General features: G+C 41.4%; 1 protein-coding gene, 1 long non-coding RNA gene and 2 pseudogenes across 2 annotated transcripts; 2 read left to right on the plus strand and 2 right to left on the minus strand.

Annotated features, from left to right (window-relative positions):
- Positions 1–5,221: 5,221 nt before the first annotated feature.
- Positions 5,222–9,168, minus strand: LOC122363107 (endothelin receptor type B-like). Its single transcript, XM_043265036.1, has 4 exons — positions 8,911–9,168; positions 6,227–6,360; positions 5,941–6,049; positions 5,222–5,553 (listed from the first exon to the last, which is right to left on the minus strand). The coding sequence occupies exons 1-4, from the start codon at positions 9,163–9,165 to the stop codon at positions 5,362–5,364; spliced, it is 690 nt and encodes a 229-aa protein (XP_043120971.1). The 5' UTR covers positions 9,166–9,168; the 3' UTR covers positions 5,222–5,361.
- A 26,650-nt stretch (positions 9,169–35,818) lies between these two features.
- On the plus strand, positions 35,819–41,290 carry LOC122363105 (annotated as a pseudogene).
- Positions 41,291–48,891: 7,601 nt separating this feature from the next.
- Positions 48,892–50,897, minus strand: LOC122363108. The gene is made up of 2 exons (XR_006253189.1): positions 50,552–50,897; positions 48,892–49,074 (listed from the first exon to the last, which is right to left on the minus strand). It is a non-coding gene; the product is annotated as an uncharacterized LOC122363108 (long non-coding RNA).
- Positions 50,898–52,541: 1,644 nt separating this feature from the next.
- On the plus strand, positions 52,542–57,985 carry LOC122322942 (annotated as a pseudogene).
- The last annotated feature ends 14,104 nt before the right edge of the window (positions 57,986–72,089 follow it).

The raw sequence follows: 72,089 nt of genomic DNA on the forward strand, positions 1-72,089 counted from the left end.
TTAGTTAGTTAGTTTACTATTGGAGTGGTAAGTCATAATATAAATTATTATGGTCTAATATTTAGCCACACATTTGCCATAAATTATGCTTATAATTACAATTAAATTTGGATACATTTTTATTTTCAAGTGATTTTTGCTTTGTGCTTTCACTCTTGACATTGACTTCAATGTTGACATTAGGCATTAAAGACATTACAGTTTCTCACTACCTCTTACGATTATACACACATTAAGAGGTTTCTAACCTAGTTTTAAAATGATAAAAGTTTCAAGACAGGGTTAAGGTACAGTTTAGGTAAAATATGCTTTTGAAGTTGAATGCTTTGGGACATTGGATGCTTTGTTTTGTTTTGATCCAGGAACTTAAAAAAAATAAATTATACTGCCCATGTTCTCAGAATACTTGGAATCAGTGTTACATGTACCTCAGACTTATAATTTTACCTTTTTTGAAGCATAAACCCCATAAAAATGATGCAAGCTATGGGTCTTCTTATGGGAAGCTAATGGGGCTCTGAAACCTATAGATGTCTGAGGTTCACTCTCAATTGACCTATCGGTAAACTCCACCTATACTGTTGCTCCTTTGAACAAACAAATGCAATTCCTCACTGTTTACAATGAAAGCATCAGGGGTAAATCTTGTACCCCAATGTTTTTGCACACTTTTGGACATGGAGGGCCACTAAATGTGAAATATTCCATGGAGTTTATGAAATATGGCAAAATAAATACAGTGTATAACTGAACAATTTCAAATCACCATGCAAGCGGAGATATCTCATATTACGTTGGTATGTTTCTCATCACGATTGTGAATGACATCCCGGATCAGGACTGTTCATGTGTCGCAGGGTACGATTAAATAAATGTAACATTACCAGTTTAATATGAAGAAACAGTGTAGACCTTTGTTTGTGTTTTTGACCTAAACTGTACAAGATGTGAGAACAGTTTGCTCTATAAGTTTGTACATTAGCATGGACTCACTTACATTAATGTCTAGTTTTAACATTCTGCTTAATCAGATGAAAATTGTAACTTAATGAGTGTATGATACACAGACAATTAACATATTTGTCTTCATTTGGATTGAGGTTGAATGCTTAGAGACATTTTGCTGTTTTATTCAGAAAAAAAAATATCATAATGCCTATCCTCTCAGGATACCTGCAAACAGTACCCCAGATACATTGTTTCCCTTTTTTGAAGTATAAACCCCATAAAATAGATGCAAGCTTTGGGTATTCCAATGCTTCATCACTAGAAAACCTATAGATGTCCGAGTTTCAACTGATATTCAACTCATTGGCTCATCTGCATTTGTGGGGAGCGTTTTAAGAAAAAAAGTAGGTTTTCAACTTGAATCAAAATGGCAGACAAGAAGTTTAGCCAATTATGGCAAAATTGGTAACACTGTTCTTGGCATGATCAAACTTCATAACAGGTGCTGTTATTGTAGATTTTAGTTACTGTAGGAGGAGGAATCAGTGTGTACATTTTGGTGTCAATTCAACTAAGCACTGTCATGATTAACAGAAAGGGACTTAAATGCGTGAGTCATATATTTATTGAAAGCACAAGTTCAGGGGTGCACAGGGGTGAAAAATCTTGAGAAACTCCAGTCAGCGGGAGACAACTATGCCTTGGACAGAGCAGAGAACAGAGTGTGCAAACAGAGACTTAAAGCAGGCCAGTGTCAAGGACAAGTTCTCAGCACCAGATTGGATTGGCAGACTGCATTGGGGGGTGCCAACGGGCAGGGAATCTCAGGCTGGTAGAGCAGGACTGGAGGGAACACACACATGGTACAACAAGCCCAAACAAGACAGCACTTAAAACCACACATCAACACTACTCAGCAGCACAAGATGAAATATATCAAACGAAAAAACTGAAAATAAAATAGAAACATAAAACAGTATAACAAAAGTTAATAAAACAGAAAAATAAAGTAAAAGAAATACCAAAATTAGAGGAATGAAGTAGTAATGAAAACTAAAACACAAAAACAAGGTAGTTCAAGACTAGTAACAAGACTGAAAAACCATGTAAAAAAATATAAGCAAGCAACAAAAACACTGAGTGATTGTCTTTTTATACAATAAAACAAATACAAACAAATAAATGTATTATTCCGTGTTTGTTAGTATACTGAGTCCGTTTGTATATAATGGTCTGGTATGTGTACTACATCGTTTTGTGTCGGTTTTGTAGTTTCATGTAAAAAAAAAGATATAGCCTTAGTGGAATATTACGGTTCCAAAGTTATGCATAAACAAGACAAGTGGTGGCACTACACAGTTTGAATTAGAGATATTTGAGTTACTTTTTTTCAGTAGGACAATTCCAAAAACCTTGACATAGTCTACCAATACTATAATGAACATGTTCACTCTATTCCATCTTGTTATAGTTGTTAAAGCAGACAGTTTGCTTCAGAAATTAAATTTAACAGGTAAAATTACCAAAAGGGCAAGCTTTTAACTGAACTGTGCATGCATTTTAGACACTCTGTGTAGTTCTCTGTATTTGCATTTTAGATATTATGTTTTTTCTTGGTCTATGCAATAAGTGTAACCTTCACACTTCTCTCATTTTAGGGGTGGCCAAAATATAAAAGATACATATTGATTAAGATTGATTAAGACAAATTAAACCTCGCAATTCCATCCCTGATTTAGTAAAATATGTTGGCCCTTGAGCTCATCTCTCGTGATTGTGAACATCTGCTTTTGAAGTAATTTCGAGTGCATATTGCACAGTAACGTTCAGCTAATAATATTATAAAGTAGTGCAATTGGCCTATAACTAATTTGTAATTTATAATCCTAAGCCTAAGAATAATTGCATTCTTACTGGAAATAATATAACATCAAATTTCCTGCTAAGAGGAAATGAGACCTGTTTTTCCTGAACAGTTGAACTACCCACTGTTCTCCAGCTCCAACAAATCATTGGTTTTCCATCATCTTTTGTATTTTTCAGCTGTGACTGTATGATTTTAAGATCCACCTTTTTCACACTGATGACAAAAGAAGGTGACAAACTACAGTTTCAGACATTCACTGATGCCCAAGCAGGAGTGAGTGGTGAACATTTCTTAGGGTATTTATTAGGGTAAACTGTACTTATATTGTCATCTGGAGCTGAATGGTCCAGGGAGTGACCTTTTTGAGGTCAAGAGGCATCCTAATCCAATAAGAAATTGAAGTAGATTTATTGTATCAAGTGGGAAGCCCCTAATGTGATCATGTGATAACAGGTGCTGTTATTGTAGATTTCAGTGACTGTAGGAGGAGGAATCCTGCTGGAAAAAGAAACAGAGAGACTCTTTCATGGCATAATTTGTCATGCATTATGATCATTTAAAGAAGGGAAAGCTGGGCAGGAGAGAAACCAGTTTTGTACAAAACATCTCACATGATGTCCTTTAGTCATGCTCATGAACCATGTGATCTTGTTTAAGAGGAGGCTATTCACTATTCTTATTACTGTCTGTTATTTATTCCTACATGTTGTCATTTTTGTTTTACATTGGTAACAGAAAAAAATAGGAAATGTCCTATTAAAAATCTGTTTGTTTATAACTCATGACTATTTACTTAATACCACATAATGTGACCAACAGACACAGAGGATGCAACAACTAAATATAAAATACATCATAAAATAAGGACAAGCATATAAAACAAGGCTGTCCAAAATAAGTGCAGCTTTCACTACAAATAAGAGCTTGTATTTCTTAAATAAAATGTACATTTACATTTTACATTTACATTTAGTCATTTAGCAGACGCTTTTATCCAAAGCGACGTACAAATGAGGTAGGCAATAGAAGCAATTTATATCAACAAAAGGGCAGCAGTGCATAACTGCTCTGAGTGGGGTCTTGGCTTACCTAACGCAGACACAAGGCTTTTTTTTTTTTTTTTTTTTAAAGGAAAGGATAGGAAAGAACAAGATAGGAAAGAGCAGGAGAAGAAGAGAAAAAAAGTGCTAGCGATGTTGGGTCAAGTGTAAACGAAAAGATGAGTTTTGATGTAATTGTATTGATGTAAATGTAATTGATGTAAATGTAATTAAAAAGTTAACCAAACAACCTGATACACACATCTGCATAGTGATGAGAATTTTCACATTTTTTTCCTGACAGTGAAGAATAATTACAGACAAAAATTACCCTCTATTTTCCGACATTTTATACATATTTTGATCACTATATAATTGTCTTAATGCTGTATTTTTTAATTAAAAATATATATCAGCTTAAAAATATATACGTTAAAAAGATGCATCTTTACATTGTTACCACAATTATATGTAAATTGTCTAATTTTTGTTTATTGTTTTTTTTAAACAATTCTCAAAAGTATGATTTTTCATTTTTAATTCCAATTAATCACACTCAAACTGCAGTTGTTGATGTTTTTGACTAACACAAACACAATAAAAAACATGATAACAGTTAAAAAAACAGTAATTTGTATTTGCAAATAAACTCTTCAAATAAATTCTTACATAGTCCATAGGCAAGGAAATATACAAATTAGTAAAAAGAATTTAAAAAGAAAAATGTGAGCAGGAATTCTAACACAATTAAATGATTAATAAAATGTCTGAGGCCTTGAGCCATGTGGAAAAATAATCATACAACTACTGTATATCTCAAGTAAATCTTGTTCTTCCACTAGCATAAGTATAATCAAAGTATAAGTTAGCATGCATGCAACACTGACAAACATTGGCAAATATACTATGATTAAACACAATCAAAAAACAAAGCTAATAGTAGCATCACATAAGGAATATACAATTTTAGGGTTAATGTATTTTCTGGCATAAAAGAGCTAATGAATGAGGTTGTTGACTTGGACTATGCTGCAGGCAACTCCATATATGTACACCAAAAAAACAAACCTAGCATTGTTTTTACAATCAGTTGCTTTATTACATTTGAAAATTCTTTATATCAGGGTTTTCAAACCAGTCCTGGAGCACCCTCAGCACTTCACATTTTTATGTCTCTCTGATTTAACACACTAATTCAACTCATCATTTCATTAGTAGACACTGAAATGTATGAGTCCAGTAAGGGTGTTTGAAAACCACTGCTTTCAATATACATGGAACTACAGAGAACAATGTGCAGTCACTTTCTGGTTCTGGTGTTGAATATTTCTGATGTTAAATCAATACGTTGAATTTGACTTTTTACCCTTCCCAAAACATCTAAAACACTATCATAATGTTAAAACTACAGAGAGCAGATAGTAGCTCCTGACACTACATGTATGCCAGTCAAGAGTGAATATAAAGCTGGGACTTATATATAAACGTCTTTATATCTTTCCATATTTACTTAATAATGAATATACTTCCAGCTGACACAGATTTAGGTTTTATGGCAAATGTATTTGAAGTGTATTTGTTGGAGGCGCGGCTATTGCTTTGTTCAGATCCTCGCTCTGTCACCTTCAGCTTCATGCAGGACTGCTTGTCATCCATTGCTAACATTTCAGAAGGGAGGCACCAGCAACACAGACATGACTGGAGGGAAACAGAAGATGATAAGGAATATTTGTATATAAACTACAGTAGGAATCAAAACATCAAGTAGATCAGCCTAATAGCTCATTCTAGCAAGAAAATTAAGTTGAATGATGTCTTTAAAAGTAGGCATTACAAAGAAAAAAAAGTTGTAAGTGAAGTGGCACTAAATTGTAACTAAAATTGAATAATATAAGGGAAATTTAATTTCAGCACTAAGACATAAAATTAGCTATTCTTGTTTGCACTGGCAGTTTATATATCTACTGTATAGACATTATTTAGTACAACAATATTAAATAATATTAAAATAATTATTTTACTATATTTATTTTTTAAATTTTTAAAATCATAGCAGTCCATCATTATCTGTCAGTCTGTTCTTACTCTGAAGCAACTCTTGAAGCGCTTGCTAACCATATACAAAGCGATTGGGTTTATGCATGAGTTCACAGATGCCATGTTGATCCCGATATAATCAAGAACCAGGAAGAAACTACAGGTAAACAAACACACAAACAGTTTCATTATTAGTAAGTCCGTGAACAGAAAGTGTGTTTATTTTTGGATTACACACTAAAAACACTTGTCCTTCAAATGTAAAATGTAACTGTTTAGAAGAACCTTTTAGTGTTTAACAAGAAGTCTGTGAAAATAGAGGATGTATTCTTACCTCAGTAGCTCACAACGGTTAGGATCCCTTTCATCATAAATGGTATGCTTAAGAATACGACTGAGATGCAGAGGAAGCCAGCATAGTGCAAAGACTAGCACCAGACAGAATACGGTTTTAGCCACCTCACGCCTCTGTAGGGCACAATTACATCCGTTGCTGATATATATAATTATTTATTTGTTTATTTATTTGGGGGAAAATTTCAGTTCATTAAGACATAATGACAAGTAAACCATCTGCAAAAGTATTAAAGGGGTCATGTATGGTTCTCTGAGGTCCAATAATAATGTTATTAAGCTTTTTGCATTAAAAAATGTAAAACAAAAACAGAATAGACTAAATGATCTGTAAGAAGAGACAAAGCAACATTGAAGGAAGGCAATGCAAACACTGGGCCTCATTCACAAAACACGATTATGTACACATTTTTGCATGGAATGTGTGAACAGATGTTTTCACAAATAAATCATAATTCATCAAACACATTTGTACTAAAATGTATCCTAAATGTACAAAAAATTCAAGAACAACTTATACCACACATACACAATAATCATACACACCCAAGCCTTATAAGCATGTATACAGAACCCTACATATAATTAGATATGTTATTTACAGGGTGGGTAGAGGTCCATATATAATGTTTGCTGAGATTGACCAAGTTGCTTTAGGTTACCAAGAGAATTTTCTTTCCCTGGATGAGTGGAGCCCTTATATAGAGCTATCTTGGGCATATATTATGCAAATTACTAACCTTGTGCACGTTGTCACAATTTAGAAGACTCCAAATTCACTAACAGCAGAAATTAGTTTAAGAACAAGCTCATGCGAGTATGCATGTGTTGTGAATTAGGCAGAAAACTTTTGTGAGAAGTTCAAATGTGCGTGTATGAAAATGTATGCAATTATTAGTGAATGAGACCCACTGTTTTTCCATTTTTCCATCATGCACAGATCGATGGGTCTGACTAAACAGGGAGTGATTTCAAACCAGATGTTGATCTTCTTCTGCAGAGGTGGTGCTTACTAATAGGAAAGAAAAATTAAACCAGGTTTCTCCTAAAAGTTTAGAGAAACTGATTTACAGAAAATGCAAGCCTGGAGCTTTTTTGCTGAAAGGCACATGCATGCCTTATGATGGCGTCTTGATTATTAATTGACTAATTAGATTTTTAATACATATTATATTGTAGAAATGTTAGAGCCCATTTTGAAGCATTTAACGTGGTTCACACTTTGTAAAATTACTGAGACCAAAAATGTAGAGGAGAAAAATATGAGCGCCCCTAAATCTTTAGTGTAGGAGAAAAATCTGAGCACAGTGTGTAAAGTTGTTGAGGTTTCTTCTGAAGCATTTTAAGAGTGTTTGAGAAGCAGTTTGAGAAGCAGAAGACTCAAGCAAAAGTTTTCATTCAATCATAAAGTATCCTGATTTCTGTCTAGGAGAAGTATTTAAAATGTTAAATAAAATGTTAGATATGTTTTCCTATTTAATTTTTTTTCCCTCTGGTTAGCATTTGATTTATCTACACAACTTCAATCAAAGACAATACATTTATTGTCATATTTGAAGTTGCTTCATGTAGACAGTGTTTTATTGCACAATGATTTAACAGAAAATCTGCTATAAATTTACACACATGCATTGATCGAACACATTACAGAGACTAATTATCAAAAGTATCACAACGATTTAAAATTACTTCTGGGAAAAAAAGAATTATTGCACATTACTACTTCATTGTGCTGGAAAGTAGCCACAAACTTTATATCAGCGCTTAGATTAGGTTGTTATCTTTAAAATGAGACAATACTAGCTTGCATGGCTCACAGAAAAGTATAAAATGAGACCATTTCTATCCATTTAGCCCAAAGTATTATGAAATTGGAAGCTTTTGTCTATGCCTGATCTCTCAAAAGTAGGAAATAGAGACCCAAGAGGACATCTACAATTAAATATTACTAAACTTATAATACTATAAATATATCATAATCTTTTTTTACTGTCTTTTAGAGGAATCAAATGGAAAAAATAATAATAGTTTAATTAATTAATTTAATAATAGAAATTGTTATTAATGTTTTTGTTTTTATTATAAATTTACGGGAGAAAAACTAATATATATGAATTATTCCAATTGATTGATAAAATATACTGAAGTTAGAAACTGTAAAAATATTCTTCTACCACAAAAATATTTCTTCTACCACATTCTCATGTTTGACTAATTTCTCTCAAATATTTCCCATGTCTAATGTGTGTCTACTTCAATTTTAAGAGAAACTAAAATGCCGTTGATACTAAAACAACAAATATATAAGAATCTCATCTAAGTCTCCTGAGCTTTGGAAAAGCGATCACTGAGCAATACATCTTCCTATGGGTATCCACACAATTACGTCATAGAGTAGAACATTCCAAAAACAGTGAGTTTGGCAGATTGCCTTTAATATAAACTGGTTTTTGAATAATGACAAAGTTTTGAAACTTGCATAATGTTTTTATAGTACAATGTCCTCTTATATGTCAAAAGATAAATAGAACTTGTGTTTCTTAGTTTGTGACCCCTTTAATAAACTTTGGATGCTACACCGTGTGTATGGAGGATATGGTCTCTCTCTGGAAGGAAAATACAGTAAACTTTCAAAAGGAAAGAGAAATGAAAGAGTGCTCTGACCTGTTTTAGTTGATCACTGAGTGCAATTTGGACCCCATTCTTCTTTCGAAGCATTTCACAGGTCATGAGAGTGTAGAAGATGGCAGTACACATCAGCGGCATGCAGAAGTAGAAACTGAAAAGCCACCAATCTTTGGCTGACTTATAAAACTGGAATATAACAAAGATCAGAACATTCATTAAGGGAACTGAAATAATCTGTTTCTCCACTGAAATTACCTGGAACAATTTGTCCCAGTAACCTTTTCCCCACATAATGTACAAAGTAAGCACAAATTTTTAAGGGAGTCATATGATGCCAATTAAAAATTTCCCTTCTCTTTGGAGTGTTATAATCTTTCTTACTTTTCTATGTCACAAAGTAAGTTTATTTTTCAAACATCGCCAAAATGTTTAGGCAGAGAAAGAAGGCAGAGCTATTATTCTCACTGTAGTATTGCAGCGGGTGCCATGTTCAGAAGACATTAAGGTGTCGATGTGAAAGTAAAACTACTTTCTTTGTGCTTCCAAAAGAGGACATAATTACAAATCAGTGGTCAAGTTGTATTTACAACACTGTTCCAGAACAGTTCAAATTACAACTATTTTCATGCGGCAGCCTGCAATGTAGCATGCATGATCACTGAGCTCATAGTGAAAGCATGGTTCCAACGAACATTCACAATGTAGCAAATAACTACATAACTTTTAAAACTATGGTTGTAATCATAGTTCCCTGTTTGTCAGTCACTAAAAGTTATTTTGTGACGACAGACTGGGGTCTTGCTTGGAGCCCTTATTATTTTTGATTAAGATCCTGAGCCACTGTCAGATTTTGGTTGTTGTACTTGTATTATTAAAAAAGCTGGAAAAGGAATGGTTTGTGTGGCGGTAGGACACAATCAGTGGCGTCCTGCTTGTTCAGCGTTTCCTCTTGTTGGTTCACAAAAGAGCAGTTTTGGTCGATTTGCCTCTTTTTCTTTTTCCGTCGTGTCCTCTTTGTGGTCATTACCCATCTTCCGACAATGGCCATGATCTGGGAATCCAGCACATTGAGTTCGGGGAAGGGTTAGGTGCTCATTGAGAGTCTATGCATGCCTATGTCAGTCCTGCAATCGTGCCTTTCTATCCTTCCGGCTGCCACCTGTCCTGTTTCCCTGTCTCAGGCAGAGGACCACCAGCTGGAACAACGCGTCGAGCCTCCCGCAGGAAGGTAGAGAGTTGATTCAGGGAAGTAAACCTGTTCACCTCACACGAGTCCTCCTCCTGCCAGCTGTTTAATTCCCTGAGCAAGAGGCCCCTTTGGCTCGCACAGAGGACCTGAGGGAAAATCCTTCTAGGTCAACCGTAGTGCCCTTCTGGGATCTCTATGTTGTTCTGGCTGGCCTTCAGCAGGATCCCTTTGAGCCACTTGATTCAGTCGAGCTTAAGTTCCTGTCTGCTAAGACAGCACTCCTGACCGCCTCACTTCCATCAAAGAGGGACGGGACCTCCAGGCTTTTGCAGTTAGCAAAGAGTGTCTTGTGTTCAGGACAGCCTACTCGCACATCGTCTTGAGACTTTGGCCTAGATACGTGCCGAAGGTTCCCACCATGCCTTTCTGCGATGAAGTGGTGAGCCTGTGAGCACTGCCCACGGAGAAGGCAGACTCAGCCTTGACGTTGCTGTGTCCTGTAAGGACCTTGCACATATACCTGGACCGCACCCGGAACATCAGGAGTACCAAGCAGCTCTTTGTCTGTTACGCTGGTCAGCAAAAAGGGAAGGCTATATCCAAGCAGAGTTTGGCCCACTGGATAGTGGACGCCATCTCCTGGGCATACCTTTCCTAAGGAAGGGTGTGCCCTCTGGGCGTGAGAGCCTACTCCATTTGGAGTGTGGCCTCCTCCCATGCATTGGCACATGGCACTGGGTAGAGCAGTCTGACGCCAGGCCCAGTATCTGTGTTAGCTGCCTGAGCTCCTGGTCAGCACCTGCACAGGGCTAGGTGGCCATATGGTTGATTCCCTGTGGGAGATCCCATGGGTGTATTCCATGGTAAGATTCCCCTACGGTTGAACTTGTGTCTTCCCTTGGCAGGTCTTTTGTATGGCTCCGGTGTCATTCATTCCACCATTTCCTTGGGCAGGACTTGACACAGAGATCTATAACCACATGTTGCACTGCCCTGGCTGGGCAGGATGTGTCCTCCGTAGCGTCTTTCTCCGGATGGTTTGCTTAACCCTTCGTTCTGCCAAATTATAACAACAAATCGAAAGAATGAAGCATCTCTTGAAGGTCAAAATACATTCTCTTAAGAATCTATTTCTATCTTAGGAACAACGGTTTGGCCTCTCCAGCAACAAATGTACTCCCCATTGGTCCTGTGGGCACCATGGTCAGCTAATTTTCTCTGGGGCGTTGGGAAGGTTACAACCTTGCATAGCATTTACCTGACATGCTGTGGCCTGTCAGCATTTGTAGTGCTGTTGGTTGTGACAGGGTTCAGGTTGTGGCGTTTTCCATGTGGATCACAGTCTATTGTCACGACATAACTCATAGTGACTGACAGACAGGGAATGTCATGCCCACTGAGTTTTGTAAAAAAAATAATAATCACGGACATAGAGAGTAAGCAAATGAGCTGAAGGGCGCAGAACCTCTCTTCAAAAGTTAACTGTACTACTGTTTACTAAACCTGGTTTGTTTTATCTTGGTTGTGTTTTATCTAGGGTAATTAAATGGTTTACCCCAAATATTTTTTTACTCTGTTTACTCATCATTAATCTAATTTGGTCTAATTTTATCAAGATTTTTAACTATTCCATGAAGGTGAAAAGACTTGGCCAAACTTGTTTTAACTTCAGAAGAATTTTAAAGGTTTGATTATGTAGTCAATTCTAAGTTACTGTTTATGGAAATGACTGCATGTTTTCCTTCAAAAAGTGATTCTTATGGTGAATTTACATTGTATCTAGCATGTCTGTGTATATACATACTAATAACTGTTATAAAGTATGTCTTTTTATAAAAATACTATACATATTGTAGAAATGTTTTGACAAAAATAGTCAAGTTTGTGATGTTTCCATTATTAGACAGTGTGTATTTGTATGAGGATACTGTACACATTGTAAAAGAAAATTGTATTATGACAAAATAAATTGGCAAAAGTTTGATGCTTGAAGTCATTCATCTTAGATGAGAAAATTACACATTCTGAAAGTAAAATAATTTCTTTATGTTAGTTACCTTAATATTTTAAATTGTATTTGGTTGGATATTTGGTTAGATGAAAAGTACAAGAATTCAGATAATACAAAGAGAAAACATTAAGACAAAGTATAATTTGAGATAAAAAAAGAAAAACAGATTGCAGCTTTTTTTTTTTTTACCTTAATTTTTCTCATGTTCGTCAAACAACAGCAGTAAGTTAATAGTTCCTCAATCACTGGGAGTATGGTGTAGCATTTAAACCAATCTGACACAAAAATATGTTATACTTAACAAATAATCTTTAATGCCCCTTTACCCAACCAAAGGGACCATTCCCTAAAATGCATATCAGTTGGTTCCTCCGCAACTAACTGATAACACAGGTTTATAGCCTAAAAGGAATGTAGACAAAGCAAGTCTAACTGCATTCCCATTTTGGAAAGAGACAATTTCCTCAGCCAGGACCCTTTCTCTAATTAATTCACAGGAAAACCTTTCTTTGAATTACCACACATATCTTTCAGGTCATTGTGTACATTGTTGTTTTTCTTGCATATTGTCTTTGGTATTGTATAGTGTTTTATGCTTGTTTATGACGGATCACTAGTTAAGATCACCTCGCCTTAGCCATGTTTGATCTCTATGGATTTGTTTTTGCATGATCTAATTGAGTGTATATTACATGTTGATTCCTATACAACATATTAGGGTTATATTAAGAATCTTTACTAATTTGTCTATCAACCTTCAATCCAGTGCATATGCAAATTACCATGCTTAGTGACAAACAGTCATAAAACTCTCCCTCTAAAAGTTCTAGACATTATTGGCTCTTTCACTCACAAGAGGTGTAAGGTGTTCCTAGATATCACACTATAGAGACTGTGTCTGTTCCCCGAATTAGAATATACAGAGAACGTCCAAACCAAATTAAAAGCAATAATTTAATTAATGTCCAACAAATTAAAACTACCTATAATTCAAATAAGCAACTTGGCTTGCTGAATATTAGATCACGTTCCACAAAAGCACTTTATATATATGATTTGATCAAAGATCAGAACCTAGATTTGCTTTGTTTGACAGAAACCTGGCTAAAACCAGATGAATATATTACTCTAAATGAATCTACCCCCCAAAATTATTGCTATAAAAATGAGCCACGTTTAAAAGGTAAAGGGGGAGGTGTTGCTACAATTTATAACAGTATTCTTAGTACTTCTCAAAGGGCAGGCATTAAGTATAACTCATTTGAAGTTTTGGTGCTGCATATAACATTATCTATAGAATCATGTGCTAGTGATAAATCCTCTGTCATGTTTGTACTGGCTACTGTATACAGCCCACCAGGGCACAGCACAGATTTCATTAAAAAATTTGCTGATTTTCTAACTGAGTTAGTGTGATGAGCTGCCAAGCACTGGGATCGAACACGGGTCTCTCGGTTGAGGGAATGAGGTTTTTCTCACTGAGCCATAGCAGACATGTATTTTAGTTGGACCCAAGAGCAGAGGAGTAACAAAAAGGCTTGGATTGCTGAACAAAAAGGTGTTTACTGGGTATTTTACAAAGCATAAACAAAGTCAGAAGCCGAGCTTCCACAAAAGATACAGAAAAAAAAAGGCAGCAGAATACTTGTGTAAATCAAAAAACAGCTTTTCTCGGGAACAAAAACATCCATTGAAGGTCCAAGACTGAACATAATTGACTGAGAGAAGCATGCTTAAATAGACCAGTCCACAGGTGTTACAAATGAACCTGATTAGCATTAACACAAAGAACTGTATATACCACTGGAACCACCTAGTGGCTGGGAGAGTCACTGCATGCTAGAGTCTTACAGGAGCCCCTCTTCTATGAACGGCTCCTGACGTTCCCTGAATTGGATTACGATGGTGGAAGTCCCTGATGAGGTCTGGGTCGAGAATATCTCGAGCAGGCACCCAAGACCGCTCCTCTGGGCCATAACCCTCCCAGTCAACAAGATACTGATTCCTCCCTCTGACCTGGCGAAAGTCCAGAAGTCTGCGTACTGTGTAAGCTGGTTGACCACCAATAATGCGAGGTACTGGGGGCGGCTTCCTGGCAGGGGACAAAGGAGAATAGAAAACAGGCTTTAAACGAGAGATGTGGAAAGTGGGATGAATACGCATGGACCTGGGTAGGAGGAGACAGTAAGACACAGGGTTCATCCTTCTGAGAACCTTGAAAGGACCAATGAAACGAGGTGCTAGTTTCCATGACTCAACATGTAGTGGTAGATCCTTAGTCGACAACCACACCCTCTGACCTGGTCTGAGTGATGGTCCAACCCTCCGATGTTGGTTTGCATACCTCTGTTGGGTTTGAGTGGCCTTGCGTAGGGCTACCTTAGCCTTCTGCCATGCCCGTCGACACCTCTGCACTAACTGAGCAGCAGCTGGAACCCGGACCTCAGGATCCTGCTCAGGAAACAGGGGAGGGGGGAAACCAAATTGGCACTCAAAAGGAGACATGCGTAAGGATGCATGATATTGAGTGTTGTGTGCAAATTCAGCCCAGATCAAATGGGAACTCCAGGCAGAATGGTTGTTGGAGACCAGGCATCTTAGAGTCTTTTCAATGTCCTGGTTGACCCTCTCAGTCTGCCCATTTGACTGAGGGTGAAACCCAGAAGACAAGCTAATGGATGCTCCAATTAGACGTCCGAAAGCCCTCCAGAACCGAGAAGTGAACTGAGATCCCCTGTCGGAGACCATATCTTGGGAAATCCATGGATTCTGAAGACATGTTTCACTAGTAGGTCTGCTGTCTGGCCTGCAGTGGGAATCTTGGGTAATGGTATGAGATGACATGCCTTAGAAAATCTGTCCACCACCACCAGAATTACTGTGTTACCTTGAGAACTTGGTAGACCTGTAACAAAGTCCAATGATATATGTGACCAGGGGCGTGTAGGGATGGTTAGTGAGTGCAGTAAGCCTTGAGGGTGGGTTCTGCGTTCCTTGTTCTGAGCACAAACTGTACAAACGCTGACAAAAGCCTGAACGTCTCTCTGCATATTGGGCGACCAAAACCTTCTCTGGATGAGTCTCAGCGTCTTTGTACTCCCAGGATGGCCCGAAGGGAGAGAAGCATGGCCCCACTGTAACACGTCAGGAACGCATGGGGTTGGGCACAAACAGACGACCTGGAGGGCAGTTACCTGGAACAGGGTGTCTTTGTTGGGCCTTCCTAACCGCCACCTCAAGTCCCCACTGGATAGATGCCACCACTCTGGAGTTGGGTATGATTGGTTCGGGTCTGCCCTCTACCTCAGGTGGGTCAAACTGCCTTGAGAGGGCATCAGGCTTTGCATTCCTGGAACCTGGACAATATGAGAGGTAAAAGTCAAAGCGGTTAAATAATAGGGCCCAACGAGCCTGGCGGGAGTTCAACCGCTTGGCCTCCCGGATGTACGTGAGGTTCCTGTGATCCGTCCAGATAAGGAATGGGTGTTTAGCGCCCTCCAGCCAATGTCTCCATTCCTCTAGTGCCAACTTCACAGCCAGAAGCTCCCGGTTACCAATGTCATAATTCCTCTCAGCGGGGAGAAGTCGCCGAGAGAAATACGCACAAGGGTGGAGCTTGCCATCACTCCTTGCTCTCTGTGACAAAACTGCTCCGACCCCAACATCTGAGGCATCCACCTCCACTACAAAGGGCAACTCAGGATCTGGGAGTGTGAGGATGGGGGCAGAAGTGAAGCGCTGCTTAAGCCGGAGGAAAGCTTGATTAGCCTTATCAGTCCACTTAAATGAGCCTGATCCCTTCTTGGTGAGAGCAGTAAGGGGTTCTGCAATAGAGCTAAAGTTCCTAATGAACCTCCTATAAAAGTTTGCAAACCCCAAGAAGCATTGGACCTGTTTGACAGAGCGTGGTTGGGGCCAGTTCAGCACTGCCCTAAACTTATTGGAGTCCATCTGGACACTGCCCTTTGAAACAATGAATCCAAGAAAAGAGACGGTAGACACATGAAATTCACTCTTCTCTAGTTTGACAAACAATCCATTAATTAGCAGTTGAGACAAGACAGATCGTACATGTTGGACATGTTCTTGATAGCAACGGGAGAAGAATATCATCAAGATAAACGAATACAAACTTGTTTAGCATATCCCGTAGAACATCATTAATAAGTGCCTGAAATACTGCTGGTGCATTGACTAGCCCAAAAGGCATTACCTGATATTCATAATGTCCGTTGGGGGTGTTGAAAGCAGTCTTCCATTCATCACCAGCTTTTATCCTAACAAGGTGGTAAGCATTTCGAAGATCAAGCTTTGTGAAAATGGTTGCCCCCTGTAGGAGTTCAAAGGCCGTAGTCATGAGTGGCAGGGGATAGCGTTTTTTTACCGTAATGCTATTAAGTCCACGATAATCTATGCATGGCCTAAGGCTACAATCCTTCTTAGCTACAAAAAAGACGTAGATGGGCGAATGAATTCACTGTTAAGTGCTTCTTTAATATACTCATCCATAGCAGCTCTTTCAGGGGCTGAGAGTGAATACAGTCTCCCTCTAGGAGGACAGGTTCCTGCAAATAGATTGATTGCACAATCATAGGGTCTGTGAGGTGGCAGGGAAGCAGCACGGGTCTTGCTGAAGACTTCACAGAGATCTGTATATTCTGGGGGGACTCGAGATAACTGAGAAGACAACACTGAGTTACTAGAGGTCACAGGTTGAAGTTTGGGAATAGCTGGTACCTCTATGGATTGGGCTGTTGACTGGAGGAGCAGGCAGTGACTTGGGAGTGTCTGGTCGAGAGTCCAAAGATGTCTTCGGGAACTCGGAAAAAAATAACAAAGAGACAGGTCTGAATCTCCACAATTAGTGCCCCAAGCAATTAATTCTCTAGATGTCCAATCTATGTGTGGGTTGTGAAGAGACAGCCATGGGTAGCCAAGAATCAAAGGGAACTCTGGTGAGTGGATCAAATAAAATTGTATCCTCTCATTATGGTTATTAGTCAGCATGTGGAGAGGTGGTGTGTATTGGCTTACCTGGCCAGAACTCAGAGGTCTCCCATCCAATGCGGTTATGGTCAAAGGTCTTTGGGTTATAAGGGGCTGAATTCTCAGGTGTTTAGCCAAAGCATAGTCCATAAAATTTCCTGCAGCTCCCGAGTCAATGAAGGCCCACAACTTGTGATGTTGGTTACCCAGATGCAGTGAAACATGGAGTGAAACCCCAGAGACTGCCGGTCGGGGGAAGTTAATTACTCTCGTCCCAGCCCCTCTCCTTGGACGAGTTGCCTTTTCCCATTAACTCAGGGCAGTTGAACCTGAAATGATCTGGTTTTCCACAATATAGGCAGCATCTCTCCCTCATGCGACGGTCTCTCTCAGCTTGTGACAACTTCAGCCCTTCCCAATTGCATGGGTTCCTCAGAATTCATAGAAGGTGTTGGTGATTCAAAGGTGCTACTAGAAATTTGGGACTCTGACATTCCAACGTCCCTGTGGCGTTCCTGTCTGCGGTCTCGAATGCGGTTGTCTATTCTGATGGCAATGGCTATGAGGGACTCCAAGTCAGGAGCTGGATCACGAAATGCCAGTTCATCCTTTAGTGCAGGGGAGAGACCATGGTGAAAAGCTGCTCTCAGGGCCTGTTGATCCCAACCACTCTCTGTGGCTAAAGTGCGGAATTCAATAGCAAACTCTGCCACGCTCCGTGTTCCTTGAGAAATCTAAAGTAGTCTGTGGTCAATATCTCCTCCACTAGGGGGATGATGAAATACCCTCTTCATCTCTGCAACAAACAGATCAATATTGTCAATGAGTGGTGAGTGGTGGTCCCACAATGCTGTTGCCCAGTCCAGCGCCTTTCCTGTAAGGAGAGTCATTATGTATGCCACCTTGCTGCTCTCAGTTGGAAAACTGTTAGGTTGTAGACCGAAAGCTAGAGAACACTGAGTAATGAAGCCTCGACACCTCTCTGGGTTCCCATCATATCTCTCTGGTGCAGGTAGCTTGGGCTCAAGTAAAAAGTCAGTCCGTGGAGGTCTAGAGTGATCTGTTGGCATGGATTGAGTGGTAAACGCTGGATGGGCAGACAGCTGACTTAACTGCTGAAGGATCTCGGTTAACATCTGTTCATGTTTGTGGACCATAGAGGCTTGGTCAGAAAGAGCAGCAAGGATATGCTCAGCACTGGAAGTAGCATCTTCTGCTGGGTCCATCTTCTTGGTTCAGTCTTGCTGTGATGAGGTGCCAAGCACTAGGATGAACACGGGTCTTTCGGTTGAGTTTTCTCACTGAGCCATAGCAGAAATGTAATTTAGTTGGACCCCAAAAGCAGAGGAGTAACATTCAAAGGCTTGGATTGCTACAGACAAAAAGGTGTTTACTGGGTATTTTACAAAAGTACAGCAAAACTCAGAATCTAACTTCACAAAGATACAGAAAACAAAAAAACGACAGAATACTTGCATTAAATCAAAAAAACTGCTTTTCTAGGGAACAAAAACATCCATTGAAGGTCCAGACTGAACACAATTGACTGAGAAAGCATGCTTAAATAGACCAGTCCACAGGTGTACAAATGAACCTGATTAGCATTCACACAAAGAACTGTATACACCACAGGAACCACCTAGTGGCTGGGAGAGTCACTGCATGCTAGAGTCTTACAAGTTTTAAACAAAGGGAAGTTGTTTTTCTCTTAAAACCAGAAAAAAGACAAATTCACAGGTAGCACACCATTAAAGATTATCCGTAACAGGACAGTAACAAGATAAAAGGATTCTACAATCCTTTGAACATTCATTCGAACATTTTATATTAAGGGTCAGAATAATACATTATTAAATTATTAATTAACAGTTAATTTGTTAACAATTAAGCATTGATAGAACAAAGAAACACACTTAATGACACAATTGTGATTAACCCAACATGTTAAGGAGTCTTAAATTAATAAATGATTAAGCATAAATAAACTTATAATTTATGATTAACTTGTTTACTATTAATAAATCAGTTAAACTAAACACATGATTATAACACATGATAACTAATGATTATCTGAACATATAGCAATGGTTTTATTAGCCATTGTTACAAAATTAACATATTAAGGCTGCACATTTTATCTGGATGTACAGTAACCACATTTTAGCCATGATGTAATATATTTCACCATCTGTGTTAGCAACACTGAGACTGACAGTGGAGTTGGGGATCGAAATGCAGCCTTTATTTAAAGACATTGGAAACTAGGGGAAACAGTCAAAGTTAAAACACAGGAACAAGACCCAGAGGAATGACTGTACAATAATTGGCCCAAATAGTCGGCATGGGCAATGCATGACAAAACCAACTAATAGAGAACAAGACACATGGAATCAAAGAAATCAATCAGAGAATATGACATATGCATCCTCAGAACTAATGAGAACATCAGACACACAGACACAGGTAGCATGACATGACACTTGGCGGGCAGGGACACATAGCAAATAGTCAAAACATATGGCAAGAGTCCAGGGTGAATGCCCTCTAATGTAGATTGTAGCATATGTTTACAAACTAATTACTAATGCCTCTTAATCTTGAAACAATACTTTATAAATGGCAAATTACTTTTATTAATGTATGTATAAATGATTAACCATAGTGTACAATATATATATATATATATATATATATATATATATATATATATATATATATACATATATATATATATATATATATATTGACCTCTGTCTGGTTAGTCATGTAATAATGCCACATGTAATAATCTAGAACACTGTATCTAACACTTGATGGCTGCTCTGTCAATTTTAGTTAGGAACTTTTGGTGTGCAGTTTGACACAATCATCTGTAAAACTGCATTTTCCATCTCAAAATATATCAGAATTAAGACCTATGCTCTCAGCGTCAAATGCAAATGTTATTTCGGCCATTCATGACCTTCAGCTAGTCCAAACGCGGTTGCTAGAGTCCTTTCTAGAAGTAGGAAGTATGACTATATTAGCCGGTTCTGTCAACACTGCATTGGCTCCCTATCAAACAAATCGGATAGATTTAAACATTTTGCTAATTACTTATAAAGCCCTGAATGGTTTAGCTCCTCAATACTTGAGAAGCTCTTATCACATTCTGATCCTGCATGTCCGCTGTGTTCTCAAAACTCTAACTGTTAATCAAGTGGCTAGGCTGACAGATTTTCCTATTTAGCACCCAAACTCTGAAACAATCTCCTAATGTATTCAAGAAGCAGACACACTCTGTCAGTTTAAATCTAGATTAAATCTTTTTTAACCTAGCCTACATAACACACTAATAGGTTTCTATTATTTAAAATCCATTAAAAAGGATTTTGAAACATTAATTACAGTAGATCCAGCTGAGACACAGAACCTCCTCATAAAATCACGTTATAGTTGTTGTAAAAAGAATGGCATCTACACTAATATAGTGCTGGGCGTCTGGCCAGAGAGGCTAACCCCAACTAGACCTAGTTTCTCCCAAGGTTTTGACTCCATTCTGCAATGAGTTTGGGTTCACTTGCCATATCGCCTCTGGTTTGCTTAGCTGTATTGTTAAAGCGCTATATATAGTAAGTGATTGATTGATTGGTTGATTGATTGATTGATTGATGATGGACTGGGAACAACTGTAGAAGTTACTAGAGTGCTAATATTGTATTTACTCATGTATGTTTCTTGTATAGTTACATTAATAATAGAACCATATTCTAAAAGTGGTATCAACGGCAACATACGCTATAATAGAGGCTTAAATTGCCATACACACACACACACACACACATATATATATACACACACACATGACTGACATACACCTAATTATGTGAGAGTAATGAAAATTAAGTTGTTTGGGAAAAATGGATATAGAATTGAAATGTGTCTCATATGAATAATGGTGTTACCATTACCCATATATATGTATCAATCAATCAAAGAGGAAAAGATTGTTGTCAAACCTTTTACCTAAGTTCCCCGCTGCTGAAATATATAAATATAAATGCATATGTATATGATGTATAAAATATAAATATCCTTGGATACTCTTAAACACATATATATATATATATATATATATATATATATATATATATATATATATATATACACACACACACACACATACACATGCACACACACACCCTTTGACAGCATAGAAATCTATTTTAGTCAAAATCGTGGCTATGTTCCTCACTCATTCAACCATATCAAATAGGTCTATAAAGTACAAAATTCTGTATCAGATCATTTGCATTTGGTATTTCCTGTAGAGCATAACATGATTCTCTTTCTGTGCACATACTCCTCCTTCTATCAGCTTCATACAAAGGCAGAAAACACTCTTTGTCAAACAATGGAGACCTAACTACCACTTTGCTTTTCAAACATGGCAGTTTTAACTATTGGAGGATTTTGCAATCCACAGAAAACGTACAATATGCGAGTTTATACAAAAACCTCAACATCTGTTATGCTCAAGGTTTAAAGCAGCATCTAGAAATTCCTTTCAATAAAAACACCAATATTATATTGTGTTTGAGTTTTAAAGCATATGCAAAAATATAAATTATCCTTTATTCTCCCATGCCCATGTTGTTTAATATTTTGTGCCAGTCTACTAATTCAATGTTCATTTTACAGCGTGAATGTAAAGAGATTTAGTCTGGCACAAATCACTTGATCTTAGCAATTGAGGAAATTAACAAGTAAACTTTACTTTTAAATCATTTCCTATTGGATATAGATATATGATATACTTGTGGATCAAGATTATCTACAATGAGTGCAACTATTGAATTGATGAATAGTCAGGACTTTGAACCAGGAGACAAATGCAATGGACTGCCTCTTTACATGCTATCATAGGAGAATCAGAATCTTCTGCCACATTTGATTCTGTCCAAGAACTTCTAGGGCCTTTTAAAATTCCAGTAGTAAGCAGCAGTAATACAAGTGTTTGACAGTTAACATATGACTGTATCATTGTTTTCTGTACTTACTGTTTCAGATAAGTCCCTCAGCTACATGTGGATGTCTCAGTAATAGGAAAGATTACCCCTCTTTCTTCAGGACTATTGCTTCAGTGACTACCACCAGAGCAGAGCACTTGCATACATGATCAAACACTTTGGCTAGTCTTGGGTTGGAGCTGTGAACAGTGACAATGACTATGGAAACAATGGAATGGCTGTATTTCTTAAAATAGCCCAAGAGGAGGGTATCTGCATAGAATACTCTGTGAAATTCTACCGAACAGAGACAGAAAAACTAAAAAAAGTGGTAGACACAATTAAAAAGGCTGTAAAGAAGTAGTTATTTGCATTTGTTTCATTTTCCTGAGATGGGCTTACTTATTGATCAGTTAAGTATTCAGAATGTACAGGATTTCAAATGGTGGTGTGGAGAGTCATGGATAACTTCAAAAGGGTACATTACTACAAATAGTTTTCATTCACTGGGAGAAGTCACTTGGATTTGCAGTAAGAAAATTAATATTGAAGGGTTTGCAGATTATGTTCTAAAAAATTTTGGGATACAGCTTTTTTCCATGCTCACAAAGTAGAGAGAATTCTTCTCAATATGCATTAAACTGCAACAGATATGAGGATCTACTTGCTAAAAAATTATAATGAAGATGTAGCTGAACAAAGATATACAGCAATGTCTACAAAGCAGTTCATGCTGTAGCTCATTAAGCCTAAACAGTTTACTCAAGTGCAAGGAACAAGAAGGTTGTAGAGAAAAGCCTGACAATACAACCACATGAGGTAAAAGACAAAGATAAACAAAAATAAAAAGACAAAGAAAGCTTATTAGTTTTCATTATTATATATAATAATGATCCAGAGTTCATTTGCAAATACCAATAGCAGATTTTTATTTTTAATTCATAATGTTTTAAGATTTTTTAATATTTTAATTTTTATGATTTTTAATAAATCAAACTGCAGTTGAGTTGTTTGAGTAAGTTATAAAACTTAAGTTATACAGGTAACCAAAGTATTCCACATTTCCTGTTTTAGACTTTTTTTAGAGTAAAAAAACTAAGAAAAAACGCATAATCTCTTACACTTCTTTGTAATCTCCTCAATGTACGATTCTGATGTAGATGCCTGACAAATGTTGTTATTGTGATCATAGTTTGTATTGATGTGATTACACAAAATGAACAGAGCTCTTCCCTCACCATTGTAACCACGCTGCTTTTGCCAAGGTTCAGGAAAACGTTTCAGCATTTATTTACAGCACATAACCTGCAGAAGTTTTTTTTTTTTTTTAATGATCATTCTAATCATTTTACATAGCTTTGATGAAATTCCCTTTTAGCTTTACACGTGTCTTGCTTTGTCCCTGACCTGAATACAGAGAGCTGATTTGCTAAAATGGTCTTCTGTTCAAACATTTAAAGTTAAGAAAATTAAAAAATGTTCTTTTCTTTTTTTGACCCCAGGTAGTTCAGGCTCTAGAAGGAAATGTAAATTTCACCGCAAAGATGGGAGATCAAGTGTGGTTTGACAGCAGTGGTGGTGCAATCGCACAATATGAAGTTGTGAACTGGCAGCGAGACTCTGATGGATTGTCCGGATCTGTGGGATACTATGATGCCTCCATTCTCCTCTCCAACACTTAGTGCCAATTACAAAAAAATATAATTTGGGCTGGAGGACAGTTGCAGGTAAATACCTATAACATGTTTGTACTACTTTAAAATATTTATTCATATTCATTCATTGTAGTCTATATGTATTTCTAATGCATTTTATTGCATGAAGAGTTTCATTTCTGAATTGTTTAGAAAACAGGAGTGATAAATAGGGATAAACAGTGTCCTTAGACACATTTTATGATGTCATGACACAAAATGAAGAACAATACCAGTATACAATTTTTCTGGCTGGTTAAAGGAACATTATGAATGAAACATAGTGGCAACTTTATCAGTATCTAAATTAATAATTAAACAAATAGTCTTAAATACTTGTGTAGAACAAGATTTGCTAAGTTTGACATGTTCCTGGATTAACATCTTTTTGACCAAAAAGGAGTGTCATGGATACTCATTGTGATTAACAACATTGTGATGAACCAATCAGATCTGAACAACCAGTTTAAAGTTTAGGCTTAAAATCAGTGCTTGTATATCAGTGTCATTCATCTATAATTTTTCTGATTTTAGGAATTACTCATTGGTAAAGATTAGGTTTAGGTGTAGATATATGGTAAGAAAATTACATTTTGGATAGAAATGTTGACCCAGGAACACATAGAATCAAGCAATATCAGGATGTGTGGTATATATCAGTTTTTTCAGGAATAATGACACCTTTTCATTTAAAGTAATTTTAGATTTTAACTGTACTCACTGCTCCAATGTTCTTTTGAAAAACCCAAGTACATTACACATGTGCAGGTGGAACAAACAAAACAAACAAACAACAACATTACAGCCTTTGGTAGAATCTCTTTTCAAGATTAGGGCAAAGATTTATATGCAGACATGCCCATTCTCCTCCCACCCTCTTCTGAACTGGAGGAGTTATTCCCATGTCTATTGTCCTCTCGCGGTCCTAGAAGTTTTGATCCGGTGTACATGGGTATCACACACCATTCTGAAAGCCTTAATGTACAAATAGCCACCCACCTCCTTCTCCTGCCCCTCCTGTCTCATCTGGCTCTGCAGCTCCTCAACTACTGCTTCCTGTCAGCCTTTCAACTCTTTGGGATCACAGTGGGTCTGCCAGCCTGCCAGCTGGCCTATGCAGCATTCTGGCTTGTCTCCTTGTCTCTACCCCCAGCCTTTAAATCCCGGACTCTGCCTCGGCCTGTGTCGCCCAATCAGCTCCTATAGCTCCTAACTCCCTTATCTCCACTGTAGCCCACCAGTCCACTGTGTCCATCAGGACCCTCGTCCACAAGTCCCCCTCATCCCTCGAAATTGCACCTTGGTCAGTCATTGTTGACCATCTACCGCCTTAGGACTTGCTCCTCATTGACTCCTTGTCTTGTTCTATATGCCTTTGGGAGGGAGAGTACTTTCATACCACATTGGACTGCTTTTTGTGTTTTCTACGTGTGTATGCTTATATATTATCCTTTGTGCAATTCATTAAATACTGTTTGAATATCGATATCAGTAGACCATATTTTCAACAATATGTATGCATTTCTCTTTTTTAAAGAGATTGTAATACATTTAGAGTGAAAATCATGAATAGTGAACAAAGCTTGAAGCTAAAATGGCAAATATCTCCACCGCTAAAGTAAATTTTCTAGGAGAACTTACATAAGCTGGAATAAATGTTGTAGCACAAATATCAGCATGCAGTTGGAATTCAAAAAGTTTCTACAGAAGATCTGACACCATTGGAGTTATCTAAATTTAAGACTGTTTTTAAGTTTCTGGTGAGTTAGGATACTGCTATAATACACTTGTCCTATGTGTAGTTAATAATAAGATAATAATGCAAATTCAGTCCAAAATCAAAATCACCATTGTTATTTAACAGAAGATTATAAATTTAAGATGTAATATAGTCCCCCTATATTCTGATCATGATATGTATATATTTTTTTGCAGAAGCCAAAATCTGTGTGCAGCGACAGTTGCCCAGGCACTAGGAAGGCTGTCCAAAAAGGAAGACCTGTCTGCTGTATGACTGTATTCCATGTGCAGAAGGAGAAATCAGTAATAGGACAGGTAATCCTCAGTTCATCTTAAAGTTCTGAAGAGAAATGGTTGAATTTGCTTTTATACTGTTCAAAAATGTTGTTTTTTTCTTCTGTCTTTAACTAAGTAATTATATCTTCTTTTTCCAGATTCAAATAACTGCCAAAGCAGTGTCAGTGAATACACTGGTCTAATGCTGAAAAAAGATAATTGTGTGTTAAAGAATTTAGAGTTTCTTTCATTTCACAGAAGATTATGGGTATAGTGCTTGTCTTTTTCTCACTATTTGGAATACAGGAATAACTGTGCTTGTGTGTGAATTCTAATTTACAGCAGAGGAACACCCCTATTATCAAGCCAACAACTCAGAGCTGAGTTTTCTACTGCTTTTCTCTTTGACTCTTTGTTTCCTCTGTTCACTTACTTTCATTAGGCCCTACTAGGTAGTCCTGTATGTTTCGTCACACACAGCATTTGGCATCACTTTTGTCCTCTGTATTTCCTGTGTTCTGGGAAAAACAGTAGTGGTTTTTAATGGCCTTTAAGCTACACTTCCAGGAAGTAATGTCATGATGGTTTGGGCCTGTACAACAGCGACTCAGTGTTCTTATCTTTACACTAATACAGGTCCTTATATATGTATGCTTTGGTTAACAATATCTCTCACTGTTTCCTACAAAAATATGAAATAATATAAAAGAAAAAATCATTCTTGAAGTGTAATTTGGGTTCTAATATAGTTTTGGGCGTGCTGGAGTTACATGGCCTGCTGTGCTTTATTTTGTCTTTTCTGGTAGCAAGCTGCCTGATAAATTTAATGAAGCCAAATTCATTACATTCGAGGTAATAACATATTCTGTGCTGTATGGATAGCATTTATTCAGCTTATGTAAGTTCTCCTGGAAAATTGACAGTTGCTGTGGAGATATTTGCCATTTTTAGCCTCAGCTTTGGTTTATTATTCTGCATATTTGCACCTAAATGTTATATTATTTTGCTTAAACCTGAACAAAATACAAAGCAAAATATCATGGGAAAACAACTTCTAGGTCCTACTGAGAAATATAACATCTTAATTCCTTGCTCAATCATCCTTGGAATTATAAGGTTATTTCTTCTGTCTTTTGCTTAAAGTTATTGCAAAGACAATGCTAATATTTTTTCCAGTGATAATGTTAATTTTAGGTAAATTAAAGTTAATAATCCAGGCAGAAAATATTGCAGGAACAGTTAAGAGAACTAACGTTACTTTAATCTATCCATAAATCTATCTGACCAGGACTAAAAAGCACAACATGGCATCTCTTCAGATCGGTAGTGTATGGCAGAGATAACAGCATGCTGATGTGTTTTGTTGTAATTAGACCCCATCATTTTAAATTATTACTAAATTATTAATTAAGGTTTAATATTGTAAAATGCCAAAGACATTTTAAGAATTTAAACTGCATGAATGTTCATGAAATAATTATTCATGTCTTTGTAACCCAGACTTACCCAGATCTAATTATTGCAATATATATAAACTCTCCTGATATTTAAGAACAATTAAATATAATAATAAAAATAATATAGAAAGCATAGAAAACTTCTTCATATTCAAGATTTCAATATATACACTAAAAACTATAATTTTCAGCATCTTCAAAACATTTTCATCCACCATCAAATGACAGTGACACTTACATTTCATTATGTACAATAATTGCTCAGCAATCGCGACTCAAGCCAGAAAATATTTGCTTATGATTATTTGTTTTATTCATGCACTAATTATGAGTCACAAATAACATTGTCATTATGTTTTAAACAAATTGCCACTTTACCCAGAATAAAGGGAGAATTGCACTCAGTAAGGCATAACCTAGTACTGTAATTTGTGTTTGCAAGGAAAGACCAGAAATGGCTTATGGACAAATGGAAACCGACTACAGCTCTGAATAACATGCAGATGAAAATGACTGATGAAATGTGGAAGATGATAAACACACAAATCAACACAATGCAACACTATTTTGAAATCGATGTTTCCCTGTCCATGTTGTTAAGAGCTGCTTTGTTTGTAACTAATTTTGAAAAGTACATACAAAATAAATTAATAAATAATCACCCATGTGCACACATTCAAAGCATGCATCTTAATGACGGATAAATATTTTTATTTAAAATTATTTTAACTTTAGTTTAAAGGATCAATTGATGTCTCTAAAGAACCCATTCATTTTTATTATATTTGAGGTGTAATACAATGTAAGTGAACTATTTCACTCAAAGCGGCTCTTTACCGGAAGGATCAACTCAGCGAAATAAAATACAAGACAAATTCTTGGATTTTTAGCTTGCAAGGATTACTTAGTCGGTTGCAAGCGGAGAAAAGCAGGTTCCCTTTCAGTGGTCACTCCGAGTCCGCGTCGGATGACCGTCAGTGAGATCTACTTCTAGAAGATAATCTTCTTGCAAATTAATATCTAAACGAGCCAATTGAAGATTGGCATGCGCTAATCGCATCCAGCTGCCGCTGATTACAAGCGGCAGTGCTCATCAACATGGTGCAGCGCATATTCAGCTTTTTCTCTTGGGCCGGCGTGACTGTTTCTGCTCAAGGCGATTTGCAGGTGTTGGAGCATGGCGTTTCAGCGATGCGATTTCCTGCGTCGGTGATTGCCTCAATCAGGCTGCACTACCCCCTGTTTGTGTACCGCGGCTATCCCTGTTGCCTCAGCGCAAAGTATTCGGCGGGTGAGTCTTTTAAAAAAAGGCGGCGTTACGTCCTGGCAAACTCGTAGCGTCTTGGGTTCAGTAGGTCTTGCTTTGAAGCGGCGATACACCCCGTGTGTTTCTGAATCACGATTTGTTACCTGGGCGTTAGGTGGTCTGTCGTTTATATAATGTGCCTGGGCTTAGTACATGAGGTGGCGGTTGTGGATGAATCATTCCTTGCGGGAGGTGGTCATCCGGAGTATTGGCGGGCATCTGTCACCTTGAAAAAGGGAGGCGGGGCTTGTTTTGCTCGACTTGGTTCTCATCCTGGCTGCAGACAGGTATGTGACTCCCCTGATCAGAGTCAATCGCATCGGAAGGTAGGCCAGACATATCTGGAAGTGAAGATCCGGTTTGCTCGTCTACCAGAGGCGTTGAATACTGGATACAGACATAGAAATGGTGGCTATGCTTGCCCAGGCCGCCGAGGTGATCGGGATCAAGTGGGAAACCTCCACCGCTTCCCGGGCCCTTGAGGCTGGATTATTGGTATTTAAGGGTGGCTGGCTGGTTCTCAGGGCCCCATCCTGGTACCTTTCTTCTCGGAGTGCGTGAGGAGCTTGCTGTGGTCTGGCTCCAGGGCATGCGGTGATACAGCAGATGCCCCATGTCCCGAACCCGGCCTCTCACGGCGATGCATTGGAGAACTTTTAAGAGAAGTTTCTCCGCTGTAAACAGACTGAGGTGACTAGAAAAAAAACATCCTGACTCGTGCAGCTGCTGCCTCCACCCAGCCGCCCCGATGGCCGCTCAGCCAGCTCATACGCCCGAGTGCCCCTGCTGCCGCCCGGCTCCCACGCGTAAGCGCGGCAGCCCCCATCTAGGCAGAGCCTTGGAGCTGGCAGCAGGGCAACCACCCAGCCTGTCAGGCTCCTGCCAGAAACCTGGAGGAAAGCGCCAGGTGCAAGAGGCCCTCAGGTCGAGGGATGGAGGGAGCTGCTCTGCTGGGCAGAGAATCTTACGCTGACCTCATGGTCAGTGCTACCTAAAACCTCGACAGGGCAGTTTCCTCTGTCTCTGGGTCCCAGGAGAGCAGGGATTGGCTTGATCAGTTCAGCATCACACTGCGCGCTCTCTTCTTGGGCCTAATATGCAGCAGTCCTGGGAAGACTGGGAGGGGACAAACCAATGGCCTGCCTCACTTCTCTTGAGGATGCAGGTAAGAGTTGCACACCTCAAACCTCGCTTGGACCGACCCACGAGTGTTAGATCTGTGAGCCGGTGAGGAGCTGGGAGCCATGTAAGTACCAAGAGGACTTTTTGTATATATTTCACGGCACTGCCTTAGAGGCCACATGAAACCACGACAGACCCTTCTTGATTGAAATTGAAAAATGCTAAAGTGCAGTTTTAAACAAAGGAAGTTATTTTCTCTTAAAACCGAAAAAGACAAATTCACAGAGTAAGCGCTACCATTAAGGGAATTATCCGTAACAGGATGGTAACAAGATAAAAAGGATTCTACAATCCTTTGAACATTCAAAAAATTAAAAATATTTTATATTAAAGGACCAGAATAATTCATTATTAAAGTATTAATTAACAGTTAATTAATAATAATAATAATAGATCGTACGTTGAGATTCGACTGCCGTCCGACCGCTCCTGCAAAACTTTTGTTTTCTTTTAATTGTTAGTATTTTGGACAGTCTCGCGCGGTTTTCTTTATATAAGATATGGCTATTACTACATACGGCCGAGCCACTCTTATATCTATTGGTGTCTAATGCACCTTGCCCAACTTCGCGTTTAAACCCGGACCCATGTTGGCGGCGAGATCTGAAGACAAGGCGACCCGCTTTTGGCGTCCCACGAAGCGAGCCGAGCGTCAAGGCTGAGTTGAGAGTACGCTCACGCGCTCCCTACCTAGTGTCCTGTTAGCCAGCGTCAGTCTCTGGAAAACAAGCTGATGACCTCAGGGCAAGGATCAAGTTCAGAGGGGCGTCGGAACTGCAACCTCTCTTCCACGAGACATGGCTGAACCCAGCGTTACGGACCCACGCCATACAACCCGGCAAGTTTTCTCCGTTTACGCATGGACAGAACAGTAATTAGGGAAGACCTGTGAGGAAGGTGGAGTGTAATCTGATGGTGAACAACGCTGGTGCGGCAAGCGAGGCGTTGTTTATTCTCTCAGCTCACGCACACCAAACCTGGAACTTCTGACCATCAAATGTCGCCCGCTCTATCTTCCGCAGGGTCGGCTTCGGTCATAGTCAGCGCCCGTTTATATGTCCACCTCAGCGGACGGGCGCTGCAATATGGGATTTACCGACCACCTCACAACACACCAGACACAGCAGGGGCGCGCACTCATTGTGCTGGGGGGATTTTAACAGTGCAAACCTCAATGGCGCACTGCCGAACTTTCTGGCATCACCTGCCCACCAGGGGCGAAAGGACACTGGATCACTGTTACACCCTTCAGAGAGAGCTACAGGCAAAATCATGCCCACCGTTTGTGCGTCGGACCATGCGCCATTTTCATAAACACCATTTACAAACAGAGGCTGAAACAGGAAGCCCGGTACAGAGGAAGTGTCCGCGGTCTGACCATTCGGTGTTAACCGCTCTGCAGGAGCGCTTTGGATAAGCAGACTGGGCCATGTTCGGGTGTAGCTCGGGGCGTCAGCGTGTTCCGCAGGCGGTGGTGGGATTCATCGGGAAGCAGCGGATGACGCGGTAGAAAACCGTCGTAAGGGCGTTCCCAACCAAGCCCGATGGGTAGACAAAACTATCGCGACTCTGGAATCGCTCCGCGGCCTATAATACGGGGATTGTCAGCGAAGTTTGTCTGAATACAAGGCTGCGTCATTTAGCGTCTTGCCAGAAGCGGTAAAGAAACAAAGAAGCGCTGCGGGAGGAAACTAGAGTCACAGTTTCAACACAGTGACTCTGGGAGCTAACTGGCGAGGACTGAGAAACATCACGGACTATAAGCGCCATCCTCCAGAGTGGAGGCGCGGATGCTTCTCTGGCAGGCGAGCTAAACACCTTTATGCTCGTTTAGGCTGCGGCTAATCAAGCTAATCGCGCTAAGCGCCCGCTAGCAGCATAATGAGCTGTACATACGCCCGAGAGAGCGGAGAGGAAATAGTTCCTACATTTGAACCACTGACGTAAAGGAGGAAACTCAGGAAAATAAACACCAGGAAGGCAGCAGGACCTGACGGCATCACGAGTAGGGTTCTGAGAGCCTGTGCTGACCAACTAGCACCGGTGTTCACTGAGATATTTAATCTCTCCCTGGAAACAGTCCTGTAGTCCCGTGTTTCAAAGAGTCCATCATTGTTCCTGTGCCGAAGAAACCTCAACCATCTTGCCTTAATGATTACCGCCCTGTAGCTCTGACGTCTGTAGTGATGAAGTGCTTTGAGAGACCGTCAGAGACTTCATCACCGCATCACTGCGGACACCTCAACCCACTACAGTTTGCTTACGCCAAAACGATTCCCGGAGGATGCTATCACACCTCCTCCACACAACCACAAGCCACCTGGATTTTAGCAGAGACTATGTGAAAATGCTGTTAAGTGGACTATAGTTCAGCATTCAACACCATAGTTCCTCCCACCTTCACCTCGAGTTGGAGGTCTGAGACTCAGCCCATCCCTACGTCACTGGATCACTAACTTCCTGACCGATGAACCACAAGCCCATCGGATGGGAAAACACACCTCATCCTCCCTCACTCTCAGCACCAGAGCCCCTCAGGGTTGTATTCTGGAGCCCCCTGCTATGCTCGCTGTACACACATGACTGTGTAGCCACTACAAACTCACCACCATCATCAGATTTGCTGGCTGACACTGTGTGGTGGGCCCTGATCCCAACAACGGTGGAGATGCGGCTACCTTCAGAATCAACAACCTGGAGAGATGGTGTCAGGAGGCTCTCAATCTGCTCCTGAGGCGTCAGCAAAACAAAGGAGTTAATGGTGGACTTCAGCAAAACGGTCGCGCTCTTCGTTCCATCATGATCGGCCAGGACTGATGGAGAGAGTGGACATTTCCGGTACCTGGGTGTTCATCGGGACCTGTCTTCAGTCCTGTCACATCAACACCCTGGTGAAGAAGGCCCGACAGCGTCTATACCATCTGAAGGGCGCTTAAGGGACTTCAGACTCCCATCTCAGGTGCTCAGGAACTTTTACCTGCACCATCCCGAGAGTGTCCTGGTAGGAAACCTCACCTCCTGGTTTGGAAACAGCACCATGCAGGACAGGCGAAGCTCTTCCAGAAGGTGGTGCGGTCCTGGCTGAAGCGCCTTTCCTCCGCACTAGGCTCCCTGTACTGCAGCACATCTACAACAAAGCGATTGCTGTGTACCAGGGCCAGGAAGATAGTGGAAGACCTCAGCCATCCCAACAATGGACTCTCTTTTTTCTCTGCTCGCACGTTCAGGAAAGCGCTTCCGTTTCCTGAAGGCAAACACAGAAGAATGAGGAGAACTTCTTCCAGACCACGTTGATCTGAACCAGAGAACACCCAGCACCACCTAAATGCAGGATTCCCATATTCACCCTTCTTCCCCAGATACTGCCCACTTACATTTGGACAATTGCACTGGCACTTTGCACTGGACATTGCACATACTTCACACACTTACACTTTACACTTTATATCTTATACTTTATATTTATATTCTATTTTATTTTTAATTTTTTATATCCTACTTTGCACACTTCTTTTTATACATATTTTTATATTTTATATTTTATATATACATTTTTAAATTTTGTCTCTATTTTGATGCTGGGCGGTTGTAATAGAACATTTCACCATGTAGAGTACCATGTATTTATGTGTATGTGACAAATAAATTTGGTTGAATTTTGAGCATTAGTTGAACAAAAACACTTAATGACACAGTACAATGATTAACCCAACATGTTGAGGTCTTAAATTATACGTAGATTAAACTTGTAGCATAAACTTGTAATTTTATGATTAACTTGTTCACAATTATGCATCAGTTAAACTTAAACACACATATAACTATTGATTATCTGAACATATAGCAATGGTATATTAGCCATTATTTACACAAATTAACATATTAAAAGACACATTTATCTGAATGTACAGTAACCACATTTTTTAGCCATGATGTAAATATATTTCACCATCTATTATTGTAACACTGAGACTGACAGTGGAGTTGGGGATCGAAATGCAGCCTTTATTTAAAGACATTAGGAAACTAGGAAACAGTCAAAGGTTAAAACACAGGAACAAGACCCAGAGGAATGACTGTACAATAATTAGCCCCAAATAGTCGGCATGGGCAATACATGACAAAACCAACTAATGAGAACAAGACACATGGAATCAAGAAATCAATCAGAATATGACATATGCATCCTCAGAACTAATGAGAACATCAGACACACAGACACAGGTAGCACATGACATGACATGGCGGGCAAGGGACACATAGCAAATAGTCAAAAACATATGGCAAGAGTCCAGGTGGAATGCCCTCTAATGTAGATTGTGACATATGTTTACAAACTAATTACTAATGCCTCTTAATCTTGAAACAATGCTTTATAAATGGCAAAATTACTTTTATTAATGTATGTATAAATGATTAACCATAGTGTACAATATATATATATATATATATATATATATATATATATATATATATATATATATATATATATATATATATATATATATATTGACCTTACAGTCTGGTTAGTCATGTAATAATGCCACATGTAATAATCTAGAACACTGTCTAACACTTGATGGCTGCTCTGTCAATTTTTTAGTTAGGAACTTTGGTGTGCAGTTTGACACCAATCATCTGTAAAACTGCATTTTTCCATCTCAAAAATATATCGAAATTAAGACCTATGCTCTCAACGTCAAATGCAGAAATGTTATTTCATGCATTCATGACCTTCAGCTGGTCCAAAACGCAGTTGCTAGAGTCCTTTCTAGAAGTAGGAAGTATGACTATATTAGCCCGGTTCTGTCAACACTGCATTGGCTCCCTATCAAACAAATCGGATAGATTTAAACATTTTGCTAATTACTTATAAAGCCCTGAATGGTTTAGCTCCTCAATACTTGAGGAAGCTCTTATCACATTACAGTCCTGCATGTCCGCTGTGTTCTCAAAACTCTAACTGTTAATCAAAATTGACTGGAGGCGACAGATTTTCCTATTTAGCACCCAAACTCTGAAACAATCTCCTAATGCTGTTCAAGAAGCAGACACACTCTGTCAGTTTAAATCTAGATTAAATCTTTTTAACCTAGCCTACACATAACACACTAATAGGTTTCTATTATTTAAATCCATTAAAGGATTTTTAGGCTGCATTAATTACAGTAGATCAGCTGGAACTGGGAACACTCCTCATAAAATGCGTTATAGTTGTTACATTGTAAAAAGAATGGCATCTACACTAATATAGTGCTGGGCGTCTGGCCAGAGGAGAACTGGCCCCAACTGAACCTAGTTTCTCCCAAGGTTTTTGACTCCATTCTGTAACGTAAGGGGTTTGGGTTCCTTGCCACTGTCGCCTCTGGTTTGCTTAGCTGTATTGTTAAAAGCGCTATATAAATAAAAGTGATTGATTGATTGGTTGATTGATTGATTGATTGATGATACTGGACTGGGAACAACTGTGAAGTTACTAGAGTGCTAATATTGTGTTACTCATGTGTTCTTGTATAGTTACACATTAATAATAGAACCATATTCTAAAGTGGTATCAAACGACAACATCACGCTATATTAGAGCTTAGAAGTGCCATACACACACACACACACACACACATATATATATACACACACATATTTGACATACACCTAATTATGTGAGGTAATGAAAATTAAGTTGTTTGGGAAAAAATGGATATAGAATTGAAATGTGTCATGTGAATAATGAATTGTTACCAAATTACCCATATATATGTATCAATCAATCAAGGAAAAGATTGTTGTCAAGCAGCACACCTAAGTTCCTAACTGCTGAAATATATAAATATATAAATGTATATGTATATGATGTATAAAATATAAATGTCATGGATACTTGACACATATATATATATATATATATATATATATATATATATATATATATATATATATACACACACACACACATACACATGCACACACACACATACTTCTGACAGCATGAGAAATCTATTTTGGTCAAAAAATCATTGGCTATGTTCTCACTCATTCAACCATATCAAATAGGTCTATAAGAGTACAAATTCTGTATCAGATCATTTGCATTTGGTATTTCCTGTAGAGCACTAACATGATTCTCTTTCTGTGCATACTCCTCCTTTTCTATCAGCTTCATACAAAGGCAGAAAACACTCTTTGTCAAACAATGGGAGACCCTAACTACCCGCTGCTTTCCAAACATGGCGATTTAACTATTGGAGGATTTTTGCAATCCACAGAAAGAAACATTACCTTCTTTTGAGTTTATACAAAAACCTCAACATCTGTTATGCTCAAGGTTTAAAGCAGCATCTAGAAATTCCTTTTCAATAAAAAACACCAATATTATATTGTGTTTTGAGTTTAAAGCATATGCAAAAATATAGAATTATCCTTTATTCTCCATCTTATGTTGTTTAATATTTTGAGTGTAGTCTACTAATTCAATGTTTCATTTTACAGCGTGAATGTAAGAGATTTTAAGTCTGGCACAAATCATGATCTTCGCAATTGAGGAAATTAACAGAAGTAAAACTTTACTTCCAAATGTTTCTATTGGATATCGAATATATGATACTTGTGGATCAAGATTATCTACAATGAGTGCAACTATTGGAGTGATGAATGGTCAGGACTTTGGACCAGGAGACAAATGCAATGGACTGCCTCCTTTACATGCTATCATAGGAGAATCAGAATCTTCTGCCACAGTGATTCTGTCAAGAACTACAGGGCCTTTTAAAATTCCAGTGGTAAGCAGCAGTAATACAAAGTGTTTGACAGTTAACATATGACTGTATCATTGTTTTCTCTGCTTACTGTTTCAGATAAGTCCCTCAGCTACATGTGGATGTCTCAGTAATAGGAAAGATTACCCCTCTTTCTTCAGGACTATTGCTAGTGACTACCACCAGAGCAGAGCACTTGCATACATAGTCAAGCACTTTGGCTGGTCTTGGGTTGGAGCTGTGAACAGTGACAATGACTATGGAAACAATGGAATGGCTGTATTTCTTAAAATAGCCCAAGAGGAGGGTATCTGCATAGAATACTCTGTGAAATTCTACCGAACAGAGACAGAAAAACTAAAAAAAGTGGTAGACACAATTAAAAAAGGCACAGCAAAAGTGATTGTTGCATTTGTTTCATTTCCTGAGATGGGCTTACTTATTGATCAGTTAAGTATTCAGAATATTACAGGATTTCAAATGATTGGTGTGAGTCATGGATAACTTCAAAGAATTACATTACTACAAATAGTTTTCATTCACTGGGAGGGTCACTTGGATTTGCAGTAAGAAAAATTAATATTGAAGGGTTTGCAGATTATGTTCTAAAAGAATTTTGGGATACAGCTTTTCCATGCTCACAAAGTGAGAGGAATTCTTCTCAATATGCATTAAACTGCAACAGATATGAGGATCTACTTGCACTAAAAAATTATAATGAAGATGTAGCTGAACAAAGATATGCAAGCAATGTCTACAAAGCAGTTCATGCTGTAGCTCATTCGCTAAACAGTTTACTCAAGTGCAAGGAACAAGAAGGTTGTGAGAAAAGCCTGACAATACAACCACATGAGGTAAAAGACAAAGATAAACAAAAAATAAAGGGAACAAAAGAGAAAACATTAGTTTTCATTATTATATATAATGATCCAGAGTTCATTTGCAAATACCAATAACTTGATTTTTATTTTAATTCATAATGTTTTTTTAAGATTTTTAATATTTTAATTTTTATGATTTTTAATAAATCAAACTGCAGTTGAGTTGTTTTGAGTAAGTTATAAAACTTAAGTTATACAGGTAACTTAAAAAAATATTCCACATTTCCTGTTTTAGACTTTTTAGAGTTAAAAAAAACTAAGAAAAACACTTGTAATCTCTTACACTTCTTTGTAATCTCCTCAATGTACAGTTACGATGTAGATGCCTGACAAATGTTGTTGTTATTGTGATCATAGTTTGTATTGATGTGATTACACAAAATAGACAGAGCTCTTCCCTCACCATTGTAACACGCTACTTTTGCAAGGTTCCAGGAAAACGTTTCAGCATTTATTTACCTTTTATAACCTGCAGAAGTTTTTTTTTTTTTTTTTTTTTTAATGATCATTCTAATCATTTTTACATAGCTTTGATGAAATTCCTTTTAGCTACCGTGTCTTGCTTTGTCCCCTGACCTGAATACAGAGAGCTGATTTGCTAAAATGGTCTTCTGTTCAAAACATTTTTAAAAAGTTAAAAATTAAAAAATGTTCTTTTCTTTTTTTTGACTAGGTGGTTCAGGCTCTGAAAAATGTAAATTTCACCATAAAGATGGGAGATCAAGTGTGGTTTGACAGCAGTGGTGGTGCAGTCGCACAATATGAAGTTGTGAACTGGCAGCGAGACTCTGATGGATTATTCCAGTTCAAATCTGTGGGATACTATGATGCCTCCATTCCTCCTCTCCAACACTTAGTGCTTGATACAAAAAATATAATTTGGGCTGGAGGACAGTTGCAGGTAAATACCTATAACATGTTTGTGCTACTTTAAAAATATTTATTCATATTCATTCATTGTAGTCTATGTATTTCTAATGCATTTTATTGCATGAAGAGTTTCATTTCTGAATTGTTTAGAAAACAGAGTGATAAATAGGGATAAACAGTGTCCTTAGACTACATTTTATGATGTCATGACACAAAATGAAGAACAATACCAGTATACAATTTTACGCTGGTTAAAGGAACATTATGAATGAAACATGCTTGACAACATCAGTATCTAAATTAATAATTAAACAAATAGTCTTAAATACTTGTGCAGAACAAGATTTTGCTAAGTTTGACATGTTCCTGGATCAACATCTTTTTGACCAAAAAGTGTCATGGATACTCATTGTGATTAACAACATTGTGATGAACCAATCAGATCTGAACAACCAGTTTAAAGTTTAGGCTTAAAATCAGTGCTTGTATATCAGTGTCATTCATCTATAATTTTTCTGATTTTAGGAATTACTCATTGGTAAAGTTAGGTTTAGGTGTAAAGATATGGTGAAAATTACATTTTGGATAGAAATGTTGACCCAGGAACACATAGAATCAGCAATATCAGGATGTGTGGTATATGTCAGTTTTTTCAGGAATATTGACACCTTTTTCATTTAAAGTAATTTTAGATTTTAACTGTGCTCACTGCTCAATGTTCTTTTGAAAAACCCAAGTACATTACACATGTGCAGTTGGAACAAAACAAAACAAACAAACAACAACATTACAGCCTTTGATAAAGTCTCTTTTCAAGATTGAGGGCAAGATTTATATGCAGACATGCCCATTCTCCTCCCACCCTCTTCTGAACTGGAGGTTATTCCCATGTCTGTTGTCCTCGCGGTCCTAGAAGTTTTGATCCGGTATGCATGGGTATCACACACCATTCCTGAAAACCTTAATGCTTACAAATAGCCACCCACCCTCCTTCTCCTGCCCCCTCCTGTCTCCTCTGGCTCTGCAGCTCCTCAACTACTGCTTCCTGTCAGCCTTTCAGCTCTTTGGGATCACAGTGGGTCTGCCAGCCTGCCAGCTGGCCTAGCAGCATTCTGGCTTGTCTCCCTTGTCTCTACCCCAGCCTTTAAATCCCGGACTCTGCCTCGGCCTGTCGCCCAATCAGCTCCACTATGGCTCCTAACTCCCTTATCTCCACTGTGGCCCACCAGTCCACTAGTCCATCAGGACCCTCGTCCACAAGTCCCTCATCCCTCGAGCCGCACCTTGGTCAGTCATTGACCATCTACCGCCTTGGGACTTCACTCCTCATTGACTCCTTGTCTTGTTCCTATATGCCTTTGGGGAGGGGAGAGTACTTTCATACCATTGGACTGCTTTTTGTGTTTTCTACGTGTGTGTGCTGTATATTATCCTTGTGTGAATTCATTAAATGCTGTTTGAATATCTGATATCTGATAGACCATATTTTCAACAATATGTATGCATTTCTCTTTTTTTAAAGGATTGTATTACATTTAGGTGAAAATACGCAGAATAGTGAACCAAAGCTTGAAGCTAAAATGGCAAATATCTCCACAGCTAAAGTAAATTTTCTAGGAGAACTTACATAAGCTGGAATAAATGTTATTAATACAGCACAGAATATCAGCATGCAGTTGGAATTCAAAAAGTTTCTGAAGATACGACACCATTGGAGTTATCCTAAATTTAAGACTGTTTTTAGGATTTCTGGTCAGGTTAGGATACTGCTATAATACACTTGTCCTATGTGTAGTTAATAATAAGATAATAATGCAAATTCAAGTCCAAATCAAAATCACCATTGTTATTTAACAGAAGATTATAAATTTAAGATGTAATATAGTCCCCCTATATTCTGATCATGATATGTATATATTTTTTTTTTTGCAGAAGCCAAAATCTGTGTGCAGCGACAGTTGCCCCCCAGGCACTAGGAAGGCTGTCCAAAAAGGAAGACCTGTCTGCTGTTATGACTGTATTCCATGTGCAGAAGGAGAAATCAGTAATGAGACAGGTAATCCTCAGTTCATCTTAAAGTTCTGAAGAGAAATGGTTAGTTGCTTTTATACTGTTCAAAAAAATATTGTTTTCTTCTGTCTTTAACTAGTAATTATATCTTCCTTTCCAGATTCAAATAACTGCAAGCAGTGTCCCAGTGAATACTGGTCTAATGCTGAAAAAGATAATTGTGTGTTAAAGAATTTAGAGTTTCTTTCATTCACAGAAGTTATGGGTATAGTGCTTGTCTTTTTCTCACTATTTGGAATAGGAATAACTGTGCTTGTGGCAATTCTAATTTACAGCAAGAGGGACACCCCTATTATCAAAGCCAACAACTCAGAGCTGAGTTTTCTACTGCTTTTCTCTTTGACTCTTTGTTTCCTCTGTTCACTTACTTTCATTGGGCGGCCTACTGAGTGGTCCTGTATGTTTCGTCACACAGCATTTGGCATCACTTTTGTCCTCTGTATTTCCTGTGTTCTGGGAAAAACAGTAGTGGTTTTAATGGCCTTTAAAGCTACACTTCCAGGAAGTAATGTCATGAAATGGTTTGGGCCTGTACAACAGCGACTCAGTGTTCTTATCTTTACACTAATACAGGTCCTTATATGTGTGCTTTGGTTAACAATATCTCCTCCATTTCCCTACAAAAATATGAAATATTATAAAGAAAAAATCATTCTTGAGTGTAATTTGGGTTCTAATATAGGTTTTTGGGCCGTGCTGGGTTACATCGGCCTACTTGCTGCCTTGTGCTTTATTTTGTCTTTTCTGGCGCATAAGCTGCCTGATAAATTTAATGAAGCCAAATTCATTACATTCAGTATGCTGATATTCTGTGCTGTATGGATAACATTTATTCCAGCTTATGTAAGTTCTCCTGGAAAATTGACAGTTGCTGTGGAGATATTTGCCATTTTAGCCTCAAGCTTTGGTTTATTATTCTGCATATTTGCACCTAAATGTTATATTATTTTGCTTAAACCTGAACAAAATACAAAGCAAAATATCATGGGGAAAACAACTTCTAGGTCCTACTGAGAAATATAACATCTTAATTCCTTGCTCAATCATCGCCTTGGAATTATAAGGTTATTTCTTCTGTCTTTTGCTTAAGTTAAGCAAAAGACAATGCTAAATATTTTTTTCCAGTGATAATGTTAATTTTAGGTAGAATTAAAGTTAATAATCCAAATAGAAATATTGCAGGAACAGTTAAGAGAGCTAACGTTACTTTAATCTATCCATCTAATCTATCTGACCAGGACTAAAAGCACAACATGGCATTCTCTTCAGATCAGTAGTGTATGGCAGAGATAACATGCTGATGTGTTTTGTTGTAATTAAGACCCCATCATTTAAATTGTTGACTACTAAATTATTAATTAAGGTTTAATATTGTAAAATGTAAGACATTTTAAGAATTTAAACTGCATGAATATTTCGCAAATAATTATTCATGTCTTTAGCAACCCAGACTTACCCAGATCTAATTGTTGCAATAGCAAACTCTCCTGATATTTTAAGAACAATTAAATATAATAATAATAATAAAATAATAATAGAAAAGCATAGAAAACTTCATATTCAAGATTTCAATATATACTAAAAACTATAATTTTCAGCATCTTCAAAAACATTTTCATCCACCATCAAATGACAGTGACACTTACATTTCATTATGTACAATAATTGCTCAGCAGTAAAGCGACTCAAGCCAGAAAAATATTTGCTTATGATTATTTGTTTTATTCATGCACTAATTATGAGTCACAAATAACATTGTCATTATGTTTTAAACAGTGCCACTTTGCAGAATAAAGGAGAATTGCACTCAGTGAGCATAACCCTAGTACTGTAATTTGTGTTTTGCAAGGAAGACCCAGGAAATGGCTTATATGGACAAATGAAACCGACTACAGCTCTGAATAACATGCAGATAGAAATGACTGATGAAATGTGGAAGATGATAAACACACAAATCAACACAATGCAACACTATTTGAAATCGATATTTCCTATCCATGTTGTTAGGAGCAACTGTTTTGTAACTAATTTTGAAAAGTACATACAAAATAAATTAATAAATAATCACCCATGTGCACACATTCAAAGCATGCATCTTAATGACGGATAAATATTTTTATTTAAAATTATTTTAGCTTTAGTTTAAAGGATCAATTGATGTCTCTAAAAGGAACATTCATTTGTGTATTTGGTGTAATGCAATGTGGTGAGACTATTTCACTCAAACGGCTCTTTACCAGGAAGGATCAACTCAAGCGAAATAAAATACAAGACAAATTCTTTGGATTTTTAGCTTGCAAGGATTGCGCTGTCGGTTGCAAGCGGGAGAAAAGCAGGTTCCCTTTCAGTCGGTCACTCCGAGTCACGTCGGATGACCGTCGGTTGGGATCTCGCTTCAGAGACCAATCTTCTTCAAGTGTATCTAAACGAGCCAATTGAAGATTGGCATGCGCTAATCGCATCCAGCTGCCGCTGATTACAGCGCGGGTATAAATAAGCAACGGTGCAGCGCATATTCAGCTTTTCTCTTCGGAGCCGAGCGTGACTGTTCTGCTCCAAAGACGATTTACTAGTGTTGGAGCATGGCGTTTCAGCGGAGGTCGATTTCCTGCGTCGAGTGGATTGCCTCAATCAGGCTGCACTACCCCCTGTTTGTGTGCAAAACGGCTATCCCCTGTTGCCTCAGCACTAAAAGAGTATTCGCGGGTGAGTCTTTTTAAAGACGACGTTACGTCTGGCAAACTCGACGCGTCTTGGAAGACAGCGTGGGTCTTGCTTTAGACGACGTACACCCGTGTGTTTCTGGATGCGGTTGTTACCTGGCGTTAGGTGGTCACAATCGTTGCCTCGTGTGCCTGGGCTTAGTACACTGAGGTGGCGGTTGTGGATGAATCATTTCCTTGCGGGGAGGTGGTCATCTCGGAGTATTGGGCGGGCTCTGTCACCTTGAAAAAAGGGGGCGGGGCTTGTTTGCTCGACTTGGTTCTCATCCTGGCTGCAGACAGGTGCTCTTAGGCTCCCCCTGATGATCAGAAGTCAATCGCATCGGAAGGTGAGCCAGACATATCTGGAAGTGAAGATCCGGTTTGCTCTGCGTCTACCAGGCGTTGAATACTGGATACAGACATAGAAATGGTGGCTATGCTTGCCCAGGCCGCCGAGGTGATCGGGATCAAGTGGAAACCTCCACCGCTTCCCGGGCCCTTGAGGCTGGATTATTGGTATTTAAGGGTGGCTGGCGCTGGTTCTCAGGGCCCCATCCTGGTACCTTTCTTCTCGGAAGTGCATGAGGAGCTTGCACTTCCAGCGGTGCAGCCAGGGGGCATACGGTGATACCTTGAATGCCCCCATGTCCCAGACCGGCCTCTACGGCGATGCATTGGAGAACTTTGCCCAGAAGTTCTCCGCTGCCCAGAAGCAGACTGAGGTGACTAGGAAAAAAGAAACATCCTGACTCGGCGTGCAGCTGCTGCCTCCACCCAGCCGCCGATGGCCGCCTCAGCCAGCTCATCGCCGAGGGTGCCCCCTGCTGCCGCCCCCGCTCCCACGCAGCCAACGCAGCAGCCCCCATCTAGGCAGAGCCTTGGAGCTGGCAGCAGGGCAACCACCCAGCCTGTCCAGGCTCCTGCCAAACCTGGAGGAAAGCGCAGGTGCAAGAGGCCCTCAGATTCGGGGATGGAGGGAGCTGCTCTGCTGGGCAGAGAATCTTGCCGCTGACCTCATGGTCAGTGCTACCTAAAACCTCGACAAGGGCAGTTTCCTCTGTCTCTGGGTCCCCAGGGAGAGCAAGGAGTTGAGCGATCCAGTTCCGCATCACACTCGCGCTCTCTTCTTGGGCTAATATGCAGCAGTGGGAAGACTGGGAGGACAAACCAATGGCCTACCCGCCTCACTTCTGCGGGGATGCAGGTAAGAGTTGCACACACTCAAACCCCGCTTCGGACCGGCCACGAGTGTTGAATCTGTGAGAACCGGTGAGGGCTGGGAGCCATGTAAAGTACCCCAAGAGGACTTTTGTGTGTATTTCCACGGCATAGCCTTAGAGCCCTGTGTTTCCCCGGCAGACCTTCTTGATTGAAATTGAAAAATGCTAAAGTGCAGTTTTAAACAAGGAAGTCATTTTTCTCTTAAAACCAGAAAAAGACAAATTCACAGAGTAGCGCTACCATTAAGGAATTATCCGTAACAGGATGGTAACAAGATAAAAGGATTCTACAATCCTTTCGAACATTCAAAAATTAAAAATATTTTATATTAAGGGACCAGAATAATTCATTATTAAAGTATTAATTAACAGTTAATTAATAATAATAATAATAAGATGGTGCCGTTGAGTTCGGCTGCCGTCACGACCGCTCCTGCAAAACTTTTTGTTTTTCTTTTAATTGTTAGTATTTTGGACAGTCTGCGCGGTTTTCTTTATATAAGATGGCTATTACTACATACGACCGAGCCACTCTTATATCTATTGGTGTACAATGCACCCAACTTTCGCCGTTTTAAACCCGGACCCATGTTGGCGAGCGAGATCCTGACGAAGACAAAAGGACGCGACCCGCACCGGCGTCCACGAGGGAAACGAGCCGGCGTCAGGAACAGGTTGAGGGCACGCTCACACCGCGCTCCCCTACCTAGTGTCCTGTTAGCCAACGTCCAGTCTCTGGAAAACAAGCTCGATGACCTCAGGGCAAGGATCAAGTTCCAGAGAGACATTCGGGACTGCAACCTCCTCTGCTTCACCGAGACATGGCTGAACCCAGCGGTACGGACCACGCCATACAACCGGCAGAGTTTTTCTCCGTTTACCGCATGGACAGAACAATGGAGTTGGGGAAGACACGGGGAGGTGGAGTGTGTCTGATGGTGAACAACCGCTGGTGCGACAGCGAGAGCGTTGTTCTTCTCTCACGCTCCTGCACACCAAACCTGGAACTTCTGACCATCAAATGTCGCCCTTTCTATCTTCCACGGAATTCAGCTCGGTCATAGTCAGCGCCGTTTATATTCCACCTCAAGCGGACACGGACGCTGCAATATGGGATTTACCACGACCACCTCACAACACACCAGACACAGCACCGGGGCCGCACTCATTGTGCTGGGGGATTTTAACAGTGCAAACCTCAAGCGCGCACTGCCGAACTTTCACCAGCACATCACCTGCCCCACCAGGGGCGAAAGGACACTGGATCACTGTTACACACCCTTCAGAGAGAGCTACAAGGCAAAATCATGCCCACCGTTTGGTAAATCGGACCATGCCGCCATTTTCCTCGTACCTGTTTACAAACAGAGGCTGAAACAGGAAGCCCCGGTACAGAGGGAGGTGTCACGCTGGTCTGACCATTCGGTGGCCGCTCTGCAGGACGCTTTGGATGACGCAGACTGGGCCATGTTCAGGTGTAGCTCCGAGGACGTCAACGTGTTCACGGAAGCGGTGGTGGGATTCATCGGGAAACCGTCATCAGGACGTTTCCCAACCAGAAGCCGTGGGTAGACAAAACTATCCGCGACTCTCTGAGATCCCGCTCCGCAGCCTATAATACGGGGATTGTCAACGGGGATTTGTCTGAATACAAGGCTGCGTCGTACAGCGTGCGCAGAGCGGTAAAGGAGGCAAAGAGGCGCTACGGGAGGAAACTAGAGTCACAGTTTCAACACAGTGACTCTAGGAGCCTTTGGCAGGGACTGAGAAACATCACGGACTATAAAACGCCATCCTCCAGAGTGGAGAGCGCGGATGCTTCTCTGGCAGACGAGCTAAACACCTTTTATGCTCGTTTCGAGGCTGCAGCTAATCACGCTAATCACGCTAGCGCCGCTAGCGGCATGACGAACAGCACGCACGCCGAGAGAGCCGGAGAGGAAATCGCGTTCACCATTTCGGAGCACGACGTAAGGAGGGCTTTCAGGAGAGTAAACACCAGGAAGGCAGCAGGACCTGACGGCATCACAGGTAGGGTTCTGAGAGCCTGTGCTGACCAACTAGCACCGGTGTTCACTGAGATATTTAATCTCTCCCTGAAACAGTCTGTAGTCCCCTCGTGTTTCAAAGAGTCCATCATTGTTCCTGTGCCGAAGAAACCTCAACCATCTTGCCTTAATGATTACCGCCCTGTAGCTCTGACGTCTGTAGTGATGAAGTGCTTTGAGAGACTCGTCAGAGACTTCATCACCGCATCACTACCGGACACACTCAACCCACTACAGTTTGCTTACCGCCAAAACCGGTCTACGGAGGATGCTATCACACACCTCCTCCACACAACCACAAGCCACCTGGATTTTAGCAAAGGGAACTATGTGAAAATGCTGTTCGTGGACTATAGTTCAGCATTCAACACCATAGTTCCCTCCACGCTCACCTCGAAGTTGGAGGTCCTGAGACTCAGCCCATCCCTGCGTCACTGGATCACTAACTTCCTGACCGACAGACCACAAGCCGTACGGATGGGAAAACACACCTCATCCTCCCTCACTCTCAGCACTGGAGCCCCTCAGGGTTGTGTTCTGAGCCCCCTGCTGTACTCGCTGTACACACATGACTGTGTGGCCACTACAAACTCCACCACCATCATCAAATTTGCTGACGACACTGTCGTGGTGGGCCTGATCTCCAACAACGATGAGATGGCCTACCTTCAGGAGATCAACAACCTGGAGAGATGGTGTCAGGAGAACAATCTGCTCCTGAACGTCAGCAAAACAAAGGAGTTAATAGTGGACTTCAGCATGAAGCAGGTGCGCTCTTACCATTCCATCATGATCGACGGGACCCCAGTGGAGAGAGTGGACAGTTTCCGGTACCTGGGTGTTCACATCACGCAGGACCTGTCTTGGTCCTGTCACATCAACACCCTGGTGAAGAAGGCCCGGCAGCGTCTATACCATCTGAGGCGCTTAAGGGACTTCAGACTCCCCATCTCAGGTGCTCAGGAACTTTTACACCTGCACCATCGAGAGTGTCCTGACGGGAAACATCACCTCCTGGTTTGGAAACAGCACCATGCAGGACAGGCGAGCTCTTCAGAAGGTGGTGCGGTCAGCTGAGCGCACCATCCGCACTGAGCTCCCTGTACTGCAGCACATCTACAACAAGCGGTGCTGTACCAGGGCCAGGAAGATCGTGGAAGACCTCAGCCATCCCAACAATGGACTCTTTTCTCTGCTGCGTTCAGGAAAGCGCTTTCGTTCCCTGAAGGCAAACACAGAGAGAATGAGGAGGAGCTTCTTCCATGAGCCATTCGAGTCTGAACCAGAGAACACCCAGCACCTAAATACCGGGATTCCCATGTTCACCCTTCTTCCCCAGATACTCGCCACTTACATTTGGACAATTGCACTAGCCACTTTGCACTGGACATTGCACAGCCACTTTACACTTACACTTTACACTTTATATCTTATACTTTATATTTATATTCTATTTTATTTTTTTATTTTTTTATATCCTACTTTGCACACTTCTTTTTATATATATATTTTTATATTTTATATTTATATATACATTTAAATTTTGTCTCTATTTTGATGCTGGACGGTTGTAATAGAACATTTCACTGCATGTCGTACCATGTATTTATGTGTATGTGACAAATAAAATTTGAATTTGAATTTTGAGCATTAGTTGAACAAAAACACACTTAATGACACAATTAATGATTAACTTAACATGTTAAGGGTCTTAAATTATGCATTAGTTAAACTTGTAGCATAAACTTGTAATTTATGATTAACTTGTTCACAATTATGCATCAGTTAAGCTTAAACACACATATAACTAATGATTATCTGAACATATAGCAATGGTATATTAGCCATTATTTACAAATTAACATATTAAAGACACACATTTATCTGAATGTACAGTAACCACATTTTAGCCATGATGTAAATATATTTCACCATCTATTATTGTAACACTGAGACTGACAGTGGAGTTGGGGATCGAAATGCAGCCTTTATTTAAAGACATTAGGAAACTAGGAAACAATCAAAGGTTAAAACACAGGAACAAGACCCAGGGGAATGACTGTACAATAATTAGCCCCAAATAGTCGGCGTGGGCAATACATGACAAAACCAACTAATGAGAACAAGACACATGGAACCAAGAAATCAAACAGAATATGACATATGCAACCTCAGAACTAATGAGAACATCAGACACACAGACACAGGTAGCACATGACATGACATGGCGGGCAAGAGACACATAGGAAATAGTCAAAAGCATATGGCAGGAGTCCAGGGTGGAATGCCCTCTAATGGAGATTGTGACATATGTTTACAAACTAATTACTAATGCCTCTTAATCTTGAAACAATGCTTTATATTGCAAATTGACTTTTATTAATGTATTTATGTCACATGTAATATATGTATGTATGTATGTGTATGTATATGTATATGTGTGTGTGTGTGTGTGTGTGTGTGTGTGTATGGCACTTCTAAGCTCTATTATAGCGTGATGTTGTCGTTTGATACCAAGAGGAGGGTATCTGCATAGAATACAAGGAATCAGTGGCAAGGATGCAAATATAAAATATAAATGTCATGGATACTTGACCCATATATATATTGTCACGGGGCGGATGAAGCACAGCACAAACAGAGGCGTTTGAACCCCGGAGGGCACGTTTATTTAACAATATGTGATACGTGAATGGTGAGCCGGTGCACAATCGCTGTCAGTGGCGTTATCTTCTGGGTGCTCGGTGCTCAGGGTGCAGTCGGTGAGTACGGCAACGGTGAATCTTGGGGGAATTAGCTCTGTGTCGCGGTTCAAGGACTGGCTTCTAGAAGATACAAAAGAGATAACAGTCAGAGACAGCATGTAGGAGTGTGGTAGCTCACCGGAGTGTGAGCCTGACGTGGCTTATCTGGCCACCGGCAAACGAGCTCCAGGTGCGGCGAGTCCGGTGATCAGTGGCTTTTCCAGGTGCTCGTGGTTTATTCCCAGGGCAACGCTGATGGTAGATCGGGACGCCCGTCACACTCCCCCCCCCAAGCGGTGTCCTGGTCCTGGCGGAGAAAACGGATGAGATCAAGGGGGAAACTGGGGGTGGGCGGGGAGTGACCCCTGACAGACCTGCAAAAGCTGACCACAGCCGGGAGAGTCCGTCGGCGTTCCCGTTGGCAGTTCCAGCACGGTGTTTCACATCAAAGTGGAAGTCCTGGAGCGCGAGGAACCAGCGGGTCACCCTGGCATTGGTGTCCTTGGCCCGGGACATCCACTGAAGGGGAGCATGGTCGGTCAGCAGGGTGAACCGCCGGCCCAGGAGGTAGTAACGCAGCTCCAGGACTGCCCACCTGATGGCCAGGGCCTCCTTCTCCACCGCCGCGTAGTTCCTCTCGGCTGGGTTCAGCTTCCTGCTGATGAAAAGTACAGGATGCTCCTCACCTGCCTGGACCTGGGACAGGACGGCTCCCAGACCCACGTCGGAAGCATCCGTTTGCAGGAGGAAGGGGCAGCCGAAGTCCGGGGCTCGCAGAACCGGGCTTGAAGTCAGGACTTCCTTGATCCGGGTGAAGGCCTCCTCCGCAGCGGGACTCCAGGGTATCCTCTCGGGCTGCCCCTTCCTGGTCAGGTCTGTCAGAGGGGCGGCTATAGAGGAGAAGTTGGGGATAAAGCAACGGTAGTATCCGGCCAACCCCAGAAAGGCGCGTACCTGGGACTTCGTGGTTGGACGGATAGAGGGGATAGCTTCTGGATAGCGGGTGGCGAATCGACGATCACCAGGATGTGTTCGTGGCCCCGGGCAGACTTTGGCAGCGGCCCTACCAGATCCATCCCGATGCGCTCGAAGGGCACCTCGATGATAGGAAGCGGTATAAGCGGACTGGGGGGAGGAGGCCGGGGCGACGTACGCTGGCATTCAGGGCAGGCCTGGCAAAAGTTTCGTACGTCTCCGTCCAGCCCCGGCCAGTGGAAACGGTCCCGGATCCTTTGGGTGGTGTTGGCGGCCCCTAAGTGTCCCGCCAATGGATGGGCGTGGGCCAGTTCCAATATAGTGTCCACCTTTGATTTCGGGACCACCAACAGACGTTTTTCCTCCCCCCTTCGCTGGGCAACACAGTAGAGCAAACCGTTCTCCACGATGAAGTGCGGGAGAGGATGGGGGCCGGGCCGGACTTCCTCTCCCTCGAGGAAGCGCACTTGATCCCAGCAGTGTTTTAGCCTGTCATCGTCCCGTTGAGCCCGACCGAATGAGCCCCCTCCAGTAACCTGCTGAAACACATCAAAGAATACGTTAGCGTTAGGAGGGGACTCACCATCTCTCCCGCTGTCGGAGGTTATGAGTGCAGTCTGGCGGCGGGCCCCTCTCTTCTTCTCCGGCGGCTTGGATGGGTTGTCGGCCCGGGCAGCGGTCTTGAGAGCCTCCGGGAAGCCCGGCCAGTCCCGCCCGAGGATCACCGGCACCGGCAGGTCTTGGATGAGGCCTACCTCCAGGTTCCAGCTTCCGCCTGCTGTGGTTATTTTGACCCAGCGGGTCGAGACCTTCTTGGTATCCCCATGGACACAGGTTATCGGCAGGCGTTTTCGGGGCGTGGAACGGGGAGGCAGCAGGCGGGACTGGACCAGGCTGACAACGCTGCCAGAGTCCAGAACGGCGTCCAACTTGCGTCCGTTTAAGATGATGGGGACGGCCGGCGCCGTGGGGCACCTCCTGGTGTAACCCACAGCCCGCTAGCCAGGCCTGGGGGCCCCAAGCTGGGGTGGTAGAAGTTTCTGTGGGCATGGGCTCGTCCTTTACTGCAGGGCCCGCCGCCCGCTCTACTGGCCGCCAGGTGCCCTCCGGCGCGCGCTGCTCCTGGGGTGCCCTCCGGGGAAAAGGTGGCGCTCGCTCCCCGGCTTCCCTCTTGAGTGCCGCTTCAGCCAGCTCGACCGCTTCCACTAACTCTGAGGACGTCCGGGGATTGCGCATGCCGACCGCCTGGCGGTAGGTTCGGGGAAGAGCCCGCAAGAGCCGGTCGATGACCACCCTCTCGACGATCTGGCCGGGGGTCGGGTCCTGATCCAGTAGCCAATGTTGGGCCAGTCGGGTGAGCTCGGCGACTTGAGCCCGGGCCGGTCGGCGTGGTTGGAACGCCCAGTCAAAGAACCCCTGGGCCGCGCAGATCGGAGATAGACCGACCCTTCCGAGGATCTCCCGTTTCAGGTCGTCATAATTGATAGCCAGGTCGGCCGGCATGGCGTAGAAGCTTCTCCAGTTAGCAGCGGGGCCAGCGCGCGTGCCCAATCTCGGCGATCCCATCCTTCCGTGACGGCGACATTCTCAAACATCTGTATAAAAATCTCTGGGTCGTCATGGCTGGTCATTTTCGGAGGAGTTGCGCTGCTTGAACGCTGGGATCGGGCACGGCGGGCGCGGTCGGCGGCAGCACTCTGGGCAGCGAGCTCCTGCTCGAGCTGCCCTTGTCGGTTCGCCAGGTGTTCCACAATCTGCTGCTGTCGAAGGGACACCTCCGTGAGTTGCTGTAGCAGCTCCTCCATCTCCTGGCCGGGTCGCGAGCGCTTAGCTGGAGGGGGACAAAGAGAAGAAAAAAAGATGAGTCGAGGTAGGTGCCCTTTAAACAAAATGGCGTCCGCGGGCGTAAAGTTTCGCTTTCTTCTCTTTGTTTCGCGTGTTTGTGAGTGCTTCAACATGCCCGCATTCTCCACCACTTGTCACGGGCGGATGAAGCACAGCACAAACAGAGGCGTTTGAACCCGGAGGGCACGCGTTTTTAACAATATGTGATACGTGAATGGTGAGCGGTGCACAATCGCTGTCAGTGGCGTTATCTTCTGGGTGCTCGGTGCTCAGGGTGCAGTCGGTGAGTACGGCAACGGTGAATCTTGGGGAATTAGCTCCGTGTCGCGGTTCAAGGACTGGCTTCTAGAAGATACAAAGAGATAACAGTCAGAGACAGCATGTAGGAGTGTGGTAGCTCACCGGAGTGTGAGCCTGACGTGGCTTATCTGGCCACCGCAAGCGAGCTCCAGGTGCGGCGAGTCCGGTGATCAGTGGCTTTTCCAGGTGCTCGTGGTTTATTCCCAGGGCAACGCTGATGGTAGATCGGGACGCCCGTCACAATATACACACACACACACATACACATGCGCACACACACACCATACTTCTGACAGCATGAGAAATCTATTTTGGTCAAAAAAATCATTGGCTATGTTCTCACTCATTCAACCATATCAAATAGGTCTATAAGAGTACAAATTCTGTATCAGACCATTTGCATTTGGTATTTCCTGTAGAGCACTAACATGATTCTCTTCCTGTGCATACTCCTCCTTTTCTATCAGCTTCATACAAAGGCAGAAAACACTCCTTGTCAAACAATGGGAGACCCTAACTACCCGCTGCTTTCCAAACATGGCGATTTAACTATTGGAGGGATTTTTGCAATCCACAGAAAGGAAAAATTACCTTCTTTTGAGTTTATACAAAAACCTCAACATCTGTTATGCTCAAGGTTTAAAGCAGCATCTAGAAATTCCTTTTCAATAAAAATACCAATATTATATTGTGTTTTGAGTTTAAAGCATATGCAAAAATATAGAATTATCCTTTATTCTCCATCTTATGTTGTTTAATAATTTAGTGTAGTCTACTAATTCAATGTTTCATTTTACAGCGTGAATGTAAGAGATTTTCGTCTGGCACAAATCATGATCTTCGCAATTGAGGAAATTAACAGGAGTAAAACTTTGCTTCCAAATGTTTCTATTGGATATCGAATATATGATACTTGTGGATCAAGATTATCTACAATGAGTGCAACTATTGGAGTGATGAATGGTCAGGACTTTGGACCAGGAGACAAATGCAATGGACTACCTCCTTTACATGCTATCATAGGAGAATCAGAATCTTCTGCCACAGTGATTCTGTCCAGAACTACAGGGCCTTTTAAAATTCCAGTGGTAAGCAGCAGTAATACAAAGTGTTTGACAGTTAACATATGACTGTATCATTGTTTTCTGTGCTTACTGTTTCAGATAAGTCCCTCAGCTACATGTGGATGTCTCAGTAATAGGAAAGATTACCCTCTTTCTTCAGGACTATTGCTAGTGACTACCACCAGAGCAGAGCACTTGCATACATAGTCAAGCACTTTGGCTGGTCTTGGGTTGGAGCTGTGAACAGTGACAATGACTATGGAAACAATGGAATGGCTGTATTTCTTAAAATAGCCCAAGAGGAGGGTATCTGCATAGAATACTCTGTGAAATTCTACCGAACAGAGACAGAAAAACTAAAAAAGTGGTAGACACAATTAAAAAGGCACAGCAAAAGTGATTGTTGCATTTGTTTCATTTGCTGAGATGGGCTTACTTATTGATCAGTTAAGTATTCAGAATATTACAGGATTTCAAATGATTGGTGTGGAGTCATGGATAACTTCAAAGAATTACATTACTACAAATAGTTTTCATTCACTGGGAGGGTCACTTGGATTTGCAGTAAGAAAAATTAATATTGAAGGGTTTGCAGATTATGTTCTAAAAAATTTTTGGGATACAGCTTTTCCATGCTCACAAAGTGAGAGGAATTCTTCTCAATATGCATTAAACTGCAACAGATATGAGGATCTACTTGCACTAAAAAACATCAATGAAGATGTAGCTGAACAAAGATATGCAAGCAATGTCTACAAAGCAGTTCATGCTGTAGCTCATTCGCTAAACAGTTTACTCAAGTGCAAGGAACAAGAAGGTTGTGAGAAAAGCCTGACAATACAACCACATGAGGTAAAAGACAAAGATAAACAAAAAATAAAGGGAACAAAAGAGAAAACATTAGTTTTTATTACTATATATATATATATATATATATATATATATATATATATATATATATATATATATATATATATATATATATATAGTATAAAAAGAGTTAATTTGCAAATACCAATAACTTGATTTTTATTTTAATTCATATATTTTTTTAGATTTTTAATATTTTAATTTTTATGATTTTTAATAAATCAAACTGCAGTTGAGTTGTTTTGAGTAAGTTATAAAACTTAAGTTATACAGGTAACTTAAAAAAATATTCCACATTTCCTGTTTTAGACTTTTTAGAGTTAAAAAAAACTAAGAAAAACACTTGTAATCTCTTACACTTCTTTGTAATCTCCTCAATGTACAGTTACGATGTAGATGCCTGACAAATGTTGTTGTTATTGTGATCATAGTTTGTATTGATGTGATTACACAAAATAGACAGAGCTCTTCCCTCACCATTGTAACACGCTACTTTTGCAAGGTTCCAGGAAAACGTTTCAGCATTTATTTTCCTTTTATAACCTGCAGAAGTTTTTTTTTTTTTTTTTTTTTTTTTTTTAATGATCATTCTAATCATTTTTACATAGCTTTGATGAAATTCCTTTTAGCTACCGTGTCTTGCTTTGTCCCCTGACCTGAATACAGAGAGCTGATTTGCTAAAATGGTCTTCTGTTCAAAACATTTTTAAAAAGTTAAAAATTAAAAAATGTTCTTTTCTTTTTTTTGACTAGGTGGTTCAGGCTCTGAAAAATGTAAATTTCACCATAAAGATGGGAGATCAAGTGTGGTTTGACAGCAGTGGTGGTGCAGTCGCACAATATGAAGTTGTGAACTGGCAGCGAGACTCTGATGGATTATTCCAGTTCAAATCTGTGGGATACTATGATGCCTCCATTCCTCCTCTCCAACACTTAGTGCTTGATACAAAAAATATAATTTGGGCTGGAGGACAGTTGCAGGTAAATACCTATAACATGTTTGTGCTACTTTAAAAATATTTATTCATATTCATTCATTGTAGTCTATGTATTTCTAATGCATTTTATTGCATGAAGAGTTTCATTTCTGAATTGTTTAGAAAACAGAGTGATAAATAGGGATAAACAGTGTCCTTAGACTACATTTTATGATGTCATGACACAAAATGAAGAACAATACCAGTATACAATTTTACGCTGGTTAAAGGAACATTATGAATGAAACATGCTTGACAACATCAGTATCTAAATTAATAATTAAACAAATAGTCTTAAATACTTGTGCAGAACAAGATTTTGCTAAGTTTGACATGTTCCTGGATCAACATCTTTTTGACCAAAAAGTGTCATGGATACTCATTGTGATTAACAACATTGTGATGAACCAATCAGATCTGAACAACCAGTTTAAAGTTTAGGCTTAAAATCAGTGCTTGTATATCAGTGTCATTCATCTATAATTTTTCTGATTTTAGGAATTACTCATTGGTAAAGTTAGGTTTAGGTGTAAAGATATGGTGAAAATTACATTTTTGGATAGAAATGTTGACCCAGGAACACATAGAATCAGCAATATCAGGATGTGTGGTATATGTCAGTTTTTTCAGGAATATTGACACCTTTTTCATTTAAAGTAATTTTAGATTTTAACTGTGCTCACTGCTCAATGTTCTTTTTGAAAAACCAAGTAGATTACACATGTGCAGTTGGAACAAAACAAAACAAACAAACAACAACATTACAGCCTTTGATGAAGTCTCTTTTCAAGATTGAGGGCAAAGATTTATATGCAGACATGCCCATTCTCCTCCCACCCTCTTCTGAACTGAAGGTTATTCCCATGTCTGTTGTCCTCGCGGTCCTAGAAGTTTTGATCCGGTATGCATGGGTATCACACACCATTCCTGAAAACCTTAATGCTTACAAATAGCCACCCACCCTCCTTCTCCTGCCCCCTCCTGTCTCCTCTGGCTCTGCAGCTCCTCAACTACTGCTTCCTGTCAGCCTTTCAGCTCTTTGGGATCACAGTGGGTCTGCCAGCCTGCCAGCTGGCCTAGCAGCATTCTGGCTTGTCTCCTTGTCTCTACCCCAGCCTTTAAATCCCGGACTCTGCCTCGGCCTGTCGCCCAATCAGCTCCACTATGGCTCCTAACTCCCTTATCTCCACTGTGGCCCACCAGTCCACTAGTCCATCAGGACCCTCGTCCACAAGTCCCTCATCCCTCGAGCCGCACCTTGGTCAGTCATTGACCATCTACCGCCTTGGGACTTCACTCCTCCTTGACTCCTTGTCTTGTTCCTATATGCCTTTGGGAGGGAGAGTACTTTCATACCGTTGGACTGCTTTTTGTGTTTTCTACGTGTGTGTGCTGTATATTATCCTTTGTGTGAATTCATTAAATACTGTTTGAATATCTGATATCTGATAGAATATATTTTTCCACAATATGTATGCATTTCTCTTTTTTTAAAGGATTGTATTACATTTAGGTGAAAATACGCAGAATAGTGAACCAAAGCTTGAAGCTAAAATGGCAAATATCTCCACAGCTAAAGTAAATTTTCTAGGAGAACTTACATAAGCTGGAATAAATGTTATTAATACAGCACAGAATATCAGCATGCAGTTGGAATTCAAAAGTTTCTGAAGATACGACACCATTGGAGTTATCCTAAATTTTATCATCATTGTTATTTAACAGAAGATTATAAATTTAAGATCTTTATGTAATATAGTCCCTCTATATTCTGATCATGATATATGTATATTTTTTAATTTTTTGCAGAAGCCAAAATCTGTGTGCAGCGACAGTTGCCCCCCAGGCACTAGGAAGGCTGTCCAAAAAGGAAGACCTGTCTGCTGTTATGACTGTATTCCATGTGCAGAAGGAGAAATCAGTAATGAGACAGGTAATCTTCAGTTCATCTTAAAGTTCTGAAGAGAAATGGTTAGTTGCTTTTATACTGTTCAAAAAAATATTGTTTTCTTCTGTCTTTAACTAGTAATTATATCTTCCTTTCCAGATTCAAATAACTGCAAGCAGTGTCCCAGTGAATACTGGTCTAATGCTGAAAAAAATAATTGTGTGTTAAAGAATTTAGAGTTTCTTTCATTCACAGAAGTTATGGGTATAGTGCTTGTCTTTTTCTCACTATTTGGAATAGGAATAACTGTGCTTGTGGCAATTCTATTTTACAGCAAGAGGGACACCCCTATTATCAAAGCCAACAACTCAGAGCTGAGTTTTCTACTGCTTTTCTCTTTGACTCTTTGTTTCCTCTGTTCACTTACTTTCATTGGTCGGCCTACTGAGTGGTCCTGTATGTTTCATCACACAGCATTTGGCATCACTTTTGTCCTCTGTATTTCCTGTGTTCTGGGAAAAACAATAGTGGTCTTAATGGCCTTTAAAGCTACACTTCCAGGAAGAAATGTCATGAAATGGTTTGGGCCTGTACAACAACGACTCAGTGTTCTTATCTTTACACTAATACAGGTCCTTATATGTGTGCTTTGGTTAACAATATCTCCTCCATTTCCCTACAAAAATATGAAATATTATAAAGAAAAAATCATTCTTGAGTGTAATTTGGGTTCTAATATAGGTTTTTGGGCCGTGCTGGGTTACATCGGCCTACTTGCTGCCTTGTGCTTTATTTTGTCTTTTCTGGCGCGCAAGCTGCCTGATAAATTTAATGAAGCCAAATTCATTACATTCAGTATGCTGATATTCTGTGCTGTATGGATAACATTTATTCCAGCTTATGTAAGTTCTCCTGGAAAATTTACAGTTGCTGTGGAGATATTTGCTATTTTAGCCTCAAGCTTTGGTTTATTATTCTGCATATTTGCACCTAAATGTTATATTATTTTGCTTAAACCTGAACAAAATACAAAGAAAAATATTATGGGGAAAACAACTTCTAGGTCCTACTGAGAAATAGAACATCTTAATTCCTTGCTCAATCATCGCCTTGGAATTATAAGGTTATTTCTTCTGTCTTTTTTGCTTAAGTTAAGCAAAGACAATGCTAAATATTTTTTCCAGTGATAATGTTAATTTTAGGTAGAATTAAAGTTAATAATTCAAATAGAAATATTGCAGGAACAGTTAAGAGAGCTAACGTTACTTTAATCTATCTATCTAATCTATCTGACCAGGACTAAAAGCACAACATGGCATTCTCTTCAGATCAGTAGTGTATGGCAGAGATAACATGCTGATGTGTTTTGTTGTAATTAAGACCCCATCATTTAAATTGTTGACTACTAAATTATTAATTAAGGTTTAATATTGTAAAATGTAAGACATTTTAAGAATTTAAACTGCATGAATATTTCATAAAATAATTATTCATGTCTTTAGCAACCCAGACTTACCCAGATCTAATGGTTGCAATAGCAAACTCTCCTGATATTTTAAGAACAATTAAATATAATAATAATAATAATAATAATAATAATAATAATAATAATAATAGAAAAGCATAGAAAACTTCATATTCAAGATTTCAATATATACTAAAAACTATAATTTTCAGCATCTTCAAAAACATTTTCATCCACCATCAAATGACAGTGACACTTACATTTCATTATGTACAATAATTGCTCAGCAGTAAAGCGACTCAAGCCAGAAAAATATTTGCACTAATTATGAGTCACAAATAACATTGTCATTATGTTTTAAACAGTGCCACTTTGCAGAATAAAGGAGAATTGCACTCAGTGAGCATAACCCTAGTACTGTAATTTGTGTTTTGCAAGGAAGACCCAGGAAATGGCTTATATGGACAAATGAAACCGACTACAGCTCTGAATAACATGCAGATAGAAATGACTGATGAAATGTGGAAGATGATAAACGCACAAATCAACACAATGCAACACTATTTGAAATCGATATTTCCTATCCATGTTGTTAGGAGCAACTGTTTTGTAACTAATTTTGAAAAGTACATAATAAATTAATAAATAATCACCCATGTGCACACATTCAAAGCATGCATCTTAATGACGGATAAATATTTTTATTTAAAATTATTTTAGCTTTAGTTTAAAGGGATCAATTGATGTCTCTAAAAGGAACATTCATTTGTGTATTTGGTGTAATGCAATGTGGTGAGACTATTTCACTCAAACGGCTCTTTACCAGGAAGGATCAACTCAAGCGAAATAAAATACAAGACAAATTCTTTGGATTTTTAGCTTGCAAGGATTGCGCTGTCGGTTGCAAGCGGGAGAAAAGCAGGTTCCCTTTCAGTCGGTCACTCCGAGTCACGTCGGAAGACCGTCGAATTGGGATCTCGCTTCTAGAGACCAATCTACTTCGAGTGTATCTAAAGGAGCCAATTGAAGATTGGCATGCGCTAATCGCATCCAGCTGCCGCTGATTACAGCGCGGGTATAAATAAGCAACGGGTGCAGCGCATATTCAGCTTTCCGCTCGGAGCCGAGCGTGACTGTTCTGCTCCAAAGACGATCTACTAGTGTTGGAGCACGGCGTTTCAGCGGAGGTCGATTTCCTGCGTCGAGTGGATTGCCTCAATCAGGCTGCACTACCCCCCTGTTTGTGTGCAAAACGGCTATCCCCTGTTGCCTCAGCACTAAAAGAGCATTTGCGGGTGCGTCTTTTTTAAGACGACGTTACGTCTGGCAAACTCGACGCGTCTTGGAAGATAGCGTGGGTCTTGCTTTAGACGACGTACACCCGTGTGTTTCTGGATGCGGTTGTTACCTGGCGTTAGGTGGTCACAATCGTTGCCTCGTGTGCCTGGGCTTAGCACACTGAGGTGGCGGTTGTGGATGAATCATTTCCTTGCGGGAGGTGGTCATCTCGGAGTATTGGGCGGGCTCTGTCACCTTGAAAAAAGGGGGCGGGGCTTGTTTGCTCGACTTGGTGCTCTTGGGCTCCCCCTGATGATCAGAAGTCAATCGCTGCATCGGAAGGTGAGCCAGACATATCTGGAAGTGAAGATCCGGGTTGCTCTGCGTCTACCAGGTGTTGAATACTGGATACAGACATAGAAATGGTGGCTATGCTTGCCCAGGCCGCCGAGGTGATCGGGATCAAGTGGAAACCTCCACCGCTTCCCGGGCCCTTGAGGCTGGATTATTGGTATTTAAGGGTGGCTCGCGCTGGTTCTCAGGGCCCCATCCTGGTACCTTTCTTCCCGGAAGTGCATGAGGAGCTTGCACTTCCAGCGGTGCAGCCAGGGGGTATACGGTGAAACCTTGAATGCCCCCATGTCCCAGACCGGCCTCTTCGGCGATGCATTGGAGAACTTTGCCCAGAAGTTCTCCGCTGCCCAGAAGCAGACTGAGGTGACTAGGAAAAAAGAAACATCGTGACTCGGCGTGCAGCTGCTGCCTCCACCCAGCCGCCGATGGCCGCCTCAGCCAGCTCTTCGCCGAGGGTGCCCAGCAACCACCCAGCCTGTCCAGGCTCCTGCCAAACCTGGAGGAAAGCGCAGGTGCAAGAGGCCCTCAGATCCGGGGATGGAGGGAGCTGCTCTGCCGGGTGGAAAATCTTGCCGCTGACCTCATGGTCAGTGCTACCTAAAACCTCGACAAGGGCAGTTTCCTCTGTCTCTGGGTCCCCAGGGAGAGCAAGGAGTTGAGCGGGCTAGTTCCTCATCACACTCGCGCTCTCTTCTTGGGCTAATATGCAGCAGTGGGAAGACTGGGAGGACAAACCAATGGCCTACCAGCCTCACTTCTGCGGGGATGCAGGTAAGAGTTGCACACACTCAGACCCCGCTTCGGACCGGCCACGAGTGTTGAATCTGTGAGAACCGGTGAGGGCTGGGAGCTATGTAAAGTACCCCAAGAGGACTTTTGTGTGTATTTCCACGGCATAGCCATAGAGCCCTGTGTTTCCCCGGCAGACCTTCTGCCAATCTAAGAGGGTTCAATCACCTCCAATTTTCCATATATGCAAACTGAAATACTGTCCATATGTATTTTCGTTCCGAGACCTCCTACGGGAAGGTCCACTTCCGCACGTCCCTGTTCACTAGAACGTGGGACATTTCCCAGTGTTCCAGTCTTACTAATGGGTAGTGTTTACAAAAGTAGCTGGCTTCTTGTGGTCGAGCCCCGGCCTACGCCGATAGACTGAGGGGCTTGTGGGCTCCCACAGGACACTGGAAGAGGCAGCATCCATGGCGTTTTGTTAGGGATCCCAATTCGTCAGTCATCCGACGTGACTCGGAGTGATCGACTGAAAGGGAACGTCTCAGTTACGTATGTAACCCTCGTTCCCTGAAGAAGGGAACGGAGACGTCATGTCCCGTCGCCACGGTGCTGCACCTCTGCTGAAGGGGCCGGGTCACTAGCTCGGCTCCTCAGCGAAAACCCGCTGCTTATTTATACCCGCGCTGTGATCAGTGGCAGCTGGATGCGATTAGCGCATGACAATCTTCAATTGGCTTGTTTAGATACACTCGAAGTAGATTGGTCTCTCGAAGCGAGATCCCAATTCGTCGGTCATCCGACGTGACGTCTCCATTCCCTTCTTCAGGGAACGAGGGTTACATACGTAACCGAGACTTTTCCCTCTTTTACCTCCGAAGCTCAGATCACAAGTTGCTTTATTTATATAGGAAAGGACAGGGTGTCTCTAATATCAGTTGGTTAAAATTCTCTAACCACGCAGTGGTATCCTCAAATTGACCAAGTCCATCTACTGCATCTACTGGGCTGACCATGGGCGGTACACGTGAAGGTATCTATTTTCATCGTCATCTACACCATAATGTGGATTAGCCACCTTGATGGCTGGGAAAATAAAATCTGAATCTGATGAAAGGTGTGATTGTCACGTTTGGTTGGTTTGACGCAAGGAGCACTCGAGAGCTACAATAAACTTAAACCGATTTAATCTTCTCAATGGGCAAAATACATATAGACAGGCAGGCAGGGCAAAAACCATGTAAGGACATCAACGATCGGACAACGTGAACTCAGGACACACAGGACTGAATACACAAGGAAACTGACTAAATTAACAGGGAGCAGGTGAAGACAATTATACAATTATACATGGCATGAGACAAAAACAATAAACAGAGTCCAGAGACGTGACAGTGATGAGTTCAAGGGGTCTTTTTTATACCCTGCTTCTACCTTAATCTTCCCTAGCAGAGAGGTTGCTTCAGTATAAGGTGTATTTCTTCTAGTGCAAGGGGGGCTGAATTCAGTAATCTTGGATGGGTCATGATTTTTTTGTCCCTTTTCCTTTTCCTTTTGCTCGCACATCGCTTTGTTCTTTCTGCTTTCTCAGCTCCTCTCGTTGAGCTGCTGCAGCCATCTCCTGGCCTCTGGCTGCTCTTTCTGCTTTTAACCTTTCTTGTTCATACAATGCTTCTTCTTTCTGCACTGCAATCAATTTTTCTTGTTTCTGTCTTTTCTTCTCTTCTACTCTCTCCTGTCTTTTATCTGCCTGCTCTTGCCACTTCGTTGGCAGATCAACCTTTTTTCCCTTGGCTAAGATAAATCAATCAACCTTTATTCTATTTATTAAGAAAGAACAGTCCCTTTTGACTAATTTACCACTGAAGTCATATTTTTATTCCACTCATACAGGTATCGCACACTGTCTGCCGAATATGTATGCATAAACTTTGGATCTCCCGTTAATTTACTATTTTCTGCGCCCATATTTGTTTTTGGTAAGAGTCAACAATTAGTCACACGTCTGATCAGATCGTCCACTGCACCAAGCTTTTACAGACACTAATTTGTCTGCGGATACAGCCGTCTGAACAGAACCAACTTTTCAATTTTGACTCAAACCCAATATAATTTTCTATGTTTGAATAACACAACACCCTTTCTAGTGGGGAGAAATATCAGTTGTGTTATTCCTAAACAACAACAAACTTATTCACCGTAAATCCTCATGACTTACAATGACATTCATACAACACATTCATACCATTCATACCATTCATACCCTGCACGCTTAAAACAACTTTGTCGACACCAGAGCCCCTGGCTCTAACTTAACCCAATGTCCCATACAATTGGTCGACAGACCCTTCTGTCCAAATCTAATTACTGAGCTTCCAGAGTCGATACAAATCCTTTACTCAAACAGGTAAATCACTGGTTACAAACTCGAGCTGGTACCTATTATACTGCAGTCACACACACACTTGAACGTTCGTAAAAATACACAGGTATATCACCTGATCAGCGCATTCAGTTGTCCTTCCAACGGCTCCCGTCAGACAGCCCGGAGAAGTCGATTTTTCCAGACGAAGATTCACCGACCCCACTCGAATTCACGTGAGTGGATTTTTATCAGGTGGCTATTGCCTGGCTCTGGCCAGAGACTATCTCTCAGCTCGTCTTCGTCCTCTCCTCCTCCACTCTGTCCTGTTGGGCTCCAGCTCGAAGGACCAAGTAAATGTTGAGACTATTTCACTCAAATGGCTCTTTACCAGGAAGGATCAACTCAAGCAAAATAAAACACAAGACAAGTTCTTTGAATTTTTAGCTTGCAAGGATTACGCTGTCGGTTGCAAGCGGGAGAAAAGCAGGTTTCCTCTTTTTACCTCCGAAGCTCAGATCACAAGTTGCTTTATTTATATAGGAAAGGACAGGGTGAGATGAGTAAAAAGGAATGACAAGGACTTCAAACATGTTCGTATCAACTACATATATTTTGTGCGTCAGAATCTTCACTCCTTACCAGTCTACCAGTCTAAGATATTATATGGAGGTCATGTTATGACCTAGAACAAAGAGTAAACTGAATTGAGACTGAAGGGCCACAGATGCATATATGTCAATACACAATTCCAACATTCTGTGTCCACCAGGTGGACATGATGTAAATCCTGGTACCGGTGGACACCAATGCACAACTCCAACACAATGTGTTCATGCGGTTTAAGTTTCAAAAACACGTTATTTTTTTATATATTATACATTATTGATTTTGCCTCTATGCCCCACCTTCTGAAATGAGTCAATTTGTACAAAGCTCATTGTTCTATAAAAGAAAGGTTACCACCGAACCAACCAGCACGTGAGTCCAAACTATTCAGCAAAGTATCCTCATGAGTAAATAATAAAAACCATTGGTCAGTTTTTTCCAAGCAAATACGCTACTGAAAATTTACAGCTAGTGAAGAAGTACAGTAGTGACCGTATATTTTCTAATAATTTTTGCTGTTTACAGTAAAACGGGTTCGGGTTAAGGCTAGGATTAGGGTTAGAGCTAAAGTTATGGTTTGCAACCCTAACATGATGAAAACGTTATACTGCATTTGATTCCAGGGACAGTTCTACAGTGAGTAGATATCCAGGGCTTAGCCCAGAGACATTAATAAATGTATCAGAATATAAACAATACACTTCATATGATACACTGGCTTTTTTAAGAAACAAATATAATTAATTATAATTTGCACATACAAACATAAATCATATAAAAATAAAGGATCCAATAAATATATGTAATGATAGAAATTGCTGATTAATTCACGAACAAAGTTAGAAACTGCTTTTATGTTTTAGAAATTAATATATAAATCATAAGAAGGTCTATTAGTTATGTAATGAAACACTGCTGTGTGAAGAGATGCCCAACATGGCTTTGTTTGGAACAGATTGTGTGAAATGTGGCAAACAGAAAGAATTTTGGTTAGGCCAAGGGTTAGGGTAAGTAACCCTAAATTAAGGTAAAACTAGGGTAAGGGTTTGGGTTAGAGGTTAGAGTTAGGCTTAGGTTTAGGTTAGGGTTAGGGTTAGAGATCGGGTTTGGGTTAGTAACCCTAACGTGATAAAAACAATAACAAATTTGATTCCAGGGACAGTTCTTCCGCTTTGTCATTTCACAGTCACATTCAAAAAATAAACACAAAAAAGGAATCACTCTCACCATTGATTTTTGCTTAGAAGTTAGCCATTGGTCAGTTTTTTGTGGGCAAGTTCGCTACTGTAAAATGAATTATAACTAGTGAAGAACTATAGTACTGACCATATGTTTTCCAATAATCCTTTGCTGTTTAGTGAAATGGTTTAGGATTAGGGTTAGGTTAGGGTAAGGGTTTAGGTTTGGGCTAGAGATAGGGCAGGGTTAGAGTTAGGTTTAGGATTAGGGCTAGGTTTAGGGTAAACAACACTAACTTAATTGAAACATGTTGGGGTTAGGGTTCAGTAAGTTAAAGGTTAGGGTTAGGGTTAGGATTAGGGTTAAAATTAGGGCAGGGTTATGGTTAAGGTTAGGCATAGGGTTAGAGTTTGGGCAGAGTTAGGGTTAGGGCCAGGGTTAGAGTAAGTAACCCTTACTTAATAAAAACTTTAGGGGTAGTATTAGTTTTCATTAAGGGTTATGGTTACGGTTAGGCTTAGAGTTAGAGTTAGGACAGGGTATGGGTAATGTTAGGTTTAGGGGTGGGGTTAGTAACAATAACTTAATAAAAACATTAGGGTTAGGGTTCGGTAAGGTTAGGGTTAGAGTTAGGTTTAACTTTTTAAAAACATTAGGGTTAAGGTTAGGGTTCAGGAAGGAGAGGTTTAAGGTTAGGGTTACAAAACATTAAGAACATAAAACATTAAACAATAAAACATTAGGGCTAGGGTTAGGGTTAGTAACCCTAAAGTGATAAAAACCTAAAGGTTAGAGTTAGGTCAGTGATAGGGTTAAGGTTAGGCCAAGGAATACTGTAAGTAACCCTAATTTAATTAAAACTTTAGTGTTAGAGTTAGGCTTCAGTAAGGGCAGGAGTAGGGTTAGGGTTAGGGAGGGAGTTAGGTTTAAGGTTAGGCCTAGGGTTAGGGTAAGTAACCCTAACTTAATTGAAAATTTAGGGTTAGCCTTATGTAAGGGTCCCCCTTTTCCTGCAGAACGGAATCCAGAAGCCCTGGTCGAAGGTCAATGCGTGTTCGGCCTTTTCTTTGCATCTCGTTAACAATCACTAATATTTCTTAATCTTTTGGGTTTCCAATTATAGTACTGACCTTATACATAAATTTATCTGACTCCAGTCCTTCGTGATTTTAGTTATATTTACTTAAATGTAACTGCTGATCCCTCTAGTTGTGATTAAATTTGGATCATTAATTAACTATAATATTTCCTAGTTTCGACTTATCGTTCGTTAGGAGTCTGGGTTGCTTAGAGACCTTGTTTGGCCAGAACAGACTCACGACACATCTGGGCTAGTCCAGGTCTTGGTCAGAGGCTACCCCATAGATTGCTTACCTTAATGCAGCCATTTCCTCAATAGACTCAAAAAGTTCTTAATCTTCTCCATAATATAAGCGATTACTGTGAAATTGTGACCAATTTACCAATTGCATTGAGACCTTTCAAATGAGACCAAACGTGAAAGTGTAGAACAATAGACACATAATAAGACACATGACATATAATGCCTTATTCCTAATAAACTTTAAACCAAGTCTTTTGGGCAGAAGGAGGGGAAGCAGGAAGAGCAGAGGTGAGGAGAGTGTCATAAAAGCAACAGGGAGGGGGTGTGTTGTTTATTTTCTTTTTGAAGTCTTTTTGTTCCTTTGGATATCCCTTCTCAGAATAGTCTTATTGCATTTACAGGTTTTGATTCACCTCCTTACAGGGGAGAGTTAGGGTTAGGGTAAGTAACCCTAACCTAATAAAAACGTTAAGGTTAGCGTTAGGGTTCAGTAACGTTTATAGTTAGGTCTAGAGTTAGGGTTAGGCTTATGGCGATAGTTAGAGTTAGGGCAGAGTTAGGGTTAGGATTAGTGTTAGGACAGGTCTAGTAACCCTTACTTAATAAAAAAAAATAGGGCTAGCGTAAGGGATAGGGTTAGGGTTAATAACCCTAATTTGGAAAAAAATGTGAGGGTTAGGATTAGCTCTAGATTTTGTCAGGGATTGGCAGTATCCTGTTGTGTTTGTCTTGTGTTTTGTTGTCCTGAAGCACATGGCCTTTGTTTTGACAGCTCACCATGTGCTTTGCTGTTAACTCCTCCCCTCTTGTTAACCCTAATTGTTTCACACTCCTGCACCCCATTTCTGTTAATTACCCTCCCTACTTAATCTCCTTGTGTTTTCTGTCCTTTGTCAGTTCGTCGTTTGATGTTGTTCGTTCTGACGCTGAACACCAGTTTGCTTGTCTGATCTGTCTTGTTAGTCTTAGTCTTAGTCTTAGTCTTAGTCTTAGTCTTAGTCTTAGTCTTGTCTTCAGTTAGTACTGCTTTTGTTTTTTTGGCTTTTTGTTTGTTAGTTTCTCGTTTTCCCCCCGTTTTGGCCCCATCTCTCCAGCCCACCTTTTACCTGGCGCAGGACTCTCCTCTCACAAGACAACCTCCGGGTGCCAGTACCTGTCTCGGTCCTCTAGCGGGTGGATGTTGGAAGTGGCCACAGTGTGAGGCTCCCCAGTCACTGCTTGGACCGGCCACCTTTTTCCCACCCCACCGGTTGGGTCTGGTTCACCCTTCGTCTCATCCAATTGTGTCCGCTTGATGAGCCATCCTCCACCTCTCAGCAGTTGGGATTGTGTCTGAGTCGACTGCCAGCGAATTCACCTTTTTGGACTATTACTCAAACCCTTGTTTGTCTAATAAACTCTTTTTTTTCTTCTGCAATTGGGTCTGCTCGTCTGTTCTGACAGTACGGACTGACCAACATGGACCCAGCGGAAGAAAACCATGTCCATACCGCTCTGGCCCACCAGGGGGTTATGACTGATTCCCTCACCTCTCAAGTGGCTAATTTAAGCGGCCGGGTTCGAGAGCTTCAGCAGGAGATACGAGTCTCATCCCACATCCCTTCCAACCCTGAGCCACATGCCAACAACCCACCTCCTTATGACGGGGACCCGAACTGCTGCCAAGCCTTTCTGTCCCAATGTTCTTTGGTGTTTGCACTTCAGCCAGGTCGTTATGTCTCTGAACTAACTGAGGTGGCTTACGTCATCACCCTTCTCACCAGCAAGGCTCGAGCGTGGGGGACAGCCGTGTGGGATGCTCAGTCACAGATATGCTCCAGTTTTGTTAAGTTCAGCACTGAGATGAAGAGGTTGTTTGACCGTTCCGTCAGGGGAGATGAGGCGGCTGCTAAGCTTGTTCGACTCCGCCAGAAGAGTCAAACCGTCACTGACTACCTCATTAGGTTCAAGACCCTGTCCGCCGAGTGCAAGTGGGATGAGGGAGCCCTGCGTGCCTTGTTTCGGGAGGGGTTGGATCCTCAGATTCAGGATGAGATTGCGGCTCAGGAGACCCCAGCAGATCTAGAGTATCTTATCAGCCTGGCATTGCGCATCGAGGCCCGGATCCATCTTCGCCGAAAGCGTCTTTTCCCATGGTCAGCAAGGGACTCCCAGAGCATCGAGCGCCTACCATCCCTGCCCTCCAGTGACCCTGTGCCAATGCAATTAGGTCGTCTCCACCTCACGGCTCAGGAGAAACAAAATCGTCTTGCTCGGGGACTGTGTTTGTACTGTGGCAACTCAGGACACCGGGTCTCTACGTGCCCTTTAAAAAGATACCAGGGCGTCCTAGTGGGTTCGTCTCCTATGCCCTCCTCCTATTCTCGTACCCTCCTTCCAGCAGTAATCACCTGTTTAGGAACCTCTCACAGCTGCGAGGCTCTGGTTGACTCCGGGGCCGAGGCCAACTTCCTCGATGTCCAGACGGCTAAAAGTTGGGGCATCCCAGCCATTCCTCTCACCTCCCCTGTTCCTGCCTGGGGACTATCTGGCCAAAAACTTTCCACCATCACACATTCCACTCCCTGTGTAAGTCTTGTCGTGTCGGGCAATCACTTTGAAAACATCGTGCTGCTTCTCCTGGACTCCCAACAGGCTTGTCTTGTTTTGGGGCATCCATGGTTGAGGCAGCATGGTCCTCACATTGATTGGTCCCATAATTTAATTCTGTCCTGGGACAAGTCTTGTTATGTGTCTTGTTTGGGTGCTGCTTCTCCTGTCTCTGTGTCTCCCTTTCCTCAGGATCAGGAGGTGGATGTCTCCGGCGTTCCGGTGGAGTACCGCGATCTGGGTCGGGTGTTCAGCAAGTCCCGAGCTCTATCCCTTCCTCCCCACCGACCCTACGACTGTGCTATCGACCTTCTCCCAGGCACTTCTCCGCCCAGGGGCGTTTATTCTCCTGTCTGCTCCTGAACGAGAGGCTATGGACACCTATATCCAGGAATCGCTCCGTAATGGACTCATTCGCCACTCCTCATCTCCCGCTGGTGCTGGTTTCTTCTTTGTTAAAAAGAAGGATGGTTCTCTGCGTCCCTGTATTGATTACAGGGGACTCAATGACATCACTGTTAAGAATAGGTACCCCTTACCCTTGATGTCTTCTGCTTTTGAGCTCTTGCAGGGAGCTAAGGTCTTCACCAAGTTAGACCTCTGCAATGCCTACAACCTAGTCAGGATCCGGGAGGATGATGAGTAGAAGACAGCATTCAGCACTCCCTCGGGACACTATGAATATCAGGTCCTTCCGTTCGGTCTCACAAACGCTCCTGCTGTCTTCCAGAACATGGTTAACAGTGTGTTGGGAGACATGATTAACCGTTTTGTCTTTCTGTACCTTGATGATATTCTCATCTTCTCCCCTTCTCTCCAGGTACACACCCACCATGTTCGCCTTGTTCTCCAACGTTTGCTAGAGAATCAGCTCTTTGTCAAAGCGGAGAAGTGCGAGTTCCACGCCAAGTCGGTCTCATTCCTTGGGTTCATTGTTTCGGAAGGGGAGGTTAAACCGGACCCTGTCAAGGTTAAGGCAGTCGCCGAATGGCCGGTACCCGACTCTAGAAAGGCTCTGCAGCGATTCCTGAGATTCGCCAATTTTTATAGGCGGTTTGTCAGGAATTTTGGCCAGGTGGCTGCACCCTTAACTGCGCTCACCTCTACTAAGTCACCTTTCGTATGGAATCCTCGGGCTCAGGAGGCCTTTGATAATCTTAAGTCCCGGTTTATCTCTGCTCCTGTTCTCTCTATTCCAGATCCTAAGAGACAATTCATTGTTGAGGTTGACGCATCAGATGTCGGGGTCGGCGCTGTCTTGTCCCAACGCTCCTCCCAGGATGGGAAAGTACATCCCTGTGCTTTCTTTTCGCACCGTCTGAACCCTGCTGAACGGAATTACGACATCGGCAACAGGGAGCTGCTGGCGGTCAGGCTGGCCTTGGGGGAGTGGCGTCACTGTTTGGAGGGGGCCACTCAGCCTTTTTTGGTCTGGACGGATCACAAAAATTTTGAATATCCGTTCAGCCAAGCGGCTGAGTTCTCGGCAAGCTCGCTGGGCACTTTTTTTCAATCGCTTCAGGTTCACCCTCTCGTACCGGCCCGGATCGAAGAACGTCAAGCCTGACGCCTTGTCTCGCCTTTTTGAGCCCCCGGGAGAAGCGGCTTCTACCGACCCGATCCTCCCTCATGGGGTGGTTGTGGGGGCTCTTACTTGGCAGATTGAGAGACTTGTCAGCGAGGCCGGTCGAGGAGTGGTTGTTCCTGTGGGGTGTCCAGCGGGTCGGTTGTTTGTTCCTGAGCCCCTTCGCTCTGAAGTTCTCCAGTGGGGTCACGACTCCAGCTAACCTGTCACCCGGGAGTCAGGAGATCGTTGGCAGCCATCCGTCAACGATTTTGGTGGCCATCTATAGGCCAGGATGTCAGGCAGTTTGTGTTGGCTTGCTCAGTCTGTGCCCAGACGAAGACCTCTAACCAGCCTCCGTCAGGTCTGTTATGTCCCCTCCTATTCCCACCCGTCCTTGGTCTCATATTGCCTTGGACTTTGTTACTGGCCTCCCCCCCCCTCTAAGGGCAACACCGCCATCCTTACGGTGGTGGATCGGTTCTCAAAATCGGTTCATTTCATTGCCCTTCCCAAACTCCCCTCAGCCAAGGAGACCGCGCGCATTGGTTATCGACCACGTCTTCCGGCTCCACGGGTTGCCCACGGACGTGGTTTCTGATCGGGTCCCCAGTTTGTCTCCCGGTTTTGGCAAGAATTCTGTCGACAGATCGGGGCCTCTACGAGTCTGTCTTCAGGTTATCACCCTCAGTCTAATGGTCAATGTGAGCGAGCCAACCAGGATCTTGAAAGAGCACTCCGCTGCCTGGCACTTCGTAATCCTGCCTCCTGGAGTCAGCAGCTTTCCTGGGTAGAGTACGCCCACAATACTCTACCAGTGGCATCCACAGGTATGTCACCCTTTGAATGCTCTGTTGGTTATCAACCCCCCTTGTTTCCCATCCAGGAACCCGACGCTGCGGTGCCGTCTGCTCTAGCCTTTGTCCGGAGGTGTCGTAAGACCTGGAATAAGGCCAGGAGGGTCTTGGCCCAGACCTCTAGACGCACCAAGGCAGCAGCCGACCGTCATCGGACTCCAGCTCCTTGCTACATTTGTGGTCAGAAGGTATGGCTCTCCACCAAGGACCTGCCTCTCAGGGCGACTTCTCGCAAGCTGGCGCCCAGGTTCATAGGTCCATACCAGATCACCAAGGTTCTCAGTCCGGTGGTTGTTAGGCTCAAGTTACCCTCCTCCCTTGGTCGGGTACACCCTGTTTTTCATGTATCCAGGGTTAAGCCTGTCATTCGCTCCCATCTTAACACTAATGCCTCTTCTCCCACCTCCCCACCCCCTCGTCTAGTGGATGGTTCTCCGGTCTACACTGTCCGGAGATTGTTAGACGTTCGTCGTAGGGGAAGAGGTTTTCAATACCTGGTGGACTGGGAGGGTTACGGTCCTGAGGAGAGGTCATGGATTCCGGCTCGGGACGTCCTGGATCCGTCGCTCATCGAGGATTTCCGCTGGCGCAGGGATTATGGGGTTAGAGTTAGAGTTAGGGCAGGGTAATGGTTAAGGTTAGGTCTACGGTCAGATTTAGGGCAGGGTTATGGTTAAGGTTAGGCCTAGGGTGAGAGTTAGGGCAGAGACAGGGTTAGGGTTAGGGTTAGGGGTTAGGTTAGGGCTAGGTTAGTGTTAGAGTTTGGGCAAAGTTATGGTTAAGGCTAGGCCTAGGGTTAGAGTAAGGGCTGGGTTATGGTTGAGACTAGGCTTAGGGTTAGAGTAAGGGCAGCATTATAGTTAA

This window comes from Puntigrus tetrazona, chromosome 18, assembly GCF_018831695.1.
Source record: "Puntigrus tetrazona isolate hp1 chromosome 18, ASM1883169v1, whole genome shotgun sequence".
Classification (NCBI taxonomy): Eukaryota; Metazoa; Chordata; class Actinopteri; order Cypriniformes; family Cyprinidae; genus Puntigrus; species Puntigrus tetrazona.

What these genes read in the sequence shown, in the direction of transcription:
- LOC122363107 (XM_043265036.1), bottom strand. Translation starts at nt 9,165, where the DNA reads ATGTGGGGAAAAGGTTACTGGGACAAATTGTTCCAGGTAATTTCAGTG. An exon ending in TCAGTGATCAACTAAAACAG is followed by an intron (nt 6,361 to 8,910) that starts GTCAGAGCACTC and finishes TGTGCCCTACAG; the next exon opens with AGGCGTGAGGTGGCTAAAAC. An exon ending in GCTTCAAGAGTTGCTTCAGA is followed by an intron (nt 5,554 to 5,940) that starts GTAAGAACAGAC and finishes GTTTCCCTCCAG; the next exon opens with TCATGTCTGTGTTGCTGGTG.